This window comes from Tasmannia lanceolata, unplaced genomic scaffold (genome assembly GCF_043159265.1).
Source record: "Tasmannia lanceolata isolate RefF3 unplaced genomic scaffold, GAP_Taslan_0.1 ptg000037l, whole genome shotgun sequence".
NCBI classification, from domain to species: domain Eukaryota; kingdom Viridiplantae; phylum Streptophyta; class Magnoliopsida; order Canellales; family Winteraceae; genus Tasmannia; species Tasmannia lanceolata.
The window spans coordinates 48,964,050-49,036,138 of NW_027518714.1; the positions used below are offsets into that span (position 1 = coordinate 48,964,050).

General features: G+C 39.1%; 2 protein-coding genes, 1 long non-coding RNA gene and 2 pseudogenes across 3 annotated transcripts; 4 read left to right on the forward strand and 1 right to left on the reverse strand.

Moving 5' to 3' along the window:
- The first annotated feature begins 17,547 nt into the window (after nucleotides 1-17,547).
- LOC143861513 (secreted RxLR effector protein 161 pseudogene) lies at nucleotides 17,548-18,258 on the forward strand (annotated as a pseudogene).
- Nucleotides 18,259-22,945: 4,687 nt separating this feature from the next.
- Nucleotides 22,946-23,924, reverse strand: LOC143861514 (uncharacterized protein At2g29880-like). Its single transcript, XM_077372434.1, has 2 exons — nucleotides 23,589-23,924; nucleotides 22,946-23,398 (listed from the first exon to the last, which is right to left on the reverse strand). The coding sequence occupies exons 1-2, from the start codon at nucleotides 23,922-23,924 to the stop codon at nucleotides 22,946-22,948; spliced, it is 789 nt and encodes a 262-aa protein (XP_077228549.1).
- Nucleotides 23,925-24,311: 387 nt separating this feature from the next.
- On the forward strand, nucleotides 24,312-31,732 carry LOC143861515 (uncharacterized; annotated as a pseudogene).
- Nucleotides 31,733-33,867: 2,135 nt separating this feature from the next.
- Nucleotides 33,868-35,030, forward strand: LOC143861517 (ubiquitin-like-specific protease 1). Its single transcript, XM_077372435.1, has 6 exons — nucleotides 33,868-33,932; nucleotides 34,015-34,102; nucleotides 34,184-34,279; nucleotides 34,362-34,481; nucleotides 34,699-34,793; nucleotides 34,865-35,030. The coding sequence occupies exons 1-6, from the start codon at nucleotides 33,868-33,870 to the stop codon at nucleotides 35,028-35,030; spliced, it is 630 nt and encodes a 209-aa protein (XP_077228550.1).
- A 25,954-nt stretch (nucleotides 35,031-60,984) lies between these two features.
- LOC143862395 (uncharacterized) lies at nucleotides 60,985-61,820 on the forward strand. The gene is made up of 2 exons (XR_013240283.1): nucleotides 60,985-61,285; nucleotides 61,370-61,820. It is a non-coding gene; the product is annotated as an uncharacterized LOC143862395 (long non-coding RNA).
- The last annotated feature ends 10,269 nt before the right edge of the window (nucleotides 61,821-72,089 follow it).

The following is a 72,089-nucleotide window of genomic DNA, read 5'->3' on the forward strand; positions in this document are numbered from 1 at the left end:
ACTGAAAAACTAAAAATCTGAAAAGTTATGAGCCAATAGGAGTAGTTAGGAGTCTATTTTCGAACTACGTTGGCTTGATCCTCTTCCATGAGGTACGTAGGTAGCTTGTGATTCTTATCCCAGGTCCAGTCAAACCTTTAAAAATAAATATTTCAAACCTTCCAAAAATCCTTAAAAATCATTAATAAATTCAAAACCCTAAAAAATGAAACATTCTTCAAAACCATTTTAAAAAGATCTTCCTCTAGAGTTAGGAGTCTTTCCTAGATGTTTGTGGTGTATTAGAGTTAGGAGTCTGTCCTGTATATGTTGATGCTCTGTGTGTTTCGTGTGAGTGTCCTTAGAGTTAGGAGGCCTCGAGTCGTGGTCGGTTAGACACTTAGTCGAGTCGATGGCTAGACCATGATGCACTTAGTTAGCCCATTATTTTCCTTAGGACATACAACCTAGTTACACATAGGATGTAGGGCCCACCTGCATTAGTTTAGAGCTAATTTGCATTAGTTAAGGCATATAGGGAGTTCTAAAAATTATAATTCACTTGAACTTAAGAAATTCCACAAGAAGCTTTAAAAACTAGTCGAGTCTAGTTGATCGAGTCTAGGATAGCAGTTCTAGATGGTTAGGCATCGTATTTTAGAATAGATCACCGAGCTACGTTGACTCTGATTCTTCCCGAGGCCGGGATACGTAGAGCAGCCGGGATGGCCATTCCGGTCCTAGTCAAGTATCACATTAGAGTCTTAGGGTTTATTGTTCTAGAATCATAGGAGTCTATGGTTTGATACTTGTTTGTATGCTTGAATAATTGCTTTCTTTAGATGGTTCACATGCTTAACTGTAGCATTTGCATGTCTATTTTATTTAGTCTATTGTTTGCTCATATGCTTAGCTGTAGCATTTATCTGTTTCTTGATCACATGCATAGATGTAGCCCTTTATTATTGTTGATTATTACTTTTGTTATCATCTACTGATGTTTGCTCACTGTGCAGGTTTGTCTCTTTAGATATAGATGTGCATGTGTATGTTTACCGCTTTCTTAGATGCGTTGTGTTAGGATTAGATATGATTGATAGAGATTGGTAACATGGTTATCCATTATCAGATTGGTAACAAGGTTATCCATTATCAGATCGACATTAGTTTTCTCCGCCTCTTTCTGAGAGACGGTGAATTCTAGTGTTCATTCTGATAACAGGTGAAACTGGTACCAACTCTCTTTATGCGTGGATGTTATACATGATGTGTGAGGATATGTAGCGGGTTTATCTAATATTGGATTGACCCTAGTCTTCTCCGCCTCCTTGAGAGACGGTGGATTCTGGTGTTTGTTCCAATGTCAGATAATTCTGATATCACTTCTTCTTAGGACCTGGATGTTTATTTTTGTTTTGCCTAACCCCGAGACATGCATGCTTAGGTAGACGTCTTCTCGAGGATATTTGTTCCCATTTCATATGATTTTCGCCCAAAATTCTTCAAAGTTAATAAATAAATGGCATAAGAGACCGGGTGTTTACACTTGGGCGAATTGGGGACGCCTAACACCTTCCCCATTCGTCATCAGGCATGGACTTTTGTATCTCTGGTTATTCGTTACGACAGAGTATAGTATGGGATCCAGGGCCTACTTCATTGGATGACGACTCTGAGTTATTTTAGGTACGTCTCGGTTCCGGGCTAGTCCCTAAATCAAGAGGTATCTCATTTGTACATCGCCACTCATGCTGTGAGAGACGCTCTTTGGAGAGTTTCTTGGTTGAGCTCTCCTTCACGTGTGGAGATCTCAGAGGCTTAACGGGGATCTCGTATCCTCGCCGCCTTCCTCGGGATCAGGGTCCACATTATCTTTTTAGTACCTTTACATTCTTTAGACAGTGGTATTAGTTAGGATTATTAAGACTGTTTCATTTGATTTCGTTACTTTGATTATTATGGGATGAGATACATTGAAATTTTAATAATGGATTGATGTAAGACATTTAAATTCAGTTATTTAGATTATTGCAGATGGTTTTGATATTGCTTAGTTAGCCTTGTATGCTTGTGAAGCTTGCTTTGCAAGTTTACAACGTTGTCGCACCCTTAAGCCTTGTGTTATGAATATGTATGTATGTGTGTGGCTTGGGGGCATGACATTAATTTTATCAAAAACTCTGAAACCCAGGTAAATAAAAAATCAGATGTAGTTAATAGAACTCTAAAACTATACAAATTCCAGAACACTGATTTGTAGTGGGTGCCACTGCAGATTGCGCTGCAGCCAAATAATTACAAGTCAGAGATGAAAATCTTACAATCGAAAAATGAGCCACAATCCTAATTTAAATAAACATGAAAATCTTGATTAGACAAGGGAAAAGTATGAGAAATGCCACAAAGACTGATCATTGAGACATCCATAGAAATGCCACAAAATCTATGGATGTGTTTCATTTATAAATTGGAAGTGCACACACATTACATTTTCTGACCAGAAATCATCTGGTTTTCTGTTCATCATCTAAAAGGACTGTCTTTTTCTTCAGGTTTGAAAATCAAGAAAAATTGGACGGCACTTAAGGAAATAATCTATTTTCTCTGAACTTTAACCTTGAGACTCCAGTGAAGCTTCCCTACAGGCAATGGAATTGACTTTGGTGACTTGACGGGCACCTCAAACTCTCCCAAGGTCGTAAGCGAAGGTAGGTGCAGATTTTCTAGTTGGATGCTCACGCCAAGTTAACCCATAACATTAATCTCCTATTTGACTAGGATTTTTGTCCCAGCCATTTTCCCGTCCAAATGCCTCATCATGTGAGTTGAAATGGTCAGCGAATTCACACTCAGCAAGAAAAATAGCATCCTGATTTGCTTCTACCAGTGGGCCCAATAGCACTATTTAGTTGTCGCCCTGCTCATGTTGAGAGAGAGAGAGAGAGTAGTGCAATTATCAAAACATAGCAGTGCCGATATTAGTAGCGTAAAATGTAGTTCCTTGTGATGAGGACTTCTAGTTAGGCACTATAAATTGATACCGCGGCTATGGTGCTCAAAGGGAGCATCCCATTCTTCCTTTATAGACTCAGAGACCTTATCTTCACCAAGAAATGGCGTCCACGATCCTTGAGCAGCATTAGTGAAAACCCATGTGACCTTCTCAGGCTTGTCATCATGATCGAACTTCATAGCCTTCTTCTTCTTAGAGAGAGAATCATCTTGCTTATCATGCCGAGAGCTACCAGAAGACTGAAAATGAACATAAGCATATGAGTAAGGCTAACAGTGAAATAATGGTTACTAATAGATCTTCAAATGGTCAAGAAGTAAATTCTAGAACTCATAGTGTGGCTATCCATAGATTCCTTGGCCTTCGGTTTGGGCCCAGGGCTTTGGGCAGTTTCCATTTTAAGAAAATCCAAAACCTTCTTCGATCTGAATCTTCGATTTGAGATAGGACAGAAGTAAAACTACAAAACCCAATAAAAGTTGTCATGCTTCTTAGCCATGCATTACCAATTTCAAGAAACAAATTTCCTAGAAAAACAATAAAAAATTTACATGAAACCTAAATTAAAACCCACTTAGTAAATACCAAATGCAAATTATGACATTGGTAATATATAAATAATAGGGAAAATATATTATATTATCTGACCATTCTTTATATTCATTTGACGAACATGGCTTAGCATTACATGATCTTATGCTTACTGTATGATTATAGAATAGTAGCAGATTCAATGAAAATAATGATCTGGTATCAACAGATAAGAACTTAGGCATTGAATTCAAGTTAAAATTAAAAGCTATTTCATCGGTGACCATGTAAACAGGTCCCGTTCTTAATGCCTTCGAAAGTTCCACAATTCAAGATGCCTTGGGAATATAATAATTTCTTTTAATAACCCAATAGGTTGATGCCACTTCCCACTGTTAACGTACTAGAAATTGAAGATTTGATAGTTTTAGAATTTCTGTGAAAGCTATACGGATATAATGAAAACTATTATCAATATTTCAATTGTTAAGAACTCTTATGTTTGCATGTATTACGCTTCATGAGAAGCACATAAAAATATGAAGATAAAATTTACCTTGATATAGATGATGATAACTACAAAGATAACATTTTTTTAAATAAAAAAAAATATTGGATATATTCTCACTCAAACATTGTAAGAAAGAAATTTTAAAATAAAATTTCAATTCAAAAAATTCTACTAAATACCACTTCAAGTGAGGCTGAATCATAATACGACTTCTTGGAATACGAAACAGATTTCGACATTTTCCCCAGCTAATTCCACAAGGTGTCGTTTCTGCCCCCTTGATTACGTTTTTTGAACCAAACATCAAAATCGGGCAAGGTTGGAATCAGACCCTGATTCCAATGCCTGATTCTGGAAATCCAAACGCACCCTAGGGTTTTCAGCAACAAAATATCGAGCACTGCAATTCATAACGCAGGATCAAAATGATATGAGTTATGACATTGTTCTAGTCCAAACTCCTAAGCAACTAATTGAACTATCCAAATTAAGAGTTTTTACCTGCATAATATTGCCGATGCAATTTGTCAGTCAAGATCTCTATTGTGAGCCAACCAAATAATATCAATCCATGCAATTTATTGGTCAAGATCAAACGGGTACGACAAATCACTCTAGAGGCGAGCCAACCAAATCAACGGACCTGAACAACATACAAGCAACTTCCCTCGTGGGGCCTGGCATGGATAAGAGGGCCAAGCCCCTTCGATCCATGCAGTTTGTCAGTCAAGATCAAACGGGTACGATAAACCTAGATCACTCTAGTGGTTAGCCAACCAAATCAATGTTTCTGAACAACACACAAGCAACTTGCCTCGTGGGGCCCATCAAGGATAAGAGGGCCAAGCCCGTTTACTAAAACCGGTAACGAAATAAATCCCCCAAAAAAATATGGATGAGATTTTCTGCTAGCACGCAATGACACTTCATCTATCAAATGGTTAGCATTTATGCCATTAATCTAGTCCTAAGCTCTGAATCTAACTACCCAAATTAAAGGGGTTTTACCCTCTATCGGTAGATGCAATTTTTAGGTCAAGATCAAATGATTACGATAAACCTAGATCACTCTAATGTGAACCAACCAAATCAATGTTCATACACACAACAAGTCTCGTGGTCCTGGAAAGGAAAAGAGGGCCCAAGCCCCTTTACAAAAAGTCTAAAAAAGGTAACATAAAATCCCTGAAAAATATACACAATCGTGGAGTGAGATTTTCTGCCAGCATGTGTCCCTTCAAATGTAGTATCCATACACTTCATCTATTAACAACAGACTGCGCTGCCAACTCTCTCTCTCTCTCTCTCTCTAGATTTACTAACCAAATCAATGTTCATACGCATAAAGTATCTCGTGGGCCCGGCAAGGATAAGAGGGTCCGAGCCCCTTTACTAAAAGTATAAAATAGGTAACATAAAATCCCAGAAAAATATACATAATCGTGTAGTGAGATTTTCTGCCAGCATGCACCCCTTCAAATATAGTCTCTGTACACTTCATCTATTAAAAACAGACTGCGCTGCCAACTCTCTCTCTAGATTTACTAACCAAATCAATGTTCATACGTATAACGTGTCTCGTGGCCCCGGCAAGGATAAGATGGCCCGAGCCCCTTCACTAAAAGTCTAAAATAGGTAACATAAAATCCCTGAAAAATATACACAATAGTGGAGTGAGATTTTCTGCCAGCGTGCGTCCCTTCGAATGTAGTCTCTGTACACTTCACCTATTAACAACAGACTGCACTGCCAACTCTCTCTCTAGATTTACTTACCAAACATATACTATTCATTTAATTTCACCTTATCTTCTATCGTACAGCAAAAGCATCCATTCCCTCAACCTGAATAAGAAAGAATAGTATTGGGAAATCATTCATGCATATCATTTCATACACTTCACCCTATCAGCGCATTTTAAACTCAGCCCACCCTTTCTCCTACTATAAAAATTGAGAATCCCCTCAACTCACAGTTACTCTATTCCTTAAAGTCGATATTTCGGCCTCTGAATCTTTCCAACAATCTATCTGAGATGGACTCCGACTCGACACCTTCCACACGTGACATTCGATCGAACCCTTTACCGGGATCTGACCCACCGGCTGCGAATTCTAGTGACGTGGTCACGCCTCCTCCTCCGGCGATTGGTCCAGTCGCGGAGTCTGACAAAAATCTATAGCACTAACATCCCTCTTGTGAGGGAGAGGGAGTTGTACAATCACCCGTGATGCCATCCATGGGGTGCCGGAATACAGAGTTTGAGGTTCGGAAAATCGGGACGAGGGTCGCAGTCACTACGAACGAATGTCGGATTGGTTGCCAAGGATGCCGGGTAGATCCTAAGATTAGAACTTCCAGCAAGAAGGCTGGAACTAAAGGTTGGGTATTGGATCTTTGAATTCTTTTATTTTCTACAACTCTTTTTACTTTTTTCCTGGTAATTAGAAACTCTAGAAACTGAGACTTTGATGCTATTCTTTGCTTTGTTTCAATTGCATGATGTTTTTTCAGGGTTTGGATTCTTAAAATGGTTATGTTCTTGTAGTTATCTTTTAAGAATCCAAACCCTAAAACAACATCATGCAGTTGAAACAAAGCAAAGAATAGCATCAAAGTCTCAGTTTCTAGAGTTTCTAATTACTAGAAAAAAGTAAAAAGAGCTGTAGAAAAAACAAAAGAATTCAAAGAACCAATACCTAGTCTTTAGTTCCGGCCTTCTTGCCGGAAGTTCTAATCTTAGGATGCGCCCGCCATCCTGCCGGTAACCAATCCGGCAAATCGCTCATAGTGACTACGACCTCCGTCCCGGTTTTCTGGACCTCCAACTCAGTATTTTGGCACTCCATGGCCGGGGTCATGAGTGATCTTACAACTCCTTCTCCCTCGCAAGAGGGATTTTGCTGCTCTAGAATTTTGTCAGACTCCGCGACTGGACCAATCGACGGATGAGGAGGCGTGACCATGTCACTGGAATCCGCAGCTGGTGGGTCAGATCTCGGTAAGAGGTCTGATTGAGTGTCACGTATGGAAGGTGTCGAGTCAGAGTTCATCTCAGATAGATTGTTGGAAAGATCCAAAGGCCGAAATATCGATTTTAAGAAATAGACGAACCGTGAGTTGAAGGGATTCTTAGTTTTTATAGTAGGAGAAAGGGTGGGCAGAGTCTAAAATGCGCCGGTAGGGTGAAGTGTATGAACTGACATACATGAACGATTTCCCACTACTATTCTTTCTCATTCAGGTTGAGGGAATGGACTCTTTTGGTGTACGATAGAAGATAAGGTGAAATTAAATGAATAGTATATGTCTGGTAAGTAAATCTAGACAGAGAGTTGGCACTGTAGTCTGTTGTTAATAGATGAGGTGTACGAAGACTACATTTGAAGGGACGTACGCTAGCAGAAAATCTCACTCCACGATTGTGTATATTTTTCAGGGATTTTATGTTACCTATTTTAGACTTTTAGTAAAGGGGTTCGGGCCCTCTTATCCTTGTCGGGCCCATGAGACACGTTGTGTGTGTGAACGTTGATTTGGTATGTAAATCTAGAGAGAGAGAGTTGGCAGTGCAGTCTGTTGTTAATAGCTGAAGTGTGTGGAGACTACATTTGAAGGGAAGCACGCTGGCAAAAATCTCACCCCACGATTGCGTATATTTTTCAGGGATTTTATGTTACCTATTTTAGACTGCTAGTAAAGGGGCTCAGGCCCTCGTATCGTTGTCGGGCCCATGAGATATGTTGTGTGTATGAACATTGATTTGGTTAGTAAATGTAGAGAGAGAGAGAGAGAGAGAGTTGGCAGTGCAGTCTGTTTTTCATAGATGAAGTGTGTGGAGACTACATTTGAAGGGTCTGTTTTTCATAGATGAAGTGTGTGGAGACTACATTTGAAGGGACGCACGCTGGCAGAAAATCTCACTCCACAATTGTGTATATTTTTCAAGGATTTTATGTTACCTATTTTAGACTTTTAGTAATGGGGCTCGGACCCACTTATCCTTGATGGGCCCCACGAGGCAAGTTGCCTGTATATTGTTCAGAAACATTGATTTGGTTGGCTAACCACTAGAGTGATCTGGGTTTATCGCACCCCTTTGATCTTGACCAACTGCATGGATCGAAGGGGCTTGGCCCTCTTATCCATGCCAGGCCCCACGAGGCAAGTTGCTTGTATGTTGTTCAGGTCCGTTGATTTGGTTGGTTCACCACTAGAATGATCTGGGTTTATCGTACCTGTTTGATCTTGACCAACAAATTGCAGGAATCGATAAAATTTGGTTGGGTCACAACTATAGATCTTAATTGCTTGATTTTGACCGACAAATTTCATCGGCAATATTACGCAGGTAAAAACCCTTAATTTGGGTAGTTCAATTAGTTGCTTTGGAGTTAGGACTAGAATAATGTGGCTAGGCAACTTTCACGCATCCAACCAGAAAATCTGCACCTACCTTCGCCTTTGACGACCTTGGGAGAGTTTGAGGTGCCCCTCAAGTTGTCAAAGTCAATTCCATTGCCTGAAAGGAAGCTTCACTGGAGCCTCAAGGTTAAAGTTAAGAGAAAATATATTATTTCCTTAAGTGCCGTCCAATTTTTCTTAATTCTCAAATCTGAAGAAAAAGACAGTCCTTTTAGCTTGGAAGAACAAGATGATTTTTGGTCAGAAAATGTAATGTGTGTGCACTTTCAATTTATAAATGAAACACATCCATAGATGATGAACTGGAGTACAAAGCTTGTGGCCCCATCGGATATCTCAATTATCAGTCTTTGTGGCATTTCTCAAACTTTTCCCTTGTCTAATCAAGATTTTCATGTTTATTTGAATGTAGGATTGTGGCTCATTTTTTCTTATTAACCACCTCTGATTTGTAATTGTTTGGCTGTAGTGTAATCTGCAGTGGCACCCACTACAAATCGGCATTCTGGATCTTGTACTGTTTTGGAGTTCTACTAACTACGTATGATTTTTTATTTTCCTGTTTTTTTTTTTTTTGAGTTTTTGATAAAAGAAAACCCAAATGATCTAAAGTCGACTAAGAAAAGTTAGAAAAAAAACTTTAATTTGCGGTGTGCTTGTAACTTTGGTATCCATGCCATTTAAACTAATATTAACAGAGAAATAGAGGTTTGGTAGGCTTTATAAAAACCAAACATATTAAAAAACTTGTTTCGAAAAATGCTTTAATATTCTTCACAATACCTAATACATCTGATCGTTTTAGATCTTAGATTTTGAAAACCATTGTTAGTCCAAAACCGATTATTATTGAAGTCCAATAATCGTTTTGGACTTGCAATTGGTTGTCAAAATCTAATCTCAAACGACCAGTGCCTTCCCTTTTCCGTTCAGTTGCTTTACAATAGAAGTTTCACAAGCTCTCACAAAGAGGGACAACTGTAGATATCCACGCCCCTCGCAGTGACTATGCAGCCCCCATCTTAGGGTAAATTTAACGTTTTTTGATGTCAAATCATGTCAAAAAGGGGGTGCATCCTCATGTGTGTGGCGGGGGGTGAAAATATCATTTATTTTTATAGAATAAAAGAATTAAGTCAAGGTCACATCTAATGGTGAGGCCACAAAAAGCTCCAGCAAAGAGAGGCAACTATAGACATCCTTATATTGTCGTTTAAACAACCAATTTTCTTTTATAGAATAAAAGAATTAAATCAAGGTCACTACTAGTGGTGGGTCTACCTTAAAAGGTTCACTTCAACTACACGCAGATAAATCAAATGTCGATGAAGCTGCAAACATTTTGACAAGGAAAGCACAAGTGCACAGCCACACACAAAAATCAAAGAAATCAACACAATCCACATGAAGTATTCAACTTCTTCCCAATCCAACGGTACAGATGAATTTGGCTAATCTTCAACACCTTAGTAAAAGTCCCAAATTGTTCGATTGAGCAACAAAAGTAGTCCCTATAAAATAAAACCTTCCACTGCTAAACAAAAATAAATCTTCAGAAAATTTAACCTTTAAACTTGGGATTTCATTATATAAGGTTAAAGCTTTTAAAAATAGAAATATCTTTATAAAAAGTAATTAGAAAAAATAGAAATTTCAGCTTTTGGTGACTTCGAGCCTTAAAGTTGTCTGATCAATCACGGCCATTGATCAATGTTGATCCAATGTCTAGATTGAGTATTGTAAAATAATTATTTAACCACGATTTTAATCAAACTACGATTGAAAACGAAAAATTTCCAAGAGTACCATTCAAAATATAGGTTTTGTTTATAAATAGGGTCTCATCCCCCCTTAGTTAAGACAGGAGTGGAATTGACCTCAGATTTGATCCTTTCCATAGTGTTTATTTTGCATTTAGTGATGACTGTGCTCACTTCCTTGTCTTCTTGATCATGTCACATCGAAATCCCGTCTTGCTAGCATCTCTCATTACTAAAATGCTCTTTTTCTAGAGTAAAATTCTCAAATAAATTACATTTTAAGTAACATTAATACCCGGTGGACCTACCATAAATGTTGACTAAGGTCACTTTGTGGCCAGTACGACATCGGGAAAAGTCTAGTAGGTAAAAGCAAGGTTTAAAATTTCGGTCAAAATCTGGTACAAAATTCGAAACCAATATTTTATTCGAAATTTTGGTAATTTCGGTCGAAATATTAAATTAATTAAAAAAAAACAGATTTTTTGGGTCAAATTTTGGAAAAACCGAAATTTCGACCGAAATTCCGAAATTTTGGCCGAAATAAATGACCGTTTCGGTTTTTGGTGGTTTCAGTGTAGGTCGGATTTCGGTCGAAATTTAAAACCATGGGTAAAAGCTAGTTTGATTGCTGTCGAAAATTAACCTAATGATATACGATAAATTTAAAGCTATTTTATGGCTGAAAGTGGACAATCTTTTGCCATTCATGCTTTGTCATAGTGTCAAGGGAAAGCTTGGCTGGTAAAAAGTGATCCGTCGGCTATTAGAAAACCTATTTAATATATGTTAGAAGATCCATTAAGATCTGAACATTGGATTATTGGGTAGTATATTAGGTAATTATTTAGATTTGGCAGCTTGATTGATTAGGAATGCCTCTTCACCGTTCTTATCCATATCACCTACCATATTTGTCTCTTGTGTGGTTTATATAAGCAGTCCTTGTTGTCAATGAATATCAACAAAGATTACTGAAAATCTTCTTCCATTACCCTACACATATCATAGGAGGGGTGTCCCCAGTGAAAGTTGGGCTTACTTTTTTTTTCTTTTTGCTGGAGGGAGATGCAATGAGAGAGCAACGACTGGTTTGGGGCTTTGATGATTAGCTTGGAAACCTGTCTAGCAGATTATCCATATTTCAAACCTTGGTTGAAGGTATCAAAGAAAAGCATTTAACGAATAAGGAGGCAAAAGATTGGATTCCAACACGCAAGAAAGGACGAAATCAAACGAGCAAGTGAAAGTAGGTACATAGTTTTTTCTTTGGTATTTTTAATTCCAGCCCACTTCTCTTTTTACATAACATGTCACGTAGAATGATTACCATTCAGGAGAGATTGGTGAAGATTGATAAATCCTTGAGTGATATATGTCTTTCTCCCGTAATTGCCATATGGGTCTATGGAAAGAAAACCCTTGCTCAACTTGTTTACAACGATAAGAAAGCTATTGCCCTGGAGACTGGTTCTGGTCGCTTGCAAGAACAATTGTCGAGAAATTGTTGTTGAGGATATGCGGAAGAACTGAATCGAGCGTATCCAAATTCAAGCATAGCTGTATATGAATCCAAATTCATAGTTGTATACGGACATGGCAAAGATACCAACAGCATAACTTGAATACATCAAGCTCCCTGCAGCCGATTAAGCTAAGGGATTTTTCCATGGGAACGAGCTACAATGAATCATCTATTTCTCTGCTAACTCCAAGCTCAGAGATTTTTCCTTCTTAGCCATGGCAAGGTAGCTATGGTCCTAGAATTGAGGATCGTCACAGGCCTCTATTTTCTGTTTAGTAAGATGATAAATGTACCTTCTTGTTATTTGAGGGATGCTCTTCCTTTTTCTCTATTTCAGAAATAAAGATGATGGTGGATATTGATTAAAAGGAAAATACTTTCAAAATAGGATCTCACTTGAAAAATAAAGACAAAAGTGTAATTGACCTATGATTTGATCATTTCAGTGTTTTTTGGTATTTAGTGGTGATTCATGATCACTTGTCTTCTTGCGCATGTGTCTCAACATAGCGTTTCATCTCTAGTTTCAAATGGATTCGCGTTTTGCTAGCAGCCTTCTTGATTAAAATGCTCTTCTTCTATAGTTGAATTTCCAAATAAATGTCATTTTAACTAACGTTACTACCTGGTGGTCCCTTGCTATAAATGCTGATCTTCATGTTCGTTACGATGTCAGGAAAAGTCTGTTAGGTAAAAGGTAGTTTGCCGGCTGTCAAAAATTAATCTAATGATATATAATAAACTTAAATCTATTTTATTGCGGCAAGTGGAATATCTTTTGCCATTATGACATTGTCATAGCGCGCGTCAAGGGAATGATTGGCTGGTAAAAGGTGGTCCGTAAACCTATCTAATAATGTTAGAAGATCAATTAAGATTTGATCATTGGACTACAGGGTATTAGATTAGGTAATTATTTAGATCAGGCAACTTGCTTTATTAGGTTGCTCTCCATATTTCTTATCACTCACAAAATTTATCTCTTGACTGCTTTATTTTAGTTTCTTATTTTGGCTTTTTCTTAAAATGACAAAACCAATCCTTCCTCAGCCATGTTGCATGTAGGCATTTGATCGGTTCCACTCTGCATTAGGCTGTGGAGCTTCGTAGGAATACTCTCGGAAGTTTTTGGATCACCCTCCAAACCCCAGTTTAACTACCAAAAAAGAAAAAAGAAAAAGAAAGAATAGGCTTTGGTATAAATTTTCACTTTTGTAAACTTGGCTTTTTAAAGGGCAGTGATAAATCGAGCCCCCCCCCCCCCCCCCCCCCCCCACAATGTTAAATTGACCCCTGTGTCTTTCTCTCTCCTCTGGGAGTGGGAGAGGGAGAGAGAGATAGGGAGGGGAAGAGAGATGGAGAGAGAGATAGGGAGGGGAAGAGAGAGAGAGAGAGAGAGAGAGAGAGAGAGAGAGAGAGAGAGGGTCGATTTATCACACCCCTTTTTAAAGTGCAGCGCCATCTTGACAACTGACAAAAAAATCACCATGCCCATATTTATCATTTGGCTCTGTTTGGATGCCATTAATTCTTTGGGAGATCTATATCCCAGCGGTGAAAGGGGAGATTAAAGGGGAGATCTAAAGCAGATCAGTCAACAGGGAGATTAAGGGTGGAAGAAAGAAACATTGTTTGGTTTGTCTTGCAAATATTGGGGGGGTTTGGGATAAGGGCAAAAAGATCTCCCCAAGATCTTCTCCACAAATTTCTTTGATTTGAAGAAATTTGGAGAGAAGATCTCGAGCGCGCCACATCACCCGACCATCGCCCGACAGTGCTAGTGGTCAAAGACCTTAAAAGGCAACCAAACAATCTCAAGAAGATCTCAAGAAGATGTTCTCCCCTCAATCTCCTTAAAAATAGCCAACCAAACAGAGCCTGGTCATTTGCTAGGGAACTTCTCAAAAGGCTGTTTCTGTGCTAACTTTTTCAGAAGTGAACAGACACCTCATATGAATTCAATGAATAAGACAAAGTCGGCTGCTAAAAAGTGAGCCGTGAAATGGGTTTTTGGGAAATTGCATTGCAAATCCCTTTTAGTGAATTGGTCTATGCTTCTTTGCAACTTAAGTCTCATTCAATGAGCTATGGGATGGCTTTTTTGAGAACTTGTCTAGCAAATCCCGCTTAGTGAGATGGTCTAAGCTCCTATGCAACTAACTTATTCGCATTCAGTGAGCCGTGAATGGCCTTTTTTGCGAAATTGCCTCGCAAACCCCTCTTAGTGAGATTGTCTTAAGCTCTTTTACTACTAACATGGTTGCATTAAAATCAGGCTTTCACTGTTTTTCTATGGCCCATGTGGATACAAAGATTTTACACAATCCTGATTTTACATGCTAAAACCTGGCTGCAAATGTACATTACAAATGAGCCATTAGAGGCACCTCGTTGAAATGGATGTAACAAAATTAAGGACGTTGTGCAGTTGTGGTTATTGGATTTAAGGTGTTTTACAAGGGGTTCTAAGTAAAAACCTAACTGCCACTCTTTTTGTGCCATGTGTTAAAATTTAACAATAGATAAAGGAACAAAGGCTTATAGAATAATTAGTTTAGCTCTTCTGAGAAGAACCCTAAACAAGGCTTTAATTTATAGCTTAAGATCATCTGAACAAGTTGGGATCAACGGCTATGCGTTGAACTTTTGGTCTTTGGTTAGATCAACAGGCCCGATCATGCTCACATGTACCACATAGGGCCCAAAAAGTGATTATTGGCTAATAACTTCGACACTTCGGTAAGAAAAATGATTGGGAAACCGAAATGGGAATCAAGTACGGAAACGGCAATAGGCTCTTAACACATTGACAACTACATCCTTTATTTTAGTGTTTTTATTGCGTTTGTCTTAAAAAGACAAAACCACCCTTTCCTATGCCATGTGTCATGTAGGGATTTGCTCGGTTCCACTACCGCAGTCGGATTTTAATAGAAGCATTCCCTTTTTAATATATTTAAAATAATATATTTTACTTAAATCAATATAAGAAGTATTCTTCACTGGGTTATAATACTAAATGATCAATCTTGGTCCCTTAATGGGTATATATGTCTAATCAAGACTGTTGATGTTTTGGAGGATGGAAATCCATTGTTTTAAAAAAAAGACGGATCCTCTGTTGTGACACATGCTCAAGAAGACAAATAAGTGAGCTCGAATCCCGACCAAATGCTGAAAACATTGGAAATGACCTATTCGTCGGTCATTTTCACTTTCATCTTTATTTTCCACACAAATTTCCAGTTTGGTAGTGTTTTCCGGTCGTTTATGTGATGACCTAATTTTTCTAAGTCCTGCACCACACGAACATCATATCAATTCCATAAAAGATAACAAAATTCAATGACTTAGCTTTTTTTTTTTGAAATGGTATGACTTAGCTTTTATTGGGATACTTTTAAAAGAGGCTTTATGGATTAAGAGGCTAAGATCATCCGATCAAGTTTTGATCGCCAGATAGATCAACACTGGGAGGCAAAAAAGTGGTCGTTAGAATGGATTCATCTATTAGCGATATAATAAATTCGCCTTGATGTCATATGAGGGATGCTCCTCCTTAGTTATCTGCTTCGGAAATGAAGGCGATGATGAATATTGAATAAAAGGAAAACACATCCAAAATGGGATTTCATTTGAAAAAAAAGAGAAAAGTGGAATTGACCGATGATTTGGTCATTTCCATGGCATTTTTTTCTGCATTTCATGGGGATTCGAGCCCAGTTTCTTCTCGTCTTGGGCATGTGTCAAAACATAGGGTTTCGTCTTTATTTTCCAAAAGAAATCCCATTTTTTAGTAGCCGAGTTTAATTTTCAATTAAATGCCATTTTAACTCATGTTACTATCGGTAGGCCCCCTAGGTCTCTTCCTGGCCATTATGACGTCGGAGGAAAATTCAGCTGGTAAAAGGTGGTTGGTGGATTGTCAAAAAACTAATCTAATAATAAATCATAATTTTAGATCTATTTTATGGTGGCAATTAGTGGACTATCTTTTGCCTTTCGGACTTTGTAATAGCGTCAAAGGGAATGCTTTGCCGATCTAAAAGCTAGTCGATCCACTATCAGAAAATCTATCGAATATATGTTAGAATATACCAGATCCATTAAGATGTGACCAATGGATTATTGGGTAGTAGATTAGGTAATTATTTATATGAGGTAACTTAGTTTATTAGGAATATCTCTCCCCTCTTCTTATCCTTATTATTTACCATATTTATCTTTTGAGTGCTTTATATAAGCACTCCTTATTGTTAATGAAAATAAACCAAGATTATAGAAAATCTTCTTCCTTTGCCATACATATATCAAATGAGGGGTGTCCCTAGTGAAAATGGGGGCTTACATCATCACAAAGCAGTTAGGTTGTTGGATTCGAAGGCGTCAGAAAGGAGGAAATCAAATCAGCAAGTGGAAGTAGGTAAAGAGTTTTTTTTTTGGGTTGTTTTACTTCCAAGCCACTTCTGTTTTTATATGAGATGGCACACAGAATGAACGCCATTTGGGAGAAATTGGTGAATAGTGATGAATACTCAAGAGCTATCTTTGTTTTTTTCGTAGTTTCCATAGGGGCCGCCTATGGAAAGATAACCCTTGCTCAACTTGTTTACAGTGAAAAGAAGATAGCAACATGTTGGGCGACGGCCTCGAAAAAAATGTTGAATTTAAAAGAATTATTTGGAGAGCAGAATCGCACAGCTAGACTGATTGTGATTAAGGGCCTTGTGTCCACTAAGATGGTGAAGGGAACCCTGGTTAGGGACTATATGTTAAAGATGATGGATTTTCTTATTGAGCTCGACATTTTAGGGGCCATCATGGAAGCTGAGACACAGATCGACATTGTTCTATCTTCCCTCCCTGGTTCATTTAAAGAGTTTGTGATGACCTATCATATGAACAAGTTATCAATGACGATGATTGAACTGTTGAACCAACTTCAATCAACAAAGGATCTGCGGAAAACAAATAAGAAAAGTGCTTTCTTAGCAGAGGGTAGTGTACCCTCAGCCTCAAACAAAAAGGTAAGGGGAAAAGAATAGGAAAAGGCCAAGTCTCCAAGAAAAAGGCCCCACTGGTAAATAACAAGAAAGCTTTCAAGAAAAAGTCAACCAAGAGCAATGATGCATGCTTCCATTGTGGTAAGCCTGGACATTGGAAGAGAAACTGCAGGAGCTACTTAGGTAGCAAGCAGAGCGACAAGCCTTTTCAAGGTATGTTGCAAATTTTTGTTGCTGAAACCAGTATGATTAGTCCTGCATTTTCCTAGTGTGTTGATACTGGTGCGACCTCACATACCTGCAATACTTTGTAGTGGTTCTGGATAAGCAGAAGACTGACTGAGGGCGAGCTCTACCTACAGGTTGGAACTAATGCAACTGTTGCAGTCCAAGTTGTGGGTGATTACTATTTGGTGTTTTCTAGTGTATAGTTACTTTTAAAAGGTTGTCTTTATGTACCTTCTATAAGAAGGAATTTGATTTCTGTTTTCAAACTTATTTCTGATGGGTATTTGGTAGAATTTAATAAAAGTTCAGTTTTCATCAAAAGTCAGAGAGTGTGCAAGTTGCAGAGATTCATTTATGGATTGAAACAGGCTTCTCGCAGTTAGGATCTTCATTTAGATGAAGTGGTCAAAGAGTTTGGCTTCTCCGAAAATGTTGATGAGGCTTGTGTGTACAAGAAGGTCAGTGGGAGTGCTGTAACATTTTTTGGTTCTATAAGTGGATGACATCCTACTCATTGGAATGATGAGGGAATGTAATCTAACACAACGTTGTGGCTTTCAAGTATGTTTACAATGAAAGACTTGGGTGAAGTTTCTTATATATTGGGACTCAAATTGTTTAGTGACCGGAAAAATAGGAAGCTGGGGCTGTCACAGGAGGTTTACATTGATAAGATATTGGCAAGGTTTAATACGACGGATTCTAAGAAGGGATTGATTCCTTTGAGGCATGGAATCAAGATATCCAAGGAGATGTCTCCAAAGAGATCTGAGGAGAAGCAGATGATGAACAATGTTCCCTATGCTTCTGCAGTGGGAAGTCTTATGTATGCCATGTTATGTACGAGGCCCGATATTTGTCATTCTGTAAGTGTGATTAGCAGATATCAGTTAGACCCAAGTCTTGAACATTGGACGACAGTTAAACATATTTTCAAGTATCTAAGGAGAACTAAATATTATTGTTTTGTTTATGGGGCAGACGAGTTGGTCATTTCTGATTTTACCGATGCGGACTTTCAGTCTGACGTTGATGACATGAAGTCTTCTTCAGGCCTTATGTTTACCTTATTTAATGGGGCAATGTCTTGGAGGACTTGTAAGCAAGAAACCACCACAGAGTCAACCACTGAGGCAGAATACATTGCTGCGAGTGATGTGGCTAAAGAGGCAGTATGGTTACGAAATTTTTTGGATAACCTTGGAATCGCTCCCTCTGTTGAGAGACCTATTACGTTGTACTATGATGGCAGCTGGGAGATTGCTCAAGCAAATGAACCATAGTCTCATTAGAAGACGAAGCACGACCTTCGAAAGTATCATGTGATACAGGAGATTATAGACAGAGGAGATGTTGCCATAGCAAAGGTACCTTTAGCGGATAATGTTGCGAACCTATTTACAAAATCCCTTAGTCAAAAGGTGTTTGACAAGCATGTTGAGAGAACTGGTCCCAGCTATATGCACGACTGGGTTTGAGGGCAATTAGGAGATTGTTAGAAATAATGCCCTAAATAAAAAATAGTGTGTTTTTCAATTGTTTATCAATAAAGCTTATTTTCATGACATTTATTGGGTGTTTTATTCTTTAATATGTGAGATATGCTTGTTATCATTAACACATATTAGTCCTGACGTAGCAAAGTAGGAAACCATGCTCAGGGATTCACAGATCCCAGGGAGCAAGAGGATATGGGTTTTCGGTTCTTTGCAAGCCTTAAAGGTTCCTAGTTGGGGTTTAGACTGGACATCTCTTCATGTACACAACTAGCAGCAGTCTCGCGTCCATACAAGTGTCAGGGGGTGGTTTATCTCGCTCACGCGGGCAGTGGACCATGAGTGACAAGAGTGGGTGCGACGATGGGATCGCACACTAAACATGGTCAGCTTTTAGACTAGCTTGTGGACAAGAGTATTTAAAGGCTATTATACGAGACAAGAGCCTTTATATGTCCTTCGACCTGAGGAATCATATTGGTTTGTAGGGCGTCCTTGTTTCTTGGTCTATCTAACAATGGGGCCATTAGGGATCATCAGAGCGTAGTACTGGAACATTGGACAAACCTTCAAGGTCAATAGGGATACTCGACAAGGAATTCTTTACCTAGTTAACTGGGAGATTATCTACAATTTTGGTAAGAATAGTGGGCCTATTAAAATACCTGGCCAGGTGAATTTGATAAGAGATTTTTCAAAGGTTTTATGAAACAATTTTTTTCAAATGATTTTGCAAATGTATTTACGGGCCTAAACTGTTTGACTAAAAGGTATACCTTGAATGAGCCTCGAGGGGGAAACAAAGTCCACGCTCCGTAGGACCAAACTCGGTATATGAAGATTGGAGAAGAGACTTGCACATGTCAGATGTGGTTAGGGGTAGGAAGATTCGACGGTTATCTTCAGGGTTACATCTCGATGGAGGCCACTGACTCAATGTGATTGTGGTTTTCGAACTATGGAGCAAGATCTTACTTGGGCCCATTATTTGGCTCTACAGGATCGACTGTTGGATCCCGGTCGCACGATCCCACTCACAACTCGATGACCATTTGTATCTATTAGATACAGTCTTGCATTTATTTGATTGCACAGACAAACTTGTTTCGTCGCATTTAATACAAATGGAATGGATATCACAGTGTATGTACACTATGGGACATATTGGGAATACTAAATTGGTTAAGTGTTAACCAAAGGGGTATTATAGGTATTATATATTGATTGGATGGAGCTTTATTCCCATTGGATGTGAATTATTTATTTATTTAGAAGAATTAAATTAAGTATTTGATTTTAACCCTATTGGACAAAATTTCATGTTGCGGGTAAGTGGGAGATTGTTAGAGTTAGTGCCCTAAACAGATGGAATTTCGTTCAACCCAAATTGGGGAAGATATTATTTTAATTAAAATATCTCTTTTCTAATTAACTAGAAAAGAAGATGAAAATCCAAGGGTGGTCCCGAATTGGCAACGAATGAAGAGTGAGAATTATTAGGTTGCTAGCAAGTTTTAACCTTTTGAAAAACCTCAAACCTAATTTTGAAATTAAGAGATCAACAGTGAAATTCAAGCACACAAGTTAAATCTAAAGGTGCAATGCAAAATAAAGAGCTAGAGTTCAAGAGAGAGTGCATCCGAGATTTAAAGTGGTTCGGTCCTCAAAACGCAAGGCCTACTTCACTCCACCAACCAAACCCGTTGATGGCTTCACTATGTGATCTTCTTAACTTCGGCGAAGATCAATGCCGATTACAAAATTCCAGCCGCCTTTAACCTTGGTGGCGATCTTCACCACGGAGAGTGGGCTACGCTTCTCCGAACACTCGCCCAATACAAGTTCTTTTGAGTAAGAAAGAAAGAACAAAAAAATCCCTCTCAAGGGTTTACAAGAAGTAGAAGATGTACAAATGTAGCCTATGATCCAAATCCTAATCTTAGAAGATGAGAGGCATAAATAAGCTTTGATTCACTCTTTGAATGTTCAAGTAAAGTTTAAGAGTGATAGGATTTGATGTTTGGTATGTTAGGAATACCCATATTTATAGGAAAATCAAAATATGATCATTCAGTGGCATTGTTGTAATTCCTGGAAAATTCCCAACAGCTAAAAATTCGACCGTTATAGTGTTCTCGGAGTTCCGGGAAAACAAACAGAAGTTGGAAAATGTCTACTGGACCATTTCTCGGAGTTCCGAGAAGCCTATGTTGAGCAGATTTTCACTTCTTGTTTTTGAGCTTCCAACTTTACACCAAGATGGGATTGCAATGAGGGTTCCAAGGTGTTGGAACACCACAAGGACAATCTTTTATACATTTAGGGTGTGTGTTTATTTACTTAATTATGCCTCTTAAAATCTAAATTAAGATTGGATCTTTTACAATCTAAATTGACTTCGATCTTCAATGCAATTCTTCAAGTCTTCATTCATCTTAGACTTCGATGTCTTTGGCCTTCATGATGTGGTCCAATGAGAGCTTCTTTGGCCTTAATCCAAGCAATCTTGTCTTAGCACCAATGTGATCTATAACTTAGACAATCAAACACATTAGTGATCATAAATCACTTGTGTATTGGAATCATCAAAATAAGATGGGAATGCCAAGGTGGAAACCATTGGGCTTACATAAGAAAAAGGAAAAGTAGTTGTATTGGGAAACTTGTTTCCTAAGAGATAAAGAGGAGAGATCTTGTGGAGATCTTTTAGGAGATTTTCTATGAATTTATATTTGCAAACAAAGTTGTTGTGGGCATCCCACACGCCCGAAATTGGGAGAGGAAAAACTTCCAATTTGATTGGTATTTTGGTCTCCAAAATGGTTTGCAAACTTGCACATAATATTAGATAATATCTATGTGAGAAATTCTAGAGTTTGAAAATTAAAAGAAAAAAACTTATATATTGTAAACACCCCATTTTGACCGAACCCTTAAATAGGTATGTTTGAATAAATTTCCCTTCAAATGAGTGAACTAGAGTCTCAAATTTCATAGTAGGGTAGGTTAGAATCCCAAGACCATCCCTGTAAAATTCCAGAAAAATAGGACAAGAATTGCCTGAAAAATGAGCTTAGTTCGTAGTGTAGGGGGCTTAGTCGTGCGGGATTTTAACGTGCGGACATTAATGTGCGGACTTCTCCATATTGTCCATGACTCTTTGGGGACTTGGATTTAATGTACGGACACTGTGGACTCTGGAGGCTCCAGTGGGGACTTTTTAGAGTCATGCGGACATTGAAATCACCCGTTAGTCATCAACAAATACATAAATTTGAAGTCCTTGAGATTTAATAATCAATTTTTACAATGATCCCATGGATTTGTGGTCCCTACTAAAATATCTAAGTAATATTATGTGGGTCCTACTAATTGCAAGGCCAAAATGGTCATTTCACTTTGGATAGGGTCATAGGCTCACCTGTCTAGGCCAGTAATAAGTTATGTGTTGGATTGATCTGAGTCGTCCACTTGATAGGGCTTGGTTTGGAGCTCCTATAGCCTCAAAATCAGGCCAACTATACCGTCGATATGAACCGCCCACTTAAAAGGGCTTGCTTTGGATCTCCAGTGGACGCCACGAGAGATCCAAATCAAGACTTATCAAATGGACAGCCAGATCATTCCAAGGTGGGATCTGAACCACCCATTTAGGTAAGCGTTTGTCCAAGATTTATGATTGAATGGTTAGAAATTTTTCATTGAAAAATCTGAGGGCACATTTACTTAGAAATAACGATTACAATGCTATTGCATAATTCGTCTTCAATGAGAATTTGAGCAAAATTCAGTCCTCAATCACTCAAATTTAGGTATGAACTTTCTCTGGATCAAACTTGCAATATTAGGCATTTCAAAGGTTGAATTTGTTCTAAAATCTAGCCCTTATTAAAGAGCATGAACAGAGTCAATAACTAATTCAACAAGAAATGACATTCTTCATAACAGAAATTGAAAGAACAACACCTATCCAAGGTATTTTCAGACGATCACTAGCATTTGCACAATTCCTCCCCTTCATCCTTGGATGAAAATTGAAGCACAATAAGAAGCAAAGCTATAATACCTGAAGCAAAACCAATATCCTTAACCTAAATCCTATTATACATATGCATGAATAAATTGAAGCACAACATCTGATAAGCAAAAAATAAGTATCTTTTACCACGTATAACATTATAACAAAATTAAGAAAAATCACAATATCAATCCATAAAATCCAAAGCATCTTTTACCACATAATATTAAAACAAAACGAAGCAAATAAACTGTATTATAAATCCAAAATATCCAATAAGCAACTTTCATCTCCACAAAATTCAGAAAAAAAATATCAGTCTAAATAAGTAACTTTCATCTCCACAAAACCACAAAAAGATGTCAGTCTAAATAAATAACTTATTCCCCACAATATCAAAAAACTACAAAAAGATGTCAGTATAAATAAGTAACTTTCTCCTCATGCTCCCAGTTACTAGCTTCTATTTTCGCACTTCCATAACAAAAAATCCCTCTGAGCCTCCACATCCATATCTATAAATTGCTCTTTGAATTCTGGGGTATTCAAGAACTCAGGGGCCCTATAACGAAGGTTGCGCTCTAGGTTCGGAATCTCATTCGGTGCCTTTAGCCAATTGGCGTGGGTGGCATTTTTGGGATTAAGGTCCTTCATTTCTCTAACTAGATCAGTAAATGATTCTACAAGCCGTTCATTGAGGTCTGTACCAGGTCGTACCCTCTGACGAGATGGAGTAACCCCCTCATATCTACGCTTTTGCTGCATTGAGGAGGAGGTAGAATGGCTAGGCGGCATATGCGAAGGTACATCATCAGCGAAGGCATCTCCCCCATTGCCTATATCATCATCCAACGTAACATCAACAAATTCATCTCCCTCATTGCCTATATTTATGCCAGCCTCTGAAACCTATGAAGCGTATGAAACAACAACGAATCCTTGGCCCATGATTGTCTTCAAGTCCTCGAACTCCTCAATTGTCTTTATTCTGTAGATGGCAGCCTCTGGGTGGGCCTACATCAAAGAAAGACAAAATTTGTTCTTAGTTACAATTTTAAGTAAAAAAATACAATTACTATAAAACAAATTATTTTCTTACCGCAATATAGGTATCCCAAACTTCTTCTGGAGCTATAATTTTTTTACTAAATGGATCCCAACCAAATCCTGAATTGGACGCCATTAACTCTGCAATCGGTTTGTAAGTTCTTTTCCATACTCTGAGCTTACTCCTAACATGGTCATATGTTTTGTTGCATTGAAGTTTTGAATTCAACATTGGCAAGACTTTAGTTGTGATGTGATTCTTGGAAAAAGACCCATCGGTTTGCCTTGCTCCATTATTGGCTTCATCTACCAATATCCTTAGCAGTTCTCGTGATTCCTGAGCACTCCATTGCTCGTATGTAGCCTTGGCTTTTGTTGGCTTTGACATCTACAAACAAATTGATGTTTATTAGAATCTTGAGAAACAGTAGGGGTTTTGGCAGTTTTGAAAATAGGGTTTTTTTAGTGCCATTTTCAGAGTTTTGGCATGTGATTTTCAGGTAAAATGAGGGATAAGATTTTTCCAAAGAAATTTTCTGGGGCTGGTAGGTTTTGGGTTGCTTTGTTTTTAAGCAAAGGGGAAAGATTTCAACCGTTTATAAGTTGGGTTGGTGATTTTCTATGTGATTTTAACAGTTATAGTTAGGATTCTGGTTTTAAGTTGTTAAATGGGGAAAGGGTGAAAAAATTTTCAGCAGTTTTAAGGAGGATGGTTGGTTTGGAACTGTGATTTTGAGGCAAAGAGTGGTTCTGTCATGTGATTTTGCAGACAAAGATGAAATCTCTGAGTGGTTTAGGCATTGGTTTGACCTTAGTTTTTGTGTGTCTCCTTTTGGCTCTTATTGTAGAGCTGTACTACTTGCTATGGTGGAAGAAGAGAATTACCAATAGAAATATTGAAGAAGACTGGCAGCTCTGCAAGAGAGTTGTTATATCTTTTCTGTTGGAAAAAATCATTTTTGAACTCTAGAGCATTGGATCCCCAAAGAATAATAGATACTCATGGACATGAACCAAGTGACCAAATTCATTTCCACTCAAACCATGACAGGGATTTCTTTCTAAAACCTTTGGGTAAAGATGGGAGTGTGGAGGCAGAAATAATGAGGGTGCATAATTTATCAGGCCCTACAAGATTTCTCCTCACAATCAAGGAGGAAACAAAGGAGGATTTTGAGTTAGAGGATGGGAAATCTAGAGGGGATAAAAAGTAGAAAAGGGTCCAGAACTAGGAGTTTGAGTGATATTCTCCTTGGAGTAGATACCTTGGATAATACCCCAATTCCTACCCCCCTTTCATCACCACCATTTTCTACCCCACCTTTGACTCCCATTACCATAAAGGGTTTAACCCTCTCCTTGAGTCATCAATAGATGCAGAGATGTACGGGATTAAGTTCTCACATGCAAAGCTAAATTCAAACCTTCAACCCATTTGCAAAAAAAAAAAAACACTATTTACAAGACTGAGTCCAAACAAAATGAGAGGTGTGCTCTTTGAGTGCTCAAATCAAACACTTTGAATGCATAACCATGATCAAGTTTTCAAGATAATAAGCCATTTCACCTAGTTGATCAAAACTTCACAAAGGAAATCCAATAGAGATAAATGTGAATGTGGCCTTGTAGATCCAAAGTGAGAATACAAAAAGAATCAAAAGTAGTAAAGACAGTAAGTAATGAATGATTCAATCTTGCATGAAAATTCCACCACGTCATAAAGCATCTAGAAGCTTATCATGTCTCAATTGCATGCAATGAGGCCTTTCTAAACTCACATAAGTAAGTCATTAAGTGTTACTGAAGGAAGAAGCCTTGATTGTGACCTTAAGGAGACAACACCAAGTGAAGCTGAAACTCATGCCTTAGATCAAGTTAAATTAACTATCAGAAATCACATATATTCATGGGAAGCAAATTAGTCACTAAGCCTGGGCAAATAATTTAGAACTAGCTTCCAACACAAGCTTCAATGTCTTTCTAAACCATAGGAAATGTGCAAAATATGAATCTCTATGGAATAATAACAGGGAAAAATGGAAAGCATTGAACCCTAAAACATTTTTTAATAACATGGAAAACATGGAATTAATAACAGGGAAAGATCCTCAGCAAAATGTGTCCCCCTCCCCTGTCCTTCTCTCTCAAAACCCCCAACCATTCTCCTTTTTTTTTTTCTCAAAAGCACCAATAAAAATCAAAACTTCTATAAAATCCTTCCATGTTTTTTCTCCATATACCCCATCTTTAACTTCCCCTCTCCAACCCCACCAACACCTAAACCCTAAAAAAACCCTAAAGCCACTCTCTTTTCACCACCCAAACCCTATTAAAATCCTAAAATCCTTCTCTTTTATCCTAAAGAAGATTTGACGTAATGGGGACAAATAATACACAAAATATCAGAGGGGTCTGGGTTTCTCGTAAATGACACATGGGGGTCAAAACCCGGTTTACGAAGATTGCCATGACGAAAATGTCCCTCTGGCAGAAACATAAAAGCTTACAGTGATTTGACTTTGAAAATAAAATATACATTTCAGTTTTCCCTCTTCTCTCTTCCCTCTTCTCTTCGTTCGTCTCTGTTTTCTTTTCCTCCTCTCCTCCGGCAACAGCGATCTCGACGGTGAGGACGAAGGTGAAGCACGTATCAAACCTCCAAAACACCAAACCCTAAATTTTGATCCTGGTACGTCGTTTCTCTTCCTTTATTCAATCTGTTTTATATTTTTTTTAAAAAGGAAAATGAGGTTGAGAGAGATGCAAAAGGGGGGGAAATCCTTTTTTATTCAATCTATTTTTTATTTTTTTCATTTCATATACATGTCAGTTACTGCATTTCCTCCTACAGAGTAAAATAGTTGTAAATGCTTGTAAATGATGTTTGTTGCTGCTTAGGTTTTATGTTTTACATTAATTTGTGAAATGGAGAAATGTTATGGTGTTTTTTGATTCTAGGGTTTTATTTTTTACATTAATTTGTGAAATGGAGAAACGTTATGCTGTTTTTTGATGTTAGGGTTTTATTTTTTACATTAATTTGTGAAATGGAGAAATGTAATTTCATTTCATACGCACGCCGCTTATGAAATTTCCACCTACTGAGTAAAATAGATGTATATTTTGTTTGTTGATGCTAGGGTTTTATTTTTTACATTAATTTGTGAAATGGAGAGATGGGATTTCATTTCATATATGCGTATGTTACTGCATTTCCACCTACAGAGTAAAACAGAGGTGCATGCTATTTGTTGATGCTAAGGTTTTATTTTTTATGTTAATTTGTGGAATGGAGAAATGCGATTTCATTTCATGTACATATCACTTACCACATTTTCACCTACAGAGTAAAATAAACGCAAATGCTCGTCTGCTATTTGTTTATGTTAGGGTTTTATTTTTACAATTTGTGGAACGGAGAAATGGGATTTCATTTCATATAGGATGCGGACAGAAGAAATCTTGCTATTATTTGTTTTTTGTATGCTTTTCTGTGCCCGGAAGGAATGGTAATTTATATAAATGGCGTGAAGTAGATGTAAATGTTCATATTAGAAGTCTCATGTGGCGATTTAAAAGGAGGAAAAGAGCAGCTTCAATGTGTAGGAGAAAATCACGATTTGAAGTCTGACGGTAATTCAAATCATTTGAGATTCAGGAAGCCAAGTCTATGGTTCGCTTCTGTCAAAATAGCCAAAGAAAATCTCCAGGTGGCTCGTGGCAATGCTCCAATGAAAAATATCCAGGTCCCCCTTTACTACTAGTAACCCAATGTAGGTAGTTGGAAACCCCTGAGTCTGAACTTCATGACCATGGTTTGTAGTTGATGGGCCCTCTATGGGGACTTCTTCTACCCCAATTAAGGGCCCATAATAGCTTCTTGAATACCAAGTAGAGCTCCCCTATATTGCCCTTTAAAACCCTATTTCGGTACTAGTAACCCAATATAGGTAGCAGAAAACCCCTTTGTGTGAACTTGAGGACCACGGTGGGTAGTTGATGGACCCTCTATGGGGACTTCTTCTACCCCAATTAAGGACCCATAATACCTTCGTTAATACCTTGTAGAGCTCTCCTATATTGCCCTTCAAAACCCTCTTTAGGTACTACTAACCCCACCTAGGTACATGAAAACCCTTTTGTGTTAACTTGAGGACCATGGTGGGCAGTTGATGTGCCCTCTATGGGGACTTCTTCTACCCCATTTAAGGACCTATAAGACCTTCTTTAATACCATGTGGAGACTCATGTAATGCCGTACATAATCCTCCTTTACCTACTAGTAACCCAATATAGGTAGATGAGAACCCTTGAGTGTGAACTTCATGACCACGGTTTGTAGTTGATGGGCCCTCCATGGGGACTTCTTCTACCCCATTTAAGGGCCAATAATACCTTCTTGAATACCTTGTAGAGATCCCCTATATTTCCCTTCAAAACCCTCTTCAGGTACTAGTAACCCCACCTAGGTAGCTGAAAATCTCTTTGTATGAACTTGAGGACCATGGTAGGCAGTTGATGGGTCCTCTATGAGGACTTCTTCAACCCCATTTAAGGACCCATATTACCTTCTTTAATACCATGTGGAGACCCATGTAATGCCCTACATAATCCCCCTTTAACTACTAGTAACCCAATATAGGTAGCTGGGAATCCTTGAGTGTGAACTTCATGACCACGGTTTGTAGTTGATGGGCCCTCTATCGGGACTTATTCTACCCTATTTAAGGGCCAATAATATCTTCTTCAATACATTGTAGCACTCCCCTATATTGCCCTTCAAAACCCTCTTTAGGTACTAGTAACCCCACCTAGGTAGCTGAAAACCCTTTTGTGTGAACTTGGGGACCATGGTACGAAGTTGATGGGCCCTCTATGAGGACTTCTTCTACCCCATTTAAGGGTCACTAATATCTTCTTCGATACCTTGTAGAGCTCCCCTATATTGCCCTTCAAAACCCTCTTTAGGTACTAGTAACCCCACCTAGGTAGCTGAAAACCCTTTTGTGTTAACTTGGGGACCATGGTGTGAAGTTGATGGGCCCTCTATGGAGATTTCTTCTACCCCATTTAAGGGCCCAAAATACCTTCTTGAATACCTTGTCGAGTTCCCCTATATTGCCCTTCAAAACCCTCTTTAGGTACTAGTAACCCCACCTAGGTAGCTGAAAACCCTTTTGTGTGAACTTGGGGACCATGGTGGGAAGTTGATGGGCCCTCTATAGGGACTTCTTCTACCCCATTTAAGGGCCCATAATACCTTCGTCAATACCTTGTAGAGCTCCCCTATATTGCCCTTCAAAACCCTCTTTAGGTACTACTAACCCCACCTAGGTACATGAAAACCCTTTTGTGTTAACTTGAGGACCGTGGTGGGCAGTTGATGTGCCCTCTATGGGGACTTATTCTACCCCATTTAAGGACCTATAAGACCTTCTTTAATACCATGTAGAGACCCATGTAATGCCCTACAGAATCCCCCTTTACCTACTAGTAACCCAATATATGGAAACCCTTGAGTGTGAACTTCATGACCACGGTTTGTAGTTGATGGGCCCTCTATCGGGACTTATTCTACCCCATTTAAGGGCCAATAATATCTTCTTCAATACCTTGTAGAGCTCTCCTATATTGCCCTTCAAAACCCTCTTTAGGTACTAGTAACCCCACCTAGGTAGCTGAAAACCCTTTTGTGTGAACTTGGGGACGATGGTGGGAAGTTGATGGGCCCTTTATGGGGACTTCTTCTACCTCATTTAAGGGCCAATAATATATTCTTCAATACCTTGTAGAGCTCCCCTATATTGCCCTTCAAAACCCTATTTAGGTACTAGTAACCCCACCTAGGTAGCTGAAAACCCTTTTGTGTGAACTTGTGGACCATGGTGGGAAGTTGATGGGCGCTCTCTGGGGACTTCTTCTACCCCATTTAAGAGCCCATAATACCTTCTTCAATACCTTGTAGAGCTCCCCTATATTGCCCTTCAAAATACTCTTTAGGTACTAGTAACCCCACCTAGGTAGCTGAAAACCCTTTTGTGTGAACTTGGGGACCATGGTGGGCACTTGATGGGCCTCCTATGGGGACTTCTTCTACCCCATTTAAGGGCCCATAATACCTTCTTGAATACCTTGTAGAGTTCCCCTATATTGCCCTTCAATACCCTCTTCAGGTACTAGTAACCCCACCTAGGTAGCTGAAAACCCTTTTGTGTGAACTTGGGGACCATGGAGGGTAGTTGATGGGCCCTCTATGGGGACTTCTTCTACCCCATTTAAGGGCCGATAATACCTTCTTGAATACCTTGTAGAGCTCCCCTATATTGCCCTTCAAAACCCTCTTTAGGTACTAGTAACCCCACCTAGGTAGCTGAAAACCCTTTTGTGTGAACTTGGAGACCATGATGGGCAGTTGATGGGCCTTCTATGAGGACTTCTTCTACCCCATTTAAGGGCCCGTAATATCTTCTTGAAGACCTTGTAGAGATCCCCTATATTGCCCTTCAAAACCCTCTTTAGGTACTAGTAACCCCACCTAGGTAGATGAAAACCCATTTGTGTGAACTTGGGAACCTTGGTGGTAAGTTGATGGGCCCTCTATGGGGACTTCTTCTACCTCATTTAAGGGCCCATAATACCTTCTTCAATACGTTGTAGAGCTCCCTGATATTGCCCTTCCAAACCCTCTTTAGGTACTAGTAACCCCACCTAGGTAGCTGAAAATCCTTTTGTGTGAACTTGGGGACCATGGTGGGAAGTTGATGGGCCCTCTATGGGGACTTCTTCTACCCCATTTAAGGGCCAATAATATCTTCTTCAATACCTTGTAGAGGTCCCTTATATTGCGCTTCAAAACCCTCTTTAGGTACTTGTAACCCCACCTAGGTAGCTGAAAACCCTTTTGTGTGAACTTGGGGACCATGGTGGGCAGTCGATGGGCCCTCTATGGGGACTTCTTCTACCTCATTTAAGGGCCCGTAATACCTTCTTCAATACCTTGTATAGCTCCCCTATATTGTCCTTCAAAACCCTCTTTAGGTACTAGTAACCCCACCTAGGTAGCTGAAAACCCTTTTGTGTGAACTTGGGGACCATGGTGGGCAGTTGATGGGCCCTCTATGGGGACTTCTTCTACCCCATTTAAGGGCCCATAATACCTTCTTGAATACCTTGTAGAGCTCCCCTTTATTGCCCTTCAAAACCCCCTTTAGGTACTAGTAACCCCACCTAGGTAGCTGAAAACCCTTTTGTGTGAACTTGGGGACCATGGTGGGCAGTTGATGGGCCCTCTATGGGGACTTCTTCTTCCCCATTTAAGGGCCCGTAATACCTTCTTGAATACCTTGTAGAGCTCCCTTATATTGCCCTTCAAAACCCTCTTTAGGTACTAGTAACCCCACCTAGGTAGCTGAAAACCCTTTTGTGTGAACTTGAGGGCCATGGTGGGCAGTTGATGTGCCCTCTATGGGGACTTCTTCTACCCCATTTAAGGGCCCATAATACCTTCTTGAATACCATGTGGAGACCCATGTAATGCCGGACAGAATCCCCCTTTACCTACTAGTAACCCAATATAGGTAGCTGGGAACCCTTGAGTGTGAACTTCATGACCACGGTTTGTAGTTGATGGGCCCTCTTTAATACCATGTGGAGACCCGTGTTCATTGTTGAAGCAGTCGTTGTTCACTTGTTTTATCTTGGATTTCATTTATTAAATTATTGGTACAATGGTGGTCATTGAATTCTAATAGCTAGTACTAATCTGCTTTCTTTCTCAAAAGGTCTGATGCTATGAATTTTTTTTTTAAAGTCATGTGAGCTAATACTCGCCTGATGCCCATGTGGACCAAAATTTGTACAGACCTCCTAATCTGTTTTGGGGGTTTCTCCTTGTTGTTGTGCTTTGAGAAAATTCATATAGAACACTGATTTTTGCACTTATTGGTCAGCTCTTTTGTTTCTTGTTTGCTTTGCTTGATATCTAAGAAGCCAGACCTTAGAGGTTACAGACACGATACATATTTTCAACTTAGTATGAGAATTGTAATAATTGTTTGTTTTCTTACTAGCTTTCCTTCAAAATAGTAGTGATTGGGAATATGAGTTTATGCTATGGGTTGGATTTTATTGATTTTCTTGCTAATTTCTTTTAGAGATGATGAGGATCAGAATTTTTATGATGGTCAATATAACTGAGTTTTTGGGTTATGAATTGATCTTGGTGATTTTGATTTGGTTGTTCATTGCCATAGAGTTTTTATCCGGTCAGGAGCCATTACAAAGCCTTGAAAGATGTTGATGCGAAAGAGTAATAGACTGAAAGTAAGAAAGGCTCCAAGAAGGTCAGAAAGGAGTTTAAAAGGGGAGGAGACGAAAATGGGAGCTGTGAAGAAGAGACGAACACATGTAAGTGTGTATATTGTTAATTGTATCAATCATAGTAAGTTAATTCATTTACCACATATATTTTGGCAATGTAATTTGTTTTGCAGGCTCCATACGTCCCAGCACAATGTTCTCCAGCTTCTTTCAAATCGGCAATGGACAGGATAAAGTTGAAGCCAGTCCATTCTGATGCCATAGAAAAGACTCATTTTCGACATATGTTTGGCATGGAGGACATTATCATGCACAAGCCTCTGATAAGAGCTATCGACGATAAGTGGACTCCTGCCACTAAGACGTTCACGTTAGGGAGTATAAATGTCCCCTTCCTTCCAAGCGATGTTGCATTGGCATTAGGACTGCCACTTAGTGGAGAGAGAATGGAGGTGGTGAGGGTTCTCTCATTCGACAGGACAAAACCCCAACCTAAAGTGCCTGGCTGGCCATTTTCAGAGGCCAACGTGAAGGCAACAGTTATCGAGAATGAGATTACAGCAATAGTTAGAGAACGAAATCAAGCTTCGATAGAGAAGACCGTCAAATATGTTCTCCTGTATCTTTTTGCGTATGTCCTTTTCACAAAAAGCGCACATCGAGCTGACGAGCTGTTCTGGCCCTACATCGACGACATAGGAAAGATTGGCAAGTATAATTGGGCGATGACAGTGTATGACTGGCTGGTAGATTACCTAGACAGAGTCAGCAAGGGTGGCAGGTACCTTGGTGGCTGCTCGTTGGTGATTCAGGTAATTTGGACTCATGACGTTTAATAATCTAACTGCGCTGTTTATAGTATGATTAACATGGTGTTTCATATGTATGCAGGTATGGTTATACGAGCATACCACATTTTGGATTCCCACCAAACCAAGTGCTCGTCCACGTGTGCTTAAATGGGACTGGAAAGCAAACGAATCAAAGACATATCGATTAGTCGAGTAGAAGAAGATAAAGAAATCGGAGGTGAGGTATTAAAAATTTGTTAACGTATATATCAATACTACTATCTTGTTAACTGACTATCTTTTCCAAAAATTCAGGTGGTGGTTACATTGAAAGTATCTCTGTTAGAGAAGTCACAATACCTAAAGGATGAGGTAGTGCAGTCGAGCAGGACTATGTTGCCTACGTTATTTTATTTTACTTGTTGATATTTTAAATTTGATCATTGACTGTCATGTTTAAACATTAGGATGTTGAGGAGACAATGGAAGCCGATAAGGAACAGTTGGAATCCGAGGGGATAGTTTTGGGAGTAGAAAGTGAATTGAAGAAAGGAAGTAGTGAAGATGACTGGAAGCATATAAAAATTTTGAAGAGAGAGAGAGATGTAGTGGATAGACAGTGGCAGATGATTAGAGCAGCATGGGAAGAATTAAGAAAAAGAGAGGAAGATGTCGAAAAGATAGAGGAGGAATTGGAAAAAGGATGGGAGCGTATGCGGACAACAAACGAAGGGACAGCGGGAAGAATGGAGGGGGTTTAGGAGGAGGCGAAGGGCGAAAATGCATCTCAAGGTGCACGATTATCTTCGCAGCTGTGCGAGGATTGGACGGATTTACCTGACCTTGGATGTATCATGGATGCAGCCGCCACCCTAATAGATGCATCGTCTCAGTACCCCAAGTCACATGAAGAATGATTCGGCATCACACACGGGGTGATCGTTAAACCTTTGCAATAATTGTTCGAAATGGAGGTGAGCAAGGAAGTGGCATCATCTACTGAAGTTGAGCTGAAAGTGAGGGGTCCAAGGGATGAGATTGTGGATTCCGAATTAGGGAGCATTGTAAGGGGTGTGAAGATGGATGGAAGAAGTAGGAAACCTGGGAGAGCCAGGAAAAGCCCCTACTTATCAGGGAAGACCTGAAAGAGGAGGCAGAAGCAAGGGAAGAAAGAGGGGGAGGACCCCAACATACCTAAACCACCCCCGAAGAAGAAAGGGGATGACGGGAAGTTCCCTAAGGGAAGGAGAACAGATAGAGAGACTTTTAAAGCATGAAAAAGGCAAGTAGATGTGAATTATATTAGACCATGATTTAAGGTGATCAGAAATGAAAATTATTAACTAACAATTTAATACAATTTTGCAGTCATATTCTCATGGAAAAGGATGATGTACACCTAATAGCCGAAGACCTACAACACCTTTGGAATGTCAGACAATATCTCACTTGCACTGTAAGTGTCATTTTTTATCAATAAATTCTACATTACCATAGGTAATAATCTACATCTCACATTTACTTCTCTTCCTTGAAGATCGTGGATATATATGGGAAGCACGTACAGTCCTCCAACGAGGATGGGTTAGCAGATCCTAGGGGCGGAATTGTCTTCGTTCCTTCGATGGTACATGTAAGTGTAATTTCTATCATCCCACATTTCAGTTTACATAAGATTATATATGTAGTATCCCATTGAATTCCTTTTTTTATAGGGAACTCTGACTGCAGTGGGGAGCGAAGTGACTGACGAGCAGAGGGTAGAAAAGTGGAAGACGGCGAAGGACGCTCTACACGGTAGACTTATAGACCACCAGTTCCAAGCAGTAAAAATGGTACTATTACCATTATGTGAAGACAGCCACTGGGTTCTTCTCATTGTCGATATGGTGACCAAAATATTCCACGAATGCAATTCGTGTAAAGGAATGGAGTTCCAGGAACAAGCAGGATTGACTATAAGTGGTTTAGCATCTTCAATATTTTCCTAGTTATAAATCTATACGTGAAACACTTATGTTTCCTAAACCTCTCAATGTTAACCACTTGCAGGTAGCGTTGTTGAAGGAGTACTTCAAGGAAAGGGGCTGTGATATAGACCATTTTCAATATGCTCAGATGGACAATTTTCCACAACAGGCCAATGGGTCAGTATATTTAAATGTTTATTTTTCTAGGGTATGAATTTGATTCGCTTAATACAACCGTTGTTATGCAGGTTCGACTGTGGTTTGTTTGTGCTTAAAGCGATCGAGCATCTGTATGCAAAGGATCCATTCACTTTCACCAAGTGTGACATTCCTGCTTATCGGCTGCAGCTGTGCGAAAGATTCTTGCACGGAGAGTTCGAGGACTGTGGCGATTTTCTTAAGGGGGATATATGAGTGAAAAATGAAGAAGACCTCCACAGCTTGAGAGACTTATGTCTTTCGCATATCGGGTTTACATTTATTCATCCACCTCGGGTAAATTATGTAAAGTTCTCATGGATGGTGTAAACGGGATGGATGTTGATGGTCTTTCCAGTGAAGTTTTGTGTGTATTTGTAAGCAAAATGGGGTAAAGTGGGGTAAATTTATTTGTAATTGTTGGGCGCATATGTATAGGACAGAAACCAGGCTGTAGAGACACAGAGGGAGGGTTTGTTTGTATCTCAGCATACTGAGAATTATGTATTTGTAATTAAAAATCAAGTTCTGTCAAGTGATGGTGGTTGTGGAATTGGGTTCATTGCGAAATATGCTAAAGGACTTTGAAAATCATCAAATATTTGTTCTGAAAGTTTTGGGGGAATTTTTATTTGTATTGGATGGAAATATGATTTATTTGTATTTAATTGTGGTTATTCTCTCTAGTTATTATTTTCATCCTCAGAGTTGGCAATTGGATCCCTGTTTTTTGTGCTTTTTCGGGTATTTATATTTTTATTGTAGCTAAAAATGTTAGGACTTTGTCTGAAAGAGCCCCAAATTGCCCCCAAGTCTTTGAAAACCATGATAAGATCGATTCCTTAATTGGGTAAAAGTGCTTTTGGATGGTCAGACAAAAGCTGAAAGTCTCATCTAAGAGGAGGCAGTTGAGTTCAAACTCTATTCTTTTTTACACTTGTATATGGAGCTTTGTTATTAATTCCATTTTGGTGGGGATTTCGTTTGCTTAGTTGAATGAAACATTCTAATGCTTTAGCCGTTTCGAAAAAAAATACATTATGATTATTGATTTTTTGTATTTCAATTCGTATTTTAGGAAACAAATAGGTTTTGTACAGGTGTAAAAATGAAGGATTTTGATTTGATACATTCTAATGCTCCATTTATTTGGGACATCAATGCCCTTCAAACGAACAAAAAAATGTCAGTAAATATGGTACAAGAAAAAGAAAAACCCAAAAAAAATGTTTCAAAATGATGAACTTTTTTTGGCCCATTCTCTCTATATTCGTCTAGATTTTTGGCAGAAAGTTCTGTTTCGTTATTTGTTCCATTCACCAAAATGAAAAACAAAATCGATTTCATAACTAAAATTTAGAGCATTTGAAACTCATCAAAAAAAATTCAAGTAAACGGTATTGTTTCAGTTATTTACACTGAAAAGTGAATTGATTCAGTTGAAATGGATTATATATACATACAACCAAATTTCTTTTCCAGTTGTCGATCTATTTTCTTAGCAGCAGGGAAAAACTTATTTTAACAATGCTTGCAAGGTAGAACTCATTCCAGCTTCAGAAAACTTGGCAGCCTTCAACTATGAGAACTCATTCCACCTTCAGAAAACTGGGCAGCCTTCAACTATGAGAACTCATTCCACCTTCAGAAAACTGGGTAGCCTTCAACTACGATGCCTTTCACAGTAGGACAAGAAGCCAAGGGGCACCCATCCAAGTCATTTCCCCACCGGTTGAGGCTAATATTCTCCAATCCCAAACACAGATACAACAACACTCCCATGAAGGCCAGACCAGCATCGAGCGCACCAGAAAGCACATAATTATGCCTCTGCCACCTGTCTCGCCGGTACCGATACACGAAGCCCGAAAGGAATCCAAGAATGACGGAGGCATCGTAGAATACATGGTCACCTGGGCAAGTACATGGACTATTTGAGGACAATAATTCAGTATTACAAATGTCTGGGATAGTCTCCAAGAGCCACCATGCAGTTCCCAAGTACACCAGTGCTGCTATGAGGGTACCCACCACCTGAAATTTTCTTTCCATTAATCTTCATTGTCATTATTTAGAAGGAAAAAGATATTGTTAGGATGACATATTTGGTTATTAATTTGTTCAATTGGGTAAAGAGGAAAGGTGGAAGAGGAGAGACACAAACCTGAGCCATGAACATTGTTCTTCGAGGAATCTTCATGTAATGACCAAGCTTGAAGTCTTACAGAAATGTGACAGCCTGTGACATACTGATATACCCATAAACCTTGAAGCATATGTTAGCGACGGGGTATCTTGGGTATATACTCTGTTATGATATTTAACCTCGGCGTCTGCCAATAGAATCACCAAGTCAGATAATAATATGGAAAACTCTATTGAGGATACTCTTGTCATTTTATAAAAAAAATGAACGCATTTTTGTCATGAGAAAATGTTATGTGGATGATCATAAACTGAGAGACTTTGTGTGCACTGTTTACACCTGACTTGCGTCGAAAGTGCAATTGGGTTAGACGCTTAATCTGTCACCCACCCTGTTTGTTTTGGATTTTGATAACCTATTAGGAGTCGAGAGCTAATTATTAGACACAAAATTAAATGTCAATTTGAGTTGAATAATGACTTTTGGGCTCTCAACAATTACTATGTCCCCCTGTTTTTTACATGAACTTTTGAAGCTCTGATGACAGTTACTTCATAAGTTGAGAATTTTGTGACCTAATTTCATGTACCAGAACTAAAAACAAATTGAAGTATGGAGTCAGAATGCAGGAATTGACTTTCATCTACTCTTCATGTGCTGTTCTGATCTTTCTCTTCGGGGAATTTACTCTGTTTGAAGACATCAAATATTTTGTTTTAGGATTCTTCCCTGCCAAATAGACTCAAACCCAATATAAACTAGGATTCGAGTACATTTTTTGAATTACAGTACACAAAAAAAGATAAATATATGCACACCACTAATTATAGTATACCAAAAAAGGATTTCCCGTAACAAAAAATTAAATATAGGAACTAATTACTGTGCACACTTTCAATTAATTCACTTCTCCTCCTTCATCCGAGTGGAGCCTCCAATGCATTGTCCGCGGAGTAATTACGTGAAAAAAGGAGCTGCACAAGGTACACCCGACCTACAAACACCACCACCACACCGAAGAAGTATGGAATCGGGGAAGTTTTATACTACTTATTGACCTCCATAAATTACGTATCACGTACCTATTGAAAACGGGGGCAGAGGGTCCAATGGCAGTTTCATCAGGCAGTTGTCTCTCCATGGGAGGTTCTCTGCAAGTCCTTTTGTTGTGGCCAAGTTTTCCACAGATCATACATTTGTGATGCACTCCACTCTGAAATTCACGGTCAAATCTTCTCGTACGTGGCCGTCCAGGTGGTCTTTTCGCTATTGGAGGTAATACAGTGTTGAGAGGTTCTGGAGGCACTTCCCATTGAGTGCGATCTACTGTACGGTGAAGCACCTCAGAGTACGTTTCCCGATACATCTCTATACGAAACCATTTATGGCAATAATCGTACTCATCAAAATCCGTGATGGCAATGGCTACCATGGCATGTCCGCACGGCAGCCCAAGCGTTTGGAACTCACAACATGTACAGGTTTGTTGCAGCAAGTCTACGACATCATGATGATCACGGGACCTTACTTCAAATTCGTGCACACCTACTCGATAAGCATCATATCCGCGACCCTGTTCCCTGGCCAGACCCAAATGTTTTTCTGCATAATGCGTGCACTTTGTTTCCCATTCATGGCCCATCACTTGACGTTTTTGTATGTATTCGGAGCTCTTAAAACGAGTCAGCTCCACCGCAGCTGCAATCGGCAATTTTCTGGCATCCTTTAGCACTGCATTGTAACACTCCGATCTATTGGTCGTCAACACATCATATCTATCCCCTTGAAGTAGAAACTAGCCCAGTTTTCCTTGGGAATAGCGGCTATCCAGTTGTGTGCATTTTCACTCATCGCCTTAATTTTTTCCCTTGTGTCTATGAAAACACTCTCTCTCAAAGCCCTAGCAGCTCTCCAGAACAATTTCTTAAGTAAAGGGTCTTTGAAGTCGGTGTACAACTTGGCGGCGAGGTCAGTAGCTATGGTTTGCAATATGTATTACTTTAGGCACTGCTTGCATCAAACCCTTTTGTCGATCGGAGCATAGGGTGAATGCGCCTATCCCCTCCGGCAATACGTGCCGCTTCACCAAATAGAGGAACTAGCACCAGCTATCTTCGTTCTCAGTCTCGACAACTCCAAAAGCTAATGGAACTAATCCGTTGTTCCCATCTACCCCAACTGCGATCAGTAAGATTCCAAGATACTTTCCACGTAGATGCGTCCCATCGACCAAAACTATCGATCTGAGTGTTCGCTGGAAAGAACGTATGCTGGGACCAAATGCCCAGAATAAGTGAGCAAATTTATCATCTCCCCCTGGACGTAGATCTCTCGCTCGAAAAACACGCATGTAGGTGCCCCGGGTTTGTTCTCATCATCTCAACTATCAGTGCAGGCAGCAAGCGGTACGAGTCCTCCAGATTTCCACACTTTATTTCAAGGATGATGTTCATTGCAAGGTGTGCTCTCCGGTAGGTCATGGTTATACCCCAGTGCGACTTGATGTACTGTCTTATGATCCTTGTCCCGACATCTTCTGGACGATCAAATAGGGGTAAGCATGTCTCAGCAACCCATGGTGATGTAGCTAGATGATTATCATTGCCCTTTAAGTGAGATGTACACGTATGGTCGCTGACAAACTTCTTCACTAACACATAAGTCATACGGTTAATGCCTGATATACGCCACTTGCAACCTGGTTCCTTACAGACAACGGCATACTTCTTGGGAGTTGACCGTGACTTCTTGAACATGAATCGCTGCCGAATTGCATACTCCTTAACGGCCTTCTTGAACTGCTTCATATTTGGATACATAGCCCAAACAGTTAACTCATCGAACTCAAGATTATCTGCATCTACCTCATCAGCCCCAACATACATGTCATCTACTTCGACTGGCCGACTTGTGCCAGCACGTAGAAATGGCCGACTTGTGCCAGCACGTAGAAATGGCCGACTTGTGCCAGCAGGTAGAAATGGCCGACCATTGCCGGTAGGGGGAGCCACTTCTGTTGGCCTAAGGTTTTCACCAGAATCTTCGTCATGATTTTGATTTCCATTATAATTTTCATGATCATGGGCGGCCTCATCACCCTGCTCATCCCGAACCTCAGCCTCAGCCTCATCATCATCCTCATCATCATCCTCTGCAGGATCATCATCATTGTCATCTTTAGTTCTAAATTCTTCTAAATCACAACCGAAGACATGAAAATCATCCTCGAAAACATTAATATGCTCCAACGGCACATCTGCATCCTTCCCGGGGACAATGATATCTTCGGAGATATGGTTCCCATACATATCGTCCGAGAAGTTTTCATTTAGGTCAACTCGAACCGTACACAGTTCAACAATATAAAATCAGGATAGTAGATTGAGTACTTGAATATAAATAAAATTCTACAAGACATACCTTGAACTAAATTGTGCCGAGTCACCTCCTATACTTGTATTACCCAATTCTGTTTCATATTCTCTTTGTAAGTCTACTTCAAAACGAGAGTCGGGAGTGACAGTTACTCGTTCCGGTGGATATCTTAGGTGTGGAATCTGTGGAACGGAAGTAGGAGGTATGCATGCATTATGAGAGGGATTTTGAGATGGAATCGGTGGTACAAAATTCACAGGTATGGCCAGGTTATGAGAGGGATTTTGCGGTGAAAAGGAAGTAGAAGGTATGACATTGTTTGGGGGCAGAATAGAAGAATACGATGAATTTAGGCCATTGTCAATTTTTGTTATGTATAGCATCACAGAGTTGAAAGTATCTTTCTCAAGCACCTTAACCAACGTTTTGAAGATATCATTGCTATCGATGTCGATTAGAGTGCTTATATATGGATCAACAACATATCGACATTTGATGGATAGTGACACCCGTCCTCCAATACTCCCAATTCGACGGTGGATTAGAGCCTCCAATTCTTTAAGATTCATTCGGGGACTTACCAATAAGAATTTCTTACTCCCACCAACATATTCCCAATTAACTTCATCCTTCAGTATGCCATCATAGTGTAACAGTAGAGAAAGCATTGTGCGTGCCAGTTTACGAAGACCTGCAAAGGGCCGACAAGATATCATAAGAACCACTACGTAAAGACGGGGCTTCTCAAGGCGAATAACTAAAGGCCGGCTTAACCAAAACCTTGGGAGGCACACGTTGAGAAGGTGAACCAGACAACTCTGGTTCTGAAAGAAGAAAATATGAGCTTCCTGATTGAGAACTTGTCTGCAAAAGGAGTATATGATATGGTTAAGACTTAAACATGACAAGAAGATGATAACATTTTTATTTAGAGTACATTTAATACCAGACTAAAGCATGCAAATAATTGCACATAAGTGAACATTGCATTTCAAGTATACAGGTCACAGTACCAAATCTAGTTTAAAGACGAAATCTACCAGATATTAGTTTAACATGTTAGATCTGGCAAGGATATAATATTTTCTTAATTAAATGACACCAGAAGGGATTATGAGCCCTTAAATGGCGTAAAAGAAGTACCCTTGGAGGGCCCATCAAATCCAGAATATGGTCCTCAAATTTAAACTCAGGGGTTTTCAGCTTCATAAATGAGGTTACTAGTACCTAAGGGGGGCTTCTCATGGGGAATAGAGAGGACCTGTGCATGATATTACAGAAGGGATTATGGGCCCTCAAATGGGGTAGAAGAAGTACCTTGGGAGGGTCCATCAAATCCAGAAGATGGTCCTCAAATTCAAACTCAGAGGTTTTCAGCTACAAAAATGGGGTTACTAGTACCTAAGGGGGGTTTCTCATGGGCAATAGAGGGGAGCTGTGCATGGTATTACAGAAGGAATTATGGGTCCTCAAATGGGGTAGAAGAAGTACCCTTAGAGGGTCCATAAATCCAGAAGATGGTCCTCAAGTTCAAAGTCATGGGTTTTCAGCTACAAAAATGGGGTTACTAGTACCTAAAGGGGGCTTCTCATGGGCAATAGAGAGGAGCTGTGCATGGTATTACAGAACGGATTATGGGTCCTAAAATGGGGTAGAAGAAGTACCCTTGGAGGGTCTATAAATCCAGAAGATGGTCCTCAAGTTCAAAGTTATGGGTTTTCAGCTACAAAAATGGGGTTACTAGTACCTAAGGGGGGCTTCTCATGGGCAATAGAGGGGAGCTGTGCATGGTATTACAGAAGAGATTATGGGCCCTCAAATGGGGTAGAAGAAGTATCCTTGGAGGGTCCATCGAATCCAGAAGATGGTCCTCAAATTCAAACTCAGGGGTTTTCAGCTACAAATATGGGGTTACTAGTACCTAAGGGGGGCTTCTTATGGGCAATAGAGGGGAGCTGTGCATTGTATTACAGAAGGGATTATGGGCCCTCAAATGGGGAAGAAGAAGTCCCCATAGAGAGCCCATCAACTGCCCACCATGGTCCTCAAGTTCACACAAAAGGGTTTTCAGCTACCTAGGTGGGTTACTTGTACCTAAAGAGGGTTTTGAAGGGCAATATAGGGGAGCTCTACAAGGTATTAAAGAAGGTCTTATGGGTCCTTAAATGGGGTAGAATAAGTCCCCATAGAGGGCACATTAACTGCCCACCATGGTCCTCAAGTTCACACAAAAGGATTTTCAACTACCTAGGTGGGGTTACTAGTACCTAAAGAGGGTTTTGAAGGGCAATATAGGGGAGCTCTACAAGGTATTAAATAAGGTATTATGTGCCCTTAAATGGGGTAGAAGAAGTCCCCATAGAGGGCCCATCAACTGCCCACCATGGTCCCCAGGTTCACACAAAAGGGTTTTCAGCTACCTAAGTGGGGTTACTAGTACCTAAAGAGGGTTTTGAAGGGCAATGTAGGGGAGCTCTACAAGGTATTGAAGAAGATATTATTGGCCCTTAAATGGGGTAGAAAAAGTCCCCATAGAGGGCCCATCAACTACAAACCGTGGTCATGGAGTTCACACTCAACGGTTCCCAGCTACCTATATTGGGTTACTGGTAGGTAAAGGAGGACTCTGTAGGGCATTACATGGGTCTCCACATGGTATTAAAGAAGGTATTATGGGTCCTTAAATGGGGTAGAAGAAGTCCTCATAGAGGGCCCATCAACTGCCTACCATGGTCCTCAAGTTCACACAAAGGGATTTTCAGCTACCTAGGTGGGGTTACTAGTACCTAAAGAGGGTTTTGAAGGGCAATATAGGGGATCTCTACAAAGTATTCAAGAAGGTATTATTGGCCCTTAAATGGGGTAGAAAAAGTCCCCATGGAGGGCCCATCAATTACAAACCGTGGTCATGAAGTTCACACTGAAGGGTTCCCAGCTACCTATATTGGGTTACTAGTAGGTAAAGGAGGATTCTGTACGGCATTACATGAGTCTCCACATGGTATTAAAGAAGGTATTATGGGTCCTTTAATGGGGTAGAAGAAGTCCCTAGAGAGGGCCCATCAACTGCCCACCATGGTCCTCAAGTTCACACAAAGGGGTTTTCAGCTACCTATATTGGGTTACTAGTACCTAAAGAGGGTTTTCAAGGGCAATATAGGGGAGCTCTACATGGTATTCAAGAAGCTATTAGGGGCCCTTAAATGGGGTAGAAGAAGTCCCCATAGAGGGCCCATCAACTAGAAACCATGGTCATGAAGTTCAGACTCATGGGTTTCCAACTACCTACATTGGGTTACTAGTAGTAAAGGGGGACCTGGATATTTTTCATTGGAGCATTACCACGAGCCACCTGGATATTTTCTTTGGCTATTTTGACAGAAGCGAACCATAGACTTGGCTTCCTGAATCTCAAATGACTTGAATTACCGTCAGACTTCAAATCGTGAATTTCTCCTACACATTGAATCTGCTCTTTTCCTCTTTTTAAATCGCCACATGAGACTTCTAATATGAGTTGCAAGATCAAATCATGGCCATTTCTTTTAGCCAATGCTCAATAGAGAGGATATTAAAAAAAATAAAATAAACAAGGACCGAATCTCGGATGTGACTAACAAATCACAACATGAAAAAGAAAATGGGAATATTAAGGAAAATCAGTGAGCAGAAATAAGAAAGAAGGATTCCGGCAAGGTTGCCGGAATCAATGGTTGTTCAGCCAACTTCCGACGAATCTCTCGAAGAACACGAAATGCAAGAAGAAAAATGATCCCTATCCCAACACAATTTGCCAAGGAACAAAGGATTTCCCCCCCTTTTGCATCTCTCTCAACCTCATTTTCCTTTTTATAAAAAAATAAAAAACAGATTGAATAAAGGAAGGGAAACGACATACCAGGATCAGAATTTTGGGTTTGGTGTTTTGGAGGTTTGATACGTGCTTCACCTCCATCCTCACCGTCGAGATCGCCGTCAAGATCGCTGTTGCCGGAGGAGAATAGGAAAAGAAAACAGAGACGAACGAAGAGAAGAGGGAAGAGAGAAGAGGGAAAACTGAAATGTATATTTTATTTTCAAAGTCAAATCACTGTAAGCTTTTCTGTTTTTGCCAGAGGGGCATTTTCGTCATGGCAATCTTCGTAAACCGAGTTTTGACCCCCATGTGTCATTTACGAGAAACCCAGACCCCTCTGATATTTTGTGTATTATTTGTCCCCCGTACGTCAAATCTTCTATCCTAAAATCCATCCCCATTGTTGTCTTTGCAACAACCCTAGTCTTCGCCAGCCTCCAAAAACCCTTCCTCGCAATCCCCATCTCCCAACCCACTGTTGAATCCAAAACCCTAGAATAAGAAACCCTAGAAACCCTACCTGAAACCCAAAAGGAGAAAATCCTCTAATAACCAGAAGAAGAGGCAGTGAAATGGGATGAGAGAGAGAGAGAGAGAGAAACAACAAGAAGAAGAAAAAGAGAGGGAGGGATATTAGAGAGAGAATACCTCTCAATGCCCCTTCAATGGCGACCCTTCTTCTCAGAGAAGAGGGCTAAGGTAGGGAAAAAGTCGGGTGTGTGGCGAGGATGCGTGACTTTTTGAAGTTTCACCTTTGGAGCGTGAACATTCGGAATGCCGTTTTTATTTATAGTCCGGACTGCAAGTTCGCGCTTAGCGTAAAGGTCGTGACTCGATGGAATTTCCGACTAAGGGCTCATTTAAAAGGTCATGAAAAAAGTCATACGCGACTAACAACGGATTCTTTAAATCCGCCAAAGATCCCGTAAATGAGCCACGACTAAGCCCCCCCCGTAGTGTAATGTATGGCAATAGCGGGGTGATTTAAACAAGACGGGTGTGCCAATACCAACATTTTGTGCAGCAAAAACGAAAGTCAAAATGTTACTCTATTTCTTACCTAAGTACCTTCTATAGAGTGGAAAGAGTAGTCATTACATATTAAAAGTCCAGTGGAAGAAAAGGGGCCTAAAATTCATCATGTTAAAGGAGGCTGACTCGTCAAAGCAAAGGGGTGACTATACCAATTCTTATGTATATCTAACCATAAAGAGGTTGTCTAGTAACTTAAAGGGGGGTAAGTGTTTAACTAAATTTTTCATTAACACCTTTTCTAAAGCCACCCGTTAGCAACAAAAAATCAAAGCAAAATGGTCCAAAAGAAGTGTCTAAGATAACTTATTGGGGTAAAAGTTATGCCTAAACTCTATAAACAGAGGGTGTGGACTCTCATTTGAGCTAATTAGAGTTTCTTAATCTAATTTTAGAGAGAGAGAGAGAAAATAGAGAGAGAAAGTAGATCTAGGATCTCCAAACCCTAAACCCTCTTCATCTTCTCCGGCGAGATCTCGCCGGAATCCGGTCAAACTCCGGCCGTCCAACCTCCTTCACATTCTCTTCCCCCTATGGTCTTCAAAGCCTTAAATCTTTGCCCTAGAACCCTAGATCTCCATTTTAAACCTTAGGTCCAAACCCTAACTCCATTGATTCCGGCAAGAACCGCCGGAATCCGGCCGTTTTCTTCATCTTGCCGGCCGGCTGTTCTCTTGCAAATCTGGTCTTATTCTACAATTTCTATCATCATCTTCTCTTCTGTATCTGATCAAATCCCAAATCTTAGCCATTAAACTCCTAAATCACCATAAATCTCGGCAATTTTGCCATAATCCAATTGTACCTCTGATTTAAGCTGTGGATCCGATTTCACCTTCTTCTTAATTAAGTCCTCAGCCAATTGGCTTCATTACAAGTTCAGATTTTGTTTGAAATTTTTTTTTCCAGAACAGAGACTCCTCATTTGATGCAAAAATTGCAGAAAAATTTGACGTAGAATGGAATGTAAAGAGGGAGGGATCGAAAGAGCAATAGAGATTTGAAAGAGTAGTGAGAAATTGAGAGCTGAGAGTGACTTTCTTCTTCTGGAAGAGATAATGAGCTGAGGAAAAAACCGAAGCAGTTCACCTTCGAAATCTGTTGAACCTGAACATATTCTTCGCAGCCAATCCTATCTTGGCCTTCCTTTTATCTCCAACATCTCCACTCCAAGATTTTCACTGAAAACAGAGTTTAAAGAGAGACAAAGGGATGAAAAGGAAGGGATCGGGGGTTTGATATCAAGCTTGATTTAACAAACAACAGAGAAAAGGAGAAGGTAGAATATGCAATTCAACTGGTTTATGGAATCTGCTACATTGCTACAATTTGGTCTCTACAACTCAGAACTTTAGATTGATACCGGTTCAGGTATGTTTTTCTTTCGTTCTTCATTTGAATTGATAGCTTGGATAAAAATCATTCTTATCATGAAAATTTAGTGTTTGGCCTATAATTTTGATTCCTCATGTTGTTCCTGTGTTATTCAATCTTACTTAAGATTCAAAGATATGTTTGATTTAGGTCCCAAGTAACATCTTTAAGCTGTTATGAGAAATTCCTTCTTTTATTTTTTTAGCTAACGGCAGTAGGACCAATTTTCCATAGTAGCTCAGTAGCAGATTGTTCCTCATTTTGATGGGTGTTTTAGAGTTCATTTTATGGTCGGTTAGAGGTCGGTGATGGTTTATTGATCTAAAAGTTCATCATTTCCGGCTGGAAATTCGCCATGGAATCCGGCAAAACTTGCAATTCCAATTCATTGAAACCTGATTTAGATTGTTAAGATGAAGCTGAATATAGGAGTATAAGGAGCAAGTTCTGTCCTGGAGAATTCGTTGGAGTGGGGAATTTGTGCAATTTAGCAAGCTTATCATTGGAGTGTCTCTCATTCAGTGCCCTCTGAAGATCTGAGGAAGATTGAAATACTCAAGAGGGGGGGTGAATTGAATTTAACTCAATATTAGGCCTTTTTAAAATTACCTATGAACCCTAATTGGAATTTTTCTTCACTTAACAAAATATTTGGTTAGTGCAAATATAATTTGAAAAACAAAGTGAAATGCCAAATCAAACAATAATGGAAATGCAAGAGTGAGAAATGACACACCGATATATAGTGGTTCGGCCAACGGCCTACTCCACTCTACTCAAGGTCGTACTTGAGGGATTCCACTATTGGAGACCTCCACGATGCCCGGCTCCGAGGCGGTTACAATTCCAAGGGATATTAAACAAGGATGCCCTTACACCTTTACAAAGACTCTCCTTCTCCGCCGAGTTCTAAGCGGTTGCTCTCTAGGGAATTAAAATAAGGAATGCCCTAGCCACCTATACAAGAAATGAAGGATTGATAGCTTGGCTTCTTCTTGAAAGCTTGATGCTCTTTGTAGATCCTTGATTGCTCTTCAATGATGGTTGCAAATGAAAGCTCTAAAATCCCAACTCAAATAGATTTGCAAGTTGCAAGGCAAGTTTGGGAAAACAAAATCTCAAGCAATAATAGGTTGCAAGTTTTCTTTGATGCTCAAAGATGTTTTCAAATGATCAAGAGAGAGAGAAAAACTTCTCTACATATTGTATTTATAGCCTCTCCAAAGAATATGACCGTTTGGGGGTGGAAATATCAAAATACAAGAATTAATTCAAATCCCAACGGCTATATTCTGAGCTGTCGCAGGGTTCTCGGAGTTCCGAGAACCATTCTCGGAGTTCCGAGACAACGGCCAGAAGAAATAAAATTTCTACTGGACCATTTCTCGGAGTTCCGAGAAATTTTCTCGGAGTTCCGAGAAAATGTCCAGACGCTACTGGACCTTTTCTCGGAGTTCCGAGGGAACTCTCGGAGTTCCGAGCTCGGAGCTCCGAGAAAAATCTCGGAGTTCCGAGAAGCCTAAAAATCTGCAGTTTTTGATTTTTATTGCATGTTTGATTTTTAGCTTTTGGAACTCAACTCCTATGGTTATTTTGGAATGTTTATGAGGGTCCCAACATGTTAGTCCACCACATAACCATTCACTAATCCATTTTAAGTTCTTAAGTGTTCTTTGAAAAACAATTTGAAAACACTTTGAAAACGTTTTGCCTTGACTTGAAAATCTAAAGAGAAAGGATGTACAATGAAACCTATGTAGCTTTCAACTTCTCTTTAGTCTTGGTCTTCAATTGATCTTCCATCTTGTGTATGCTTGCTTGAGAGATGAGGTGAGCTTCACTTAGCTCCTTTGACTCTTGTATGGGATATCTCCAAGCATGACCATGTTGTGTGTTGGTTTCTTCAATGATCAATCCTATCTCAAACACAACACTTCAAAGCAAATTGATTAGTATTCAAAAACACAATCAATTATGTTTAGAATCATCAAAACAAGATAGGAGAGTAGACCCTTGGGCTTACAAAGATCTCATTAGATTTTCAAAAGAAATGAAGAGGGAGGAAAAAATGGGGCTGATTTGGGTGCTTTGAATGAAGCACGATCACCTTCTCCAATCACAGACCCCATCTTCCTCATTCTCATTTCTTTTCTACAGCAGCCTATTCTCTTTGTCAGCCACTTTTTCCCTTATTCAAAACCCATAGCCATAGCCCCTGTATCCGGCTATTTCTACCTTGGTCCGGCCAACGTCACTAATCCCAGCCATCTTCATTAATTCCGATTTGTAAGAAGATAGAAGGGGTATAGAGAATCTCATAGCCTGGAAATTTTGTAGAGGAAGAACAAGCAAAAATGGGTTAAGGGAATTTTGGATAGGATTTTAGAAAGAAAGATAAGAGGGTTACATTTTGGGGTTTGGAGTTTAAGAAGAAGGGGAAGAGGTTTGTGGGTCAGCTCTCAGCTATCTGATTCAATCCCGCTCTTCATTTATTTCAAGCTCTTCTTACAACGGCGCGTTGCCGGAAAGCGGCATAGGTAATCTTCTATCCCTTTTTAATGCTTTTGATATTAGCACCAAAAAGTTTTAATAACCTCATAAACTTATCCTTCTTCCCTTTTTCTTTCCTTAACTTACTTAATCCCTTTGCTATCCTTCCCTTTCTTCTTTTTGAGATTGACTTAGTCTCATTCATCTTTTTCCATCATCATTGCAAGGGCGATGAAGGAGTCATCCCAAGCCTATCTTTTAGGGGACTTGTTTAGTCTTTGTAGCAACCCCTCTTCCATTTTCCTCTTGTATAGAGACTAATTTAGTCTTTCAGGTATTTTCCCTAGTTATTTATTTGATCTTTCCTTCATTGCAAGGGCAATGAAGGAGTTATCCCAAGCCCATCCTTAGGGGACTTGCTTAGTCTATATAGCACCCTCTTCCTCTTCTTTTCTTTAGGAAGACCTTCCTAGTCTTTTAGATGCCTTTAGACATTAGAGCCTTCATAGCATAACGCTATGATGGCACTAGCCGGAACCTCCAATTTTGGAGACTTGCTTTGTCTCTATAGAAATTCCACCTTTAGGAGACCACCTTGGTCTTATTAGTTAGTCATGTTTTGAGTTATTTGCACCCCCTCATAGAATATTAGTCATACTTTGACTTATTTGTACTCCTTTATAGAGTGTTAGTTGTGCTTTGACTTACTTACACCCCTTTTTAGTGTTGCCTGATTATGAGTCTATCTCATAGACTATTAGTTTGTCCTCTAGCTTAAGAGTTTGTCCTTTAGTGTTGTTGTTACTCCCCTTTCCTTAGAAACTTGTTTAGCCTTGTTAGAGCTTTACCTTACTTGGGATCTTATTCATTTTTATTTCCATCTAGGGACACTAGTTTACTTGTTTGTGGTTTATTTCATTTTCTGGGACACTAGTTTACTTGTTTAGGGTTTCCCCTTTAGCCCTAGGGATTTTGCCATAGTATGTTGTTTTGTATATTTCCTTTGGCCAAAAGGGTGAATCATTTTAAAATTCAAAAATATTGAAATATTCATCAGAAAAATTTAAAAGATTTTAGGAGCGTACTAGGAAAGTTTGTTTCCGAACTACGTTGGCTTGATCCTCTTCCATGAGGTACGTAGGCAAATTAGGATCTTCATCCCAAGTCCAGTCAAACTTTTCAAACCAAACTTTTCAAATCTTTCAAAAATCATTCAAACTTTGCAAACATTTTCCAAAAAAAAAAAAGATCTTCCTCTGAAGTTAGGAGTCTGTCATTGATGTGTCGAATGTTTTGTATGTGTTTGTTTTAGAGTTAGGAGTTTGCCCTAGAGTTAGGAGTTTGTCCTAGAGTGAGGAGCCCCTGTGCGGTCAGTTTGACTATATAGCTTGGTACATAGTCGGTTAATGGCTAGAATATGATTCACTTAGTGAGCCTATCTTTTTTCCTAGTATACAACCTAGTTGCACATAGGATGTTGGGCCCACTTGCATTAGTTTAAGGCTAAACTTGCACTTAACTAGGGCATATAGGTTATCTTAAAATATACAATTCACTTTAACCTAAATAATCGCATTCAAGAAGCTTTTAAAAACCAGTCCGGTCCTTTAGGTCGAGTCTAGTTTAGTGGTCTAGGCACAATAGGCATTGTAGCTTAGAATAGGCCATAGAACTACGTGAGCCTTGATTCCAAAAAGAGGCTTGGATACGTAGGCAGCTTGGATGGCTGGTCATCCAAGTCCAGGAGATACCGTTACACATTTTTTATTTTGTATCTATTTTAGAGTTTTATGAGTCAGTAGTCTAGTACATGTGATTCGTTTATTGCATAGGTACATGTTACTGTGTTTTTTTCTTTTTTCTGGAGTGTTTACTCTCTTTAGATACACTTTCTGTATAGTTGTATATATTCATACGTGTTTAGCTATAGTTTATTTGCTTGTTCTTTTGCTCATATATTTCTTTATATGCTTAATTATAGCATTTCAGAATTATTTTATCCAGTTTACTTGCTTTATTCACATGTTTAGTTATAACTCTTTATAGCTTACTCGTTTATTACTTGTTTACTCACATGCTTAGCTGTAGAGTTTATTTACTTGCTTATCTCATTTATCTGCTTAGCTGTAGCTTTTTTTACTGCTTTCTTGCTTATTTTAGCTTATCATATCTGCTCATTATCATTGCCATTATCTACTTAGCTGTAGATGTGCATGCGTTTGCTTACCGCTTTCTTAGATGTGATGAGTTAGGATTAGATGGGATATATAGGGACTGGTAGCAGGGTTATCTGTTATTGGATTGACACAAGTCTTCTCCACCTCCTTCTGATATCGATGTACTTGTTTCAGCATTGTATTTGTATTTTCATTTTATGAGGAGGAGACGGTGGATTCTAGTGTTCATTCTAATGACAGATGATACTAGTTCCAACTTTCTTTAGGCATGGATGTTAGATGTGATGTGTGGAGACAGATCTCTGGGTTATCTAGTATTTGATAGACATTACTCTTCTACGCCTCTTTGTGACACGACGGATTCTAGTATTCATTCCAATGTCAGATGTTACTGATATCAACTCTCTTTAGGACTTGGATGTTTTATTCTTCTTTTGATCATCCCTGGGTCATGCATATTTAGATAGACGTTTTCTCGGGGATATCTGTTCCCATTTCACATGATTTTAGCCCAAAATTCTTTGAAAATAATAAATAAATGGCATAAGAGACCGAGTGCGCTCGGGCGAGTGGGGTGCTAACACCTTCCGTACTCGTAATCAGGCACGGACCCAATTGTTTCTGGTTATTCATTGCAAACATAGTATATATTTTTAGTTCCATGGCCTATCCATGAATGGCGACTCTTTCATTGTTTTAGGTATGTCTTGGTTTCGAGGCTTTTGTCTCCGGATCAAGAGGTATCTCTTATATCGCCACTCATATTGTGAGGGCATCCTTTTGAAAATTCCTTGGTAGAGCTCTCCTTCATGTGGAGATCTAAATGATGAGGGGATCTACATCCTCATCGTCCTCAGGATCGAGATCCACATATATCTATATATTATATAGTAGAAGAGAAAATGAGAGAATTATTTGAATTTCTCCCAAAATTCTATGAGAATTACACATCACTTTTTTTGACTTTTTTTAACAAAGGCACCCATTCAACACACATATTTTCAATCCTACCCCCTCCTTTACACTTTTTAACAAAGGCACCCATTAAAGCCACATAATTTCAATCTTACCCTCCTCCTTTATGCTTTTTTAATTATGGAAACCTCTATAGATTGGAGGGTTAGGATCAGCCTATGGAAATGATTTTACGGGCACAACCTATTGATGTTGTGTTCCATCACATGGATGGTTTGGATCAACCTATGATGTGGTCCGTACAGTTCTTTCTCGGCCCGTGCATCGCACGGGTTTTTTTTACTAATGTGTGTGTGTGTGTGTGTGTGTGTGTGTGTGTATATACTACTATATAGCAGAAGATAAAATGAGAGAATTTTGTCCATTTAACACGTCAATGTGGATGTTTTTTACCGTTTTTTGCCCTCCCCACATATCTGTACAAACTAGCTATGTGAGGGTAAAAAAGGTATGAATGTTCGGAATTGTTTGCAAAATCTGTGGCATTAACACGTCGGTGGTAATTTTGAATCTTGATTTGCTAGCCACCTTCTCCAAAAGCTATGTCTCGCCCATCCTTTGCAATTGTATGTATTCAGAGATTTGTCTTATTAGATGTGATGAAAAACTACACCGGAATACTATTTCTAGAAAGGTTGCTAGCAATAATAAGTAAACAAAGAAGCTAGCAATAATAATCATTACTGAGAGGGAAATTACGGACAATGGGTACCTGGATATGACAATTATGGAAAAAATTACAAAGAAGAGGTATCAAAATATGACAATTACGAAAAAACTACTTTTCCTTATTAATTTTTTGAGGATATTACGAATTCCAAACACCTTTAAAAATATTTACAAATTCCGGACACCTTCAGAGGCACAACAGATTATGAAAACCTCTATATATTGGAGGACTAGGATCAGCCTATGGAAATGATTTTATGGGCACAACCTGTTCATGTTGTGTTCCATCACATGCACGGTTTGGATCAACCTATGATGTGGTCCGTACAGTTCTTTGTTGGGTGTGGATGAATTTTACCATTTTTTGCCCTCCCCACATATCTGTACCTACTAGCTATGTGAGGGTAATAAATGTATGAATGTTCGGAATTATTTGCAAAATCTGTGGCATTAACACGTCGGTGGTAATTTTGAATCTTGATTTGCTAGCCACCTTCTCCAAATGCTACGTCTCGCCCATCCTTTGCAATTGTATGTATTCAGAGATTTGTCTTATTAGATGTGATGAAAAACTACACCGGAATACTATTTCTTGAAAGGTTGCTAGCAATAATACGTAAAGAAAGAAGCTAGCAATAATAATCATTACGTAGTAAAGTTTGGGAGGGAAATTACGGACAACGGGTACCTAGATATGACAATTACGGAAAAAACTACAAAGAAGAGGTATCAAAATATGACAATTACGAAAAAACTACTTTTCCTTATTAATTTTTTGAGGACATTACGAATTCTGCACACCTTTAAAAATATTTACAAATTCCGAGCACCTTCAGACGAACAACAGATTATGGAAACCTCTATAGATCGGAGGGCTAGGATCAGCCTATGGAAATGATTTTACGGGCACAATCTATTGATGTTGTGTTCCATCAAATGGACGGTTTGGATCAACCTATGATGTGGTCCGTACAGCTTTTTGTCTGCCCGTGCATCGCACGGGGATTTTTACTAGTATATATATATATATATATATATATATATATATATATATATATATATATCCACGTTGTTTTGATGATCCAAAGCATTCATTTGATGGGCTCTGACATAGATAGGATATGCCTAAAAAATCGTCTCCATAGGATCATCCTAACCCTTCGATTTATGGAGGTTAAAATGGACGCTTATAAACTCCACAAATCTGTCCATTTTAACCTCCACAAATCAAAGGGTTAGGATGATCCTATGCAGCTATATATGACAAAATGTTTACTAGTCGGCCGACTAGAGAACCTTCTCTAGTCCGCCGACCAAACAACACAGTGGTCCCACATTATTTGGATAATCCAAAACATTCATTTGATAGGCCCTAGCATAGATAGGGTGTGCCCAAAATATCAGATGCATAGGATCATCCTAACCCTTTGATTTGTGGAGTTTATAAGCGTCCATTTTAACCTCCATAAATTGAAGGGTTAGGATGATCCTATGAAGACGATTTTTTAGGCACATCCTATCTATGTCAGGACCCATCAAATGAATGCTTTGGATCATCAAAACAACATGGGGTCACTGTGTTTTTAACCTCCTCTGTCCATTTTTAACCTCCACAAATCGAAGGGCTAGGATGATCCTATGGAGCTGATTTTTTGGGCACACCCTATCTATGATAAAGCCCATCAAATGAATGCTTTGGATCATCCAAACAACATGGGCCCACTGTGTTTTTGGTCGGCGGACTAGAGAAGCTTCTCTAGTCGGCCGACTAGAAAAACTTTCCTCATATATATATATATATATATATATATATATATATATATATATAGAGAGAGAGAGAGAGAGAGAGAGAAAAGAGAAGGTACTCCCTGGAGTAGATAGCTTATCTACTCCCTACCTTAAAATAACAGTTGGGGCCACATTGTTTGGGTGATCCAAAGCATTCATTTGATGGGCCCTCACATAGATAGGGTGTGCCCAAAAAATCAGCTCGATAGAATCATCCTAACCCTATGAACTGTGGAGGCAAAAAATGAACAGATTTGTGCAGGTTTATACACGTCCATTTTTGCCTCCACAGTTCATAGGGTTAGGATTATCCTATCGAGCTGATTTTTTGGGCACACCCTATCTATGTGAGGGCTCATCAAATGAATGCTTTGGATCACCCAAACATTGTGGCCCCAACTGTTATTTTAAGGTAAGGAGTAGATAAGCTATCTACTCTAAGGAGTACCTTCTCTTTTCTCATATATATATATATATATATATATATATAGAGAGAGAGAGAGAGAGGAAAGTGTTGGGGTGTGTACCAAAAAAGTGTAAGGGCCTTTCAAACTTATGGTGAGCTTAAGCGCCCAATCACATTGGGGCTTACTTTGTTAGGATGATCCAAAGCATTCATTTGAAAGGCCCTTACATAGATGGGGTGTGTACCAAAAATCAACTCCATAGGATCATCCTAACCCATCCATTTGTGGAGGTCAAAATGGACAGACATTATTTGTCCACAAATCTGCCCATTTTTGTCCTCCACATATGGAGGGGTTAGGATGATCCTATGGAGCTGATTTTTGGTACACACCCTATTTATGATAGGGCCTTGCAAATGAATGGTTTGGATCACCACAGAAAATGTGGGACCCATGTGATTGGGGCGCTTAAGCTCACCAACACTTTCCTCATATATATATATATATATATATATATATATATATATATATCAGATAAAGGTTTTTAAGCGATACATCAAATAGCTTATCTGAGCAGGCTCATATAAATGGCGTAGGTAGCTATGTTCTTTGGGTTATGTTACATATTGATTCTATAAGATCTAACATAGATAGGGTGTCCCTAAGAAATCATCTCTATAGGATTATGGTAAGCATTGATTTGTGAAGGTTTATGGACGTCTAGAAAATGGGTCAATTTTGTGCTTCTATAGATCGAATGGTTAGAATGATTGTATGGAAAGGGTTGGTTAGGAACACCCTATCTATGTGAGGTTCTATGGAATGAATGGGTTGGATGAGTAGAACAACATGGGAGATGGTGTATTTATAGTGGCTTGCTCAGATAAGCTATCTGAGCTATAGCTTTGAAACCTCGCCCCCCTACACACTAGTGTAGATAAGTTATCTACACACTAGCTTGAAATAGAGTGGAGGGTATATTGTTTGGGTGATCCAAACCATTCATTTGATTGGCCCTTACATAGATAGGGTGTCTACAAAAAATCAGCTCCATAGGATCATCCCAACCCTACAATTTGTGGAGGTAAAATGGACTTGTTTAAACCTTCACAAATCTGTCCATTTTTTGCCTCCATGGTTCGAAGGGTTAGGATAATCCTATGAAGCTGATTTTTTGGGCACACCCTATCTAAGTGAGGGCCCATCAAATGAATGCTTTGGATCACCCAAACATGTGGGCCCCACTGTATTTTAAGCTAGTGTGTAGATGACTTATCTACACTTGTGTGTAGAAACCGTTTTCTCTCTCTCTCTCTCTCTCTCTCTCTCTCTCTTATATATATATATATATATATATATATATATATATATATATATATATATATATATATATATAAGGGTGGATGTTTTCAAGAAGTGTGCATAAGTGTGCTTTTGGAAGAAAAATTAATATTGGAGTTTTTTTCCACAAAGAAAAAATGCCCAAATTGCCTCTCTCTCTCTCTCTCTCTTAGCTTCTAGTTCATAAAACCACTAAAGCTCCATCTAGATTTAGAAAAATCACATCTATTAGATCCTACCTATATTTGATTCAACATTAGAACAAAAGTTGTTCTATCCCTTATGCAAAAATCAAAGGATCCCAGCGGGTCAACTAGCGGCGTTCGCGACGAAGAGTTCGTTCGTGACGATTCGGGGAGTAGATCAAGCAGACGATCTTCTTCGCGGCTTTAGCAACATAGGTATATGGTTTCTTGTCTATTTATATTCGTCACTAAAATATAATCAAGACCCTAGAATTCCTGGGTTAAAGGCAAAAAGCGTATTACAATTTTGTTCTGCACGATTTATATTTCCGCCGGCGTAACGTTTTTGCCAGAGGATTACTATCCTTCCAACAATTGAATGTAGGATTGTGGCTCATTTTTTGTTATTAGCCACCTTTGATTTGTAATTGTTTGGCTGCAACGCAATCTGCAGTGGCACCCACCACAAATCAGTGTTCTGGATCTTGTACAGTTCTGGAGTTCTATTAACTACATTTTTTATTTACCTGTTATTTTAGAATTTTTGATAAAAATAACCCAAATTTCTAAGGTATGACTAGTAAAAGATAGAAAAAAAACTTTAATCAGGGATCTTCTTCTACCTTTTGGTAACTATGCCATTTTAGCTAATTTTAACAGAAAAATAGCGGTTTAGTAGGCTTTATAAAAACCAAAATATTGAAAAACTTAAAAAAAGTTTCAAATAATGCTTCATTATTCTTGACAATACCTAAAATGCATCTGTTGTTTTTAGATTTTGAGAACTGATTATGAGTCCAAAACCGACTCTTATTAGACACAAAATTACGTTTACTTTTGAGTCCAATAATTGGTCTTGGACTCGCAATCAGTTGTCAAAATCTAAAATGAAAAGTACTCTAGCTTTTCTGATTATTATTGGACTCAAAATTACGTTTACTTGAGTCCAATAATTGGTCTTGGACTCGCAATCGGTTGCCAAAATGTTAAGACATCTTTATCCTGTAGTTTCAATAACAAATGATTTTTTTTACAGAATAAAAGAATTAAATTAAGGTCACTTCTAGTGGAGGGGGCCACATGAAGCTTTAACAAAGATAGGCAATTGTGGACATCCTTATTCTGTAACCATTCAAACAAAAAGAAAGAAAGAAGAAGACATCCTTATTTTGTAGTTTTACTATAGAATTAAAGAATTAAACAAAGCTCACTTCTAGTAGAGGAGCCACATAAAGTTTTAACAAAGAGGTACAAAGGTTGACATCCTTATTTTGCAGTTTTAATATAAAATAAAAGAATTAAATCAAGGTCACATTGAGCGGTGGGGTCACACAAAGCTTTAGCAAAGAGGGGCAATTGAGGACATTCTTATTTTGTAGTTTTAATAACCAATTTTCCTTTAGAACCTGTTTGGATTCCAGGAATTTTCTGGAAAAGTTTGGGAAAGAAAATATTTCTAAAATTTTCTACTTTTTTACACCCACAAAATAAGATAACTTGAACCAACTGTATTCCATTTTAATTTAGGGGGACCTTCAATTTATGATGATATCTTTCTAAATAAGCCGTAGCCACATCATTTCCCTCCATATCAAAAAATTTTCCCAAGATAAAAATTTGTATAAGAAATATTTTTCCTCCAATCCAAACAGGCTCATGGAATAAAAGAATAAAATCAAGGTCACTTCTGGCAGTGGGCCACACAAAGCTTTATCAAAGAGGGGCAATGGTAGACATCCTTATTTTGTAGAAAAATAACCAATTTTCTTTTATAGGATAAAAGAATTAAATTAAGCTCACTTCTAATGGTGGGGCCATACAAAGCTCTATAAGTTCGTAAAAGAATTGCAAGCTCTAGCAAAGAGGGGCAACACTAGATATCCTTATTTTCAAATTTCAACAACCGATTTTATTTTATAGAATAAAAGAATTAAATCAAGGTCACTTCTAGTGGTGGCTCCACCTTACAAGGCCCCCTCCCAATGTGATGTGATAAATTGACTCCCCATGTCTCTTTCTCTCTCCTCTGGGTTAGAGAGAGAAAGACACATGGGAGTCGATTTATCATTTTTGGGGGCCGATTTATCACTGCCCTAAATCAAATGTCAATAAAGCTGCAAAAATATTACGAAGGCAAGCACAAGTTGGTGAATCAGTTTGAGAATATAAGAAATCACGACACTTGCACAGGCACACATAAAAATCAAAGAACTAAAAAACACAAGCCACATGAAATAGACAATTTCTTGCCAATCAGACGGTAAAGATGAATTTGGCTCATCTTCAACACCATAGGAAAAGTCCCAAATTGTTTGATTAAGCAACAAAAGAGACTAATCAATAAATTTAATTAACATGGGACACCCTTCCCTATAAAATAAAACCTTCAACTGCTAAATAAAAATAAATTTTCAGAAAATTTAAAACTTGAAACCTATCTTTTCATTATATAAAATTAAGGCTTTTAAAAATAAATATATTTTTATAAAAAGTAAGATGCGGATTGATATCCCCCCCCCCCCCCCCCCCCCCCCCCCTCTCACGCATAAAATGCCCACTTTAATGTTATTCGTTAAGTTTTAAAGGCAAAGAAAAACGTTAAAGGGGGTTAATTTATCCTTAATCAGCGAACCATTCCCCAGCAGAAATGGTTATTTGGGGGGGGGGGGGGGGGGGGGATGGGGGGTGGCAATATCATTTCCCGAAAGTAATTTTTTAAGGGAAAAATAGAGTTACACCCCCTCAACTTTCTGACATTTTCAACTCTAACCCTGACTTTTAAAAGTCACCAACTACACCCCTTAAGGTTTCAATTTGTATATGTAGACCCCCTCTTTTGAAACAATATCAATACTACTGATGACCTCGTACCCTCCTCCAAACCTCATACCCGAATCGAAACACTACCAAAAACACAGTGGGCCCACGTTGTTTGGATGATCCAAAGCGTTCAGTTGATGGGCCCTAACATATATAGGGTGTTCCCAAAAAATCAGCTCCATAAGATCATCCTAACCCGTCAGTCGATGGATGAACCGTCAACTGAGGGGGTCTACCTTATACAAATTGAAACCTCAGGGGGTGTAGTTGATGACTTTTAAAAGTCAGTGTTATAGTTGAAAATGTCAGAAAGTTGAGGGGGTGTATCTGTATTCCCCCCCCCCCCCCCCCCCCCCCCCCCCCCCCAGTTTTTTTTTTTTTAAAATTTCAGGTTTTGGTTACTTTGACCCTTAAAGTTGAGTGATCAATCAGGGCCATTGGATCATTGATCGATGTTGATGCAATGGTCTAGATTGAGTATTGTAAAATGATTATTTTATCACGATTAATCAAACTAGGATTGAAACCAAAAATTTTCCAAGAATACCATTCAAAATACAGGTTTTGTGTATAAATAAGGTCTCATCCCCCTTAGTTAAGATACCCCTCCTGCTAAAATGCTTCAAAAGGCCTACATAAATCTAAAATTTAGCTTTTATTCGCATAGCATTAAAAGAGACTTCATGGATCCACAGGCTGAGATCATCTGATCAACTTTCAATACTCGAGATAGAACAATATTATTGATCACTTCCACGAGATACACGTGGCCAAAAAAAGTGATAGTTAGGAAAGATTCATCATTTAGTGAGATAATAAATGCACCTTGTTATACGAGGGACGCTCATTCTTAGTTCTCTGTTTCGGAAATAAAGACGATGGTGGTTATTGATTAAAGGAAAACATTTTAAAAAATAAAGGCAGGAGTGGAATTGACGTAAGATTTGATTCTTTCCATAGTGTTTATTTTGCATTTAGTGATGATCGTGCCCACTTCCTCGTCTTCTTGCTCATGTCACATTGAAATCCTGTCTTGCTAGCAGCTCTCATTACTAAAATGCTCTTCTTCTATAGTAAATTTTCCAATAAATGACATTTTAACTAACGTTAATACCCTGTAGTCCCCTGCCATAAATGTTGACTAAGGTCTCTTTCTAGCCGTTATGGCATTGGGAAAAATCTGGTAGGTAAAAGCTAGTTTGATTGCTGTCAAAACTTAATCTAATGATATACGATAAATTTAAATCTATTTTGTGGCGGCAAGTGGACAATCTTTTGCCATTCGAGCTTTGTCATAGTGTCAAGGGAAAGCTTGGCCGGTAAAAAGTGATCTGTCGGCTATTAGAAAACCTATTTAATATATGTTAGAAGATCCATTAAGATCTGACCATTGGATTATTGCGTAGTATATTAGGTAATTATTTAGATTTCACAACTTGATTGGTTAGGAATGCCCTTCATAGTTCTTATCCATATAACCTACCATATTTATCTCTTGAGTGCTTTATATAAGCACTCCTTATTGTCAATGAATATCAACAAAGATTACAAAATCTTCTTCCATTACCCTGCACATATCTTAAGACGGGTGTCCCTAGTGAAAGTTGGGCTTACTTTTTTTTTTTTGTTTTTTTCTTTTCGATGGAGGGATAAACAATGAGAGGGCAACGACTGGTTTGGGGTTTTGATGATTAGGTTGGAAGCCTGTCTAGCAGATTATCCATATTTCAAACCTTGCTTGAAGGTCTTGAAGAAAAGCGTGTAACGAATAAAGAGGCAAAGTATTGGATTCCAATGCACAAGAAAGGAGGAAATCAAACGAGCAAGTGGAACCAGGTACGTAGTTTTTGCTTGGGTTATTTTAGTTCTAACCCACTTCTATTTTTACATGAGATGTCTCAGAGAAGGATTACCATTCAGGAGAGATCAGTGAAGATTGATAAATCCTCAAGCCATATCTATGTTTCTCCCATAATTGCCTTGTGGGTCTATGGAAAGAAAACCCTTGCTCAACTTGTTTACAACGATAACAAAGCTATTGACCTGGAGAAGTCACTTCCATCCACACTGAAAAATACTGAAAAATTTACTCAGTATATTGTGTATCAAAGGAATGGTACAATTTGATCTCTAAGGGTGCTTTTTCACGAAAAGTTCTACCTCCACTCATGTCGGGTCTATTTTACCTAAACTTGGACCCCCAAGGATATGCTTTTGTGTCTAATTCTAAGGTTGCCGGTGGAGGTGTTATGGATATGAGTCTCAGTTTTTTACCATGGGATTAGAAATTAAGGATTAGAAATTGCCGCAATGGGTTGATTCTTTGTCGGATGGATGGAAGTTATTGCGATCAAAACCAAAAGTTTATTCAGTATGTTGTGTTTAACCCATGCTCCGGCTGCCGTCCGGCGATACGACGGCCGGATCGACGAAGTATCCAGCCGATTTGGACGTTCTAACATGCATTTAAAAAAATACTTGGACTCACCTTATTCGTAGATCCAAACCGTTCAATTGTTGAGCCCATATGTAAATAGGCATTTCCCATAAAATCATTTATGGATGATCCTAACCCTCCGATCTATTGACAAAAGGCACCATATTACCGAAGTGAAGAGTCAGGATCATCCTATGGAGGTGGCTTTTGGGGGAAAGCCTATTTACATCGGGGCCAACAAATGAACTGAGTTTATTTGTGGTTTCTGATTGACACGATAGGCCCGAAACCGTGTTGATTCTAGCGAGTGAATGATTGACTCTCAAAGTTTTTATACATTGTTATCAACAACCACTAATAGAAATTTAAAATAAAGAGATAGCTGCCAATGTCGAAGCAAGGGAGTACTGGTATGATCTCCGAAAATGAAATCTCATATTTGAATATGGAATATTGCCTTTTTTGCTCTTTATATGCTAGAAATCTTACTAAAGAGCACGTCTACAAATACAACATGCATGGAATCGAATGGAAAGCTTGACTCGAGAGAGTCTTCACCTCCTACAGTTGGGCCAGCAGTGCTCATTCTTCCTTCAATTCCTACAGATAAAGAGTGGAGTAACATTGTGGCTGCCGGTAAGAAGGGCATTGCTTTGACTGGTCCAGTCAAAGCAATTACCGGCAGCCACAATGTTACTCCACTCTTTATCTGTAGGAGTTGAAGGAAGAATGAGCACTGCTGGCCCAACTGTAGGAGGTGAAGACTCGCTCGAGTCAAGCTTTCCATTCGATTCCATGTTGTACTTGTAGACGTGCTCTTTAAACTGCAAAATTTAGTAAGATTTCTAGCATATAAAGAGCAAAAAAGGCAATATTCCATATTCAAACACGAGATTTCATTTTGGGAGATCTCTTTATTTTAAACTTCTATTAGTGGTTGTTGATGCCAATGTATAAAAACTTCGAGAGTCAATCATTCACTCGCTAGAATCAACATGGTTTCGGGCCTATCGAGTCAATCAGAAACCACAAATCAACTCAGTTTATTTGTTGGCCCCAATGTAAATAGGCTTCCCCCCAAAAGCCACCTCCATAGGATGATCCTAACTCTTCACTTTGTAATATGGTGCCTTTTGTCAATAGATCGTGTTGGAAAAAACTTGTTGAGGGTACTGTTGATGATTGAAAACAGAAACTTATTGCTTCAAGGCGTGATATTACTTTCCTTAAGACAAGATTCGCCCCCACTAGTAGTGTGCAAAGGGGATCCGCGAATTGCCTCCAAGATACAATGAAGCCTAGTAGGGAAGCCCTACTAATGTTTGATGACGCGTAGCACTAGCGGAATCAAACCCGAAATGCCCTTCCGAAATTTCAAGCCGTAGAGAAATCTCTATATTCTGTTTCTGCAGAAAAACAGTATCTAGAACAGTAAACAAAAGAAAAACAGTATGTAAAAATACTTGGGGATTTTTGTAGGAGTGTAGAAGAGAGTGTAAAGTCTGTCAGAATTGCCAATTCGATTTCTATTTGAAATGACCCAATTCTGCACATTTTATAGACCACCTAGTGTCTTTTCAGTGTGAAAAACATCTCTACAGGGCACCTTTCCAGAATGTTTGAAATCTGACCGTTAGATCGCACCCATTGATATTGAACGGTCCTGATCGATCCTAGATGTGACTGTTGGTTTGAGTAAAACTTCTCTCCAACCCAGTCATTGTTAGATCAACCATCTATGGTGTGGATCGCACCCCCTTGGCACTTGACCGTTGGGGGAAGGGACACAACCCATTTGATCACACCCTTTGACCGTTAGAGTTATGGGCCCGTTGGGCCAACCGTTAGGCCCTAACCGAAGCCCAACCCAACCGGTCGGCTTGATGGGCTTACGAACCATTTGGCCCACACCCATCCAACCGGTCCACCTTCATCTTGATCCAACGGTGCAGATCAAATCTGGAAAAATTAAAGGCTCCAATCGCTCCTCGCGACGTTGCGTACGTGCAAAGTGCACCTAAAAAAGCGCCATTATGCACCCTATAGCCCATTGCCCACGTCGCGCGTGTGCGAAAGGTGCGTTGCACCGTCCCGCGGGTCCAACCATGGGTTCAACCCAATGTGCAATCAAACAAGTAATAGAAAAGTGTAGTGCTTTATAAGCTCTTCTCTTTCTTTTCTCTCATCCGGTACGGGACTATCTTTTCAACTACACTTCTACATCCTTTTGTAAAAGCAAATTTTTCCAAGAAAACATTTTCTTTTTCCCAAACGCTTTTGATAAAACTTTTTCCAAAATATTAATACATGATTTTGAAAATCCAAAATCACTAACAGATCGGAGGGTTAGGATCATCCATAAATGATTTTATGGGAAATGCCTACTTACATCTGGACCCAACAAATGAACAGGTTGGATCTTCGAAAAAGGTGAGTCCAAGTATTTTTTTTTTTTTTTTTTAAATGCATGTTATAATGTCTCCTTATGTGGGTGCACATTTTAAATGCATTAGAGAAATTGGAAGAGCAGCTCCAGTCTCTCCAAATCTCACTCTCCCACTCTTTCGCAGGTACATATTGCAATTCAAGAAAGGGAAAACCCATCTCTTTATTGCTTGTTAGAATTCAACAGTTTTCCCCCCCTTTTCTTTCTCGCAGAGAAAAGATTCCCACTACATTTATTTGATTTTTAATTTTTCTCAAAAATCAAATCACAGTATTTCTTTACCTGAAAGATTCGGTGTGAGGGAGAAGCTTCTTCTATTATTTTTGTTTTTATATTTTCTAAAATCAAACCATTCTATTATTTCTCTTTCAATGGAGATTTGATTGCTTTGTTTGTGAACTGTAAATTGTAGTTCTCCGTCCATTGTAATTTTTTTGTGCTGTTTTGGGGATATTTTCTAACAGAAGGATTGGTTTTGTTGAATCCTTTGGCTATTCTTTAGGGCCCGTTTGGATGCCGAGAAGATTTTGATTTGAATTTCTCACATTTGTAGCCCTTTTTGCACTGTAATTTGGATCGGATCAAATTCTTGGATTTCTAATTCAGCAGCTGACAGTGAAAAAAATCAGATTTCTAAGTTTGCTGTGGAAATAAGAAATTGGAAATCCACAAACCTGGGAGCTTCCTTCACCTTTTTGCTCCTCAACCTCTCCCCTCCACTATGAAGTACCCTCTTCCCTCTCTGTCTCCCTCTACATAAGCTGCCAGATCTATTCAATTTGTATTCAAAACTCAATTCCATATCCAAATACAAAATGGGAGGAATCCAAACGGGCCCTTAGGGTTTGGCCAAAGGATTACGTAGTTTCAGATGGAGAAAAAACCGTTTGGTTAAAAAAAGAAGAGCTTTATTCTCTTTGGATGCGATTTGTTGAGAGAATCCCAGAGAAGCAGGATTCGTACCTAGAGATGGGGATTCGCGAATCCCCGAATTGCGAATCCGAACCGTGATTCGATTCGAATCCTCGATTCTGGGGAATCCCGATTCCCAATTTTAGGAACCCCGATTCCCACTTTATAGGAACCCCGATTCACAGGGGATTCCCTGCGATTCCCCAGCGAATCCAAACTCCCCACGACTTTCAGCGATTCCCCAACGAATCCCCAACAAATCCCCGGTGAATCCCCGTCGACTCTCTGGCAAACCCACGATTCCCGCTTCCTACCATCCCAGGAGCCTTCGATTCCCGCTTTCGAATCCCGAATCGAATCCCGCTTTCAATTCCCGCCTTGGCAACCTTGGAGAATCCAAATTGGTAGATTCTCTTCAAAAGTAGGTAAATGTCGGATGCGAATTTGTGATTGGAAATACTTAAAATATTAAACATTGGTGAGAAAGAAATTAGTAATAGTGAATGTAGAAATCTTGACTTTGCACATTTGGATCTTTCACGAAAGATCAAAACATCAACAATAGCAGCAATGTTGAGCATCATCTCTTGCAAGAAACAACAAAATAAGGGTAAAATTACACTAGAGAGTGGGGATATTAGTTGTTCAGCAGAGCGAATGGGAAGAGAACCCTAGAAATGATATCAAGGGAAGACAATGGGGTGGATGTTCCAAAATTAGGAACTCAAAATGTTGTTGCACCAAATAACCATAGGGAACTTTGTTGGACTCTGGATGGATGGTTGTCAATCAAGCTCCCTGTAGCCGATTAAGCTAATGGATTCATCCCCGGGAACGAGCTACAGTGAATCTGCTAACTCCAAGATCAGAGATTTTTCCTGCATGGTCCTAGAATTGAGGATCGTCACAGGCATCTATTTCCTATTTAGTGAATTTGTACCTCGTTATATGAGGAACGCTCTTCCTTATATCTCTGTTTGGGAAATAAAGATGTTGGTGGATATTGATTAAAAAGGAAAATGCTTTCAAAAGAGGATATATCAAGCTCCCTGCAGCCGACTAAGCTAAGGGATTTTTCCATGGGAACGAGCTACAATGAATCATTTATTTATCTGATAACTCCAAGCTCAGAGATTTTTCCTTCTTAGCCAAATCTAGGGAGCCGTGGTCCTAGAATTGAGGATCATCACGGGCATCTATTTCCTGTTCGGTGAGATAATAAATGTATTCGTTGTTATATGATGGACGTTCTTCCTTATTTCTCTTTTCGGAAATAAAGATGATGGTGGATATTAATTAAAAGGAAAGTACTTTCAAAATAGGATATCACTTGAAAAATAAAGACAATAGTGGAATTGACCTACGATTTGATCATTTCCTTAGTGTTTTTTTTTTTTTTTTTTACTTCGTGGTGATTCATGCTCACTTGTCTTCTCGCGCATGTGTCTCAAATAGCGTTTCGTCTCTATTTTCAAACGAAATCGCATTTTGCTAGGAGCCCGCTTGATTAAAATGTTCTTCTTCTATAGTTAAATTTTCAAATAAATGTCATTTTAACTAATGGTGGTCCCTTGATATAAATGCTGACTAAGGTCTCTTCGTCGTCATTACGATGTCAGGAAAAGTCTGTTAGGTAAAAGGTAGTTTACCGGCTGTCCAAAAGTAATCTAATGATATATAATAAATTTAAATCTATTTTATGGGGGCAAGTGGAATATCTTTTGCCATTCCGACTTTGTCATAGCGTCAAGGGAATGCTTGGCAGGAAAAAGGTGGTCCGTTGGCCGTCAGAAAACCTATCAAGTAAATTTTAGAGGATCAATTTAGATTTGATCATCGGACTACTGGGTATCAGATTAAGTAATTATGTAGATCAGGCAACTTAGTTTATTAGGATTGCCTCTCCATATTTTTTATCACTCACCAAATTTAACTCTTGAGTGCTTTATTTTAGTTTCTTATTTTGGCTTTTTCTTAAAATGACAAAATCAACCCTTCGTATGCCATGTTGCATGTAGGCATTTGATCGGTTCAGTCTACGTTAGGCTGTGGGGCTTCGTAGGAATACTCGGGAGTTTTTGGATCACCCTCTCTCATGTGTTCCTAGTTAAGGAAGGATTGTGTCACGCCCCAAACCCCACCCTGGGCGTAGGACATGACAGCGCCATACACCTACAAGACGAATCTCACAAATGTACACGGCTTCAAAGCAATACAGAAAATAACTTGGCATTTCATAACTAAAATATCAAGATCTTAATAACTGCGAACCCATTACAGTCAAATCAAAACTCATCTCTTCCCCAAAGAGTCAAAGCGGAAATAAATAAACTGTTTTTACATACTATTCAAGTACTCACTTTCTAATAAATTGAAATAACTAAACTAAAATCTCTGAGTCCAAATCCAAAGCTAAGCATCCTGTTCCTCGTTATCTTCACGAGGGCCAAGACCTGAAAAAATATTAAATAACCACAGTCAGCTGAAAAGTTCAGTACATAATAAAGCACTACTCTAAGCACAGTCTAACATGATATGATTCAATAGGGTTAGATAGTCAAAGTCAAAGTTGAGTTCCAAGGTCTTAGCTGATTCATTCAACATAAACAGTTATAAGTGCATATTTAATATGGTTCTAAATTCCAAATCTTGGTTCGGATCAAAGTCGGAGATTTCAGAGTTCATGTACAGAAGGTTCAGAGTTCAAATACACTTCAGAGTCATCGGCATGGTTCAGAAGACATGTTATTGCTTATACACCGACAGTCCACGGTGTTCGGAATCAGTTCCTGAAGTTCAGATACAAGTCGACAGGGCCAGCATTTTATCCCACTGACGGGCCAGAAGTTCTAGTGTACTACCCCCATGGTGGGTCCAGAGTTGCCAAATGTTTTACCCCCATATGGCAGGGTCCAGAAATTATCCAAGCCTCCACAGAAGTGTTCAAAATGTTCAAGGTTCATATTCAAATGGTTCAGAATATTCAAAGTTCAAACTAATAGTTCCCAGGTTCAGAGTTTAGAATAGATGTTCATAACAGTATTTCAGAACAGTTATTTCAAAGGTTCAGAAGAGTAACAGTAGGTGAAACAAAATAGCATGATGGACTCAAAGCTAATTCAGAAGTTCAAAGTATCAATACAAGTTTTCAAAGTCAATACTGATTCAAATGAGAAGGGTTTATAATACCCAAAGTAGTACGTTATTACGTACCTCAAAGAAGTTCGATTCATTTCTTAATTCGGACTACGATTCAATATCCTGATCTAAACAGAACATAAGTGACAAATAAGGGACCATTTGAATAAGTTATGAATTTCCAAAGTTTTGGAAAAATTGTTGCGCCGGTCGTCAGAGAATTACGGACGTCCAGGAATACTGACGTCCGAGAATTACGGACGTCCGAGGATCCATCTGTCACCAAATTTGGTACTCACAGACGTCCGCTATTTTCCGGATGTCTGCCCCACGCACGGACCCAGATTTCTTCTAAACGTTAATTTTCTACCGTTTTTGTCACTAAAACGGCCATAACTCACTACAACAAAAATGGTTTTTAGCAGCGGGCAAGACCGCTGCTCAAAGACGGCAAAACCGCTACCATTACCTTTAGTAGCGGTTATTTAACCGCTACTAAATCTCTCGTCGCTATATCTTATAGCAGCGGTGCCGCTGCTATATGGACCGCTTGTGTATGGAACTATGTAGCAGCAGTTATCACCGCTACTGTTTTCAACTCTTAATAGTCTAGGTTCGCCACGCTAAATATCTGAATATAGCAGACCGCTGCTAAATATCTGAATATAGCAGCGGTTAAAACCGCTGCTGAAGTTGTCTGAATATAGCAGCGGTTAAGACCGCTGCTAAATATCTGAATATAGCAGCGGTTAAGACCGCTGCTGAAGTTGTTGTCACCGCGACTAAAGATCTAACACTGGACTGGGTTTTGCACCATACAGCGACGGTCATGACCGCCGCTAAAAGTTACAGTTTTTTTTTAAAAAAATTAATTTTCAGCAGATCCCTAAACACGGGAATATAAAATTTGTTTGATACATAACCTGTTTTACAATTAGAACCTGTCATATACACATCACATTTATAAAAACCAGAAACTATACTATTTCAATCAGCTCCAGTAAGTCGAGCTCCACACAAGGCACGCTTTTCAGTGGCCAGAGCAAATGGCTTTGGAACAGTATAGTTAGATCTAACATTTCCAACAGCCACAGATCTTGCTGCCAACTCTGCAGGAGAGTTTAACTTAAAAACGAAAGACATGTATGTATAGAAAGTATAAGCACATATATACATGTATGGGCAAGTTTCTTACAGTGAGTAGAGCATGTGACTTACAAAGATTCTGCGAACTGAGCAGCATCCAAATCAAGCTCTTGTCTCATAACACAATTCATGATCCAGTCGCTGGTGTAACCACACACCCCTTTCTTTGCCGCTGCCAATGCCTCCTCCATGTCTTCTTCACATGCTATAAAGATTGTTTTCGATGGCTTTTGCACTTCATCCAACCCATGAAGAACCTGAAAGTATGAAAATTAATCTGGTGCGTCTATGCATGGAGTTTAAAATACAAGGCAACACTTTGAGACCATTTCATTTGCACCAGTCACCATTGTAAGCATCCATATACTTCCAATAATCAATATTGACCCTTATGTGGGTAGGGATTGGGTAGTCAGCAACAAAATTCACAGCACCTATGTTACATGCATGAGTATGGATACTAGTGTCGGAATTTGACAAGGATATTGATTGTCGGATTCGGCTAACCTCAAAAAAAGGAATCATGGATTCGGCTAATTTTATTTCTTTTATAATATAAATGGTTATATATTGGAAAATTTTGAAGGATTCATGTTCTATGTTATCCAAGGTCATAACAGAGAACATGACCTTGGATAGGATAGAATGGAAGAAAAAGATCTGCATAGAAGAAGCCAACTAGAGCCAGGATTAGAGCCGACTTGATTCCTTTGACTTTTTTCATGAAATTTTTCTAAAGGACTCATTTAGCCGACCCCAACTAGTTTGGGGCAAAGGCTTTGTTGAGTTGAGTTGAGTTAAGTAAGTGTAATGTTCTATTTTCATATAAAAAATTATTATTAGTATTATAATGGCAAATTTGTTGCAGTGTTTATAAAAAACAGATTAAAGAGATCTAGAAGTGTCCCAGTGAATCCTAAAGTATTGGTGTCCAATAATCAATATTGACTTTTGAGTAGGGATTGTGCAATCTGTAACAAAATTCCCAACACCTATGTTGCATGAGTACGGATGCGAGAGTCGTAATCTGATATGGGTATCGACTATCGAGTGTCAGATTTGGCTAACCAAAATAACAAAGGTTTGTGGATTCGGCTAATTTTAATTCTTTTAGAAGATAATATGGTTATGTATTGGAAATTTTTGGTAGATTAACTATATGTAATGTTCTATTTTCATACAAAAAAAACTTACTATTAGGATAGATAGCATGTTACAATTGTAAATTTGTTGGAGTATTTAGAAAAAAACAAAGAGATCTAGAAGTGTCAGTGAATCATAAAGTATTGGAATCCGACACATCTTCAACATGGGTAATTCTCTGGGTCAGAAGTAGTCATGTACCATAGCCCAACACTGATATCTTAAACATCAATCTATTCCATGGTTATATGTGGCAACAATCATTAGTCACATAAATGCTACACAAATTCAAAACCACCACACTGTAATTTTGTTGTCGAAACAGACTCAACAACACAGTCAAGTGGCATCAGCCACTCTGTTTTCCTCTTAAAGGAGGAGAACACTGAGAACAAAGAAACCAAAGGGAAGGGAGCCCTTTTGTAAAATGAAATCGTGAAAATTATGTTGAGAATTTCAGTTGCAGTAATAACCATGGTTTCAAGAGTGCCACAAAGAATCAAAGATGCCCAACAAATTTCAAACAAAAAAGGAAAAAAGAAACAATTGAGAACTGGATTATCAGAATGACTTTATTTAATACCAGATACTAAATGGCACTTCAACTGACCCACAAATCTGCTCTCCCTGAAACTGGCCTTGGGTAATTGGACGAAATTACCCAAGCTCTACATCAAAGGTAATAAACCACACATTAAGATGACTAGTAAAAAAGACATGTACATTTGCATAAATAGAACCATGTAAAAGTTTGCACACTAACATGCTAGAATTCTCATGCATCTGTTGAAACCCTAACGCTATCTCTAATCCCTAACCTCATTCTCATTCAACTCAAAACCCTAACCCCCAATTTAAAACCCCAGACCATCCCTCACCAATTGAAACCTTAAACACCAACCCATCCCTCACCAATTTGATTCCATAAATCTTAATCCTATCCACACCCATGGATAGGTTTCCTTTTCTTGTTCTCTTCTCTGTTTTTTTTTTGTAAACAGAAAACTCATGGATGCTCAATGTTTGTTGCACTCTAGAGTCCTCCAGTTGATCTACTCTTTCGGAGTTAAATTAAGAAGTAAGATGTGCAATGAAGCTGTCTTCATGAGGACTGGACAGTGGTATTGCTGCACTTAAGCTGTGAACTGGTATGCCATTGTCTAAAGCCTAGTGTGCCTGTGTAGCAGCCATGGTTTGCGGGAAGACTGTTGTGTCTTAGTGTGGCTGTTGTGGTCTCTTAGTGGGATGTTGTGCCTGTCTAGACTGGCATCCCTTCTTGTGGGCGGTTGGGACTAGCACGGACTGTTCTACTCTTGCATGGACTAAAGCCTCTTGTTCCAACACTGTAGAGAAAATCATCATCCTCCGTCCGCGATTATTTCATGGTCTCACTCACCAGTGCTCAAGGCCGGATTATC

What these genes read in the sequence shown, in the direction of transcription:
- LOC143861514 (XM_077372434.1), bottom strand. Translation starts at nt 23,924, where the DNA reads ATGTCAAAGCCAACAAAAGCCAAGGCTACATACGAGCAATGGAGTGCT. An exon ending in TTTGGGATACCTATATTGCG is followed by an intron (nt 23,399 to 23,588) that starts GTAAGAAAATAA and finishes TACGCTTCATAG; the next exon opens with GTTTCAGAGGCTGGCATAAA.
- LOC143861517 (XM_077372435.1), top strand. Translation starts at nt 33,868, where the DNA reads ATGACGGGAAGTTCCCTAAGGGAAGGAGAACAGATAGAGAGACTTTTA. An exon ending in GACAATATCTCACTTGCACT is followed by an intron (nt 34,103 to 34,183) that starts GTAAGTGTCATT and finishes TCTTCCTTGAAG; the next exon opens with ATCGTGGATATATATGGGAA. An exon ending in TCGTTCCTTCGATGGTACAT is followed by an intron (nt 34,280 to 34,361) that starts GTAAGTGTAATT and finishes CTTTTTTTATAG; the next exon opens with GGAACTCTGACTGCAGTGGG.